The following is a 71,245-nucleotide window of genomic DNA, read 5'->3' as shown; positions in this document are numbered from 1 at the left end:
AAGCTTAGCCTTTTGTTAACAACACTGTCATCTCAGATTTTCAAAAAATGCTTTTCTACCATAGCTACACAAGCATTTGTGTAAGAGTATTGATAGCTAGCATAGCATTAAGCCTAGCATTCAGAAGGCAACATTTTCACAAAAACAAGAAAAGCATTCAAATAAAATAATTTACCTTTGAAGAACTTCAGATGTTTTCAATGAGACTCTCAGTTAGATAGCAAATGTTCAGTTTTTCCAAAAAGATTATTTGTGTATGAGAAATCGCTCCGTTTTGTTCATCACGTTTGGCTAAGAAAAAAACTTTTTTCCAAATTGAATCCATAATATCGACAGAAACATGGCAAATGTTGTTTAGAATCAATCCTCAAGGTGTTTTTCACGTATCTATTCGATGATAAGTCACTCGTGGCAGTTTGTTTTCTCCTCTGTTCAAAATGGAAAAATGCACGCACCTGGAGATTACGCAATAGTTTCGACGGAGGACACCGAGCGGACACCTGGTAAATGTAGTCTCTTATGGTCAATTTTCCAATGATATGCCTACAAATACGTCACAATGCTGCAAATACCTTTCGGCAAACGACAGAAAGTGTAGGCTCTCTCCTTGCGCATTCACAGCCATATAAGGAGACATTGGAACACAGCGCCTCAAAAATCTGTCTCACTTCCTGTATGAAATTTCATCTTGGTTTCGCCTGCAGCATTAGTTCTGTGGCACTCACAGACAATATCTTTGCAGTTTTGGAAACGTCAGAGTGTTTTCTTTCCAAAGCTATCAATTATATGCATAGTTGAGCATCTTTTCATGGCAAAATATCTTGTTTAAAACGGGAACGTTTTTCATCCAAAAATGAAATACTGCCCCCAGAGGTTCAAGAGGTTAACCGGTTTCCTCCCCTTAATCTACACTGATTAAAGTGGATTTAACAAGTGACATCAATAAGCTTTATAAATATCTACCCTGCCGCCCCATATTTCCGGTAATCATTTCAGATATTGGTATGTAGCTGGTATTTTGAGAGCCTTTAAAGGAGAATTTTAAATAGGCTGTATGAATTTGTATGTAGAGGAAGAGGGTTTACCAGATTGTTGCATGTTAAAATCCCAAGCGGTGCATATTACTGCAGTACCCTTGAGCAGGGCACTTAACTTGGATTGCTTCATTGTGTGCATCATGCCTTTAAATGGATTACCTGTCAAATGTATGCACATCTGAATAGAACAGAGCAGAGGTCAAATGGAAAGAGAAGAAGGATTTGAAGCTTAAAAGGTTATTGGGTCCTTTATAATCAACAACAGTCTCAGACAGACTTGATTATCTTCATATGGAGCATTTATCATACCCATATTGTTCTTTTAAAGCCTGACTGACACTGGTAATGGTATTATAGCTGGTGTTAGTTGACAGTAAGTACCTTTGATACTGCACATCAGCCATTGTTTTAGATTAACTGTGGAAACCAATCAAATCAATTTATATAGCCCTTCTTACATCAGCTGCTATCTCAAAGTGCTGTACAGAAACCCAGCCTAAAACCCCAAACAGCAAGCAATGCAGGTGTAGAAGCACGGTGGCTAGGAAAAACTCCCTAGAAAGGCCAAAACCTAGGAAGAAACCTAGAGAGGAACCAGGCTATGTGGGGTGGCCAGTCCTCTTCTGGCTGTGCCGGGTGGAGATTATAACAGAACATGGCCAAGATGTTCAAATGTTCATAAATGACCAGCATGGTCAAATAATAATAATCACAGTAATTGTTGAGGGTGCAGCAAGTCAGCACCTCAGGAGTAAATGTCAGTTGGCTTTTCATAGCCGATCATTAAGAGTATCTCTGCCGCTCCTGCTGTCTCTAGAGAGTTGAAAATAGCAGGTCTGGGACAGGTAGCACGTCCGGTGAACAGGTTAGGGTTCCATAGCCGCAGGCAGAACAGTTGAAATTGGAGCAGCAGCACGGCCAGGTGGACTGGGGACAACAAGGAGTCATCATGCCAGGTAGTCCTGAGGCATGGTCCTAGAGAAAGAAAGAGAGAAAGAAAGAGAGAATTATAGAGAGCATACTTAAATTCACAGGACACCGGATAAGACAGGAGAAGTACTCCAGGTATAACAGACTGACCCTAGCCCCCCGACACATAAACTACTGCAGCATAAATACTGGAGGCTGAGACAGGAGTGGTCAGGAGACACTGTGGCCCCATCCGATGATACCCTCGGACAGGGCCAAACAGGCAGGATATAACCCCACCCACTTTGCCAAAGCACAGCCCCCACACCACTAGAGGGATATCTTCAACCCCCAACTTACCATCCTGAGACAAGGCCGAGTATAGCCCACAAAGATCTCCGCCACGGCACAACCCAAGGGGGGGCGCTAACCCAACCAATGAAGGGTATGACACCTACTGTAACAGAATGTTTTGTTCAGATGGGGGAACAAAACATTTTGACTGATATACTGTATTTAGTCAACAAATGGTGTAATGGTTATGATGCACTGTAAGCATTGGCAGTCAAATATCAGACACATAAGGGCTACGAAGAGTGTGGACATTAGACATGGAAATACTATAGTATCTAAATTACTTTCTTTTCATTTCAAATGTGTGATCTGATTGATATTCTGATATGTAGTATGGAAAACAATGCCAATATTATACCCTTCCACAGGATCAACCTCCACCATATGATACATAGGACAGAGAGGGGAAAGGAAAGGGGAAAGGGGATATCTAGTCAGTTGCATTCAACCTGAATTTGTCTTCCACATTTAACCCAACACCTCTGAATGTGGGAGGGAAGGGGGTGGGATATGCAGACAAACTGCTGATACATTCTTTGAATGTCTGGCATAGAGTGGCACCTTGCTGAGTTATCAAACAGGAGTCAACCTCTAAATGCAGGACTGGGGGTGAGGACTGGTGGTTTTCCTACTTACAAAGCATGTAGAGGTCTGTAATTTTTATCATAGGTAAACTTCAACTGTGAGAGATGGAATCTAAAACAAAAATCCAGAAAATCACATTGTATGATTCCTAAGTAATTAATTTGCATTTTATTGCATGACATAAGTATTTGATCACCTACCAACCAGTAAGAATTCCGGCTCTCACAGACCTGTTAGTTTTTCTTTAAGAATCACTCCTGTTCTCCACTCATTACCTGTATTAACTACAACTGTTTGAACTCGTTACCTGTATAAAAGACACATGTCCACACACTCAATCAAACAGACTCCAACCTCTCCACAATGGCCAAGACCAGAGAGTTGTGTAAGGACATCAGGGTTAAATTGTAGCCCTGCACAAGGCTGGGATGGGCTACAGGACAACAGGCAAGCAGCTTGGTGAGAAGGCAACAACTGTTGGCGCAATAATTAGAAAATGGAAGAAGTTCAAGATGACTGTCAACCACCCTCGGTCTGGGGCTCCATGCAAGATCTCACCTCGTGGGGCATCAATGATCATGAGGAAGATGAGGGATCAGCCCAGAACTACACAGCAGGACCTGGTCAATGACCTGAAGAGAGCTGGGACCACAGTCTCAAAGAAAACCATTAGTAACACACTACACCGTCATGGATTAAAATCCTGCAGTGCACGCAAGGTCCCCCTGCTCAAGCCAGCGCATGTCCAGGCCCGTCTGAAGTTTGCCAATGACCATCTGGATGATCCAGAGGAGGAATGGGAGAAGGTCATGTGGTCTGATTAGACAAAAATATAGCTTTTTGGTCTAAACTCCACTCGCCGTGTTTGGAGGAAGAAGAAGGATGAGTACAACCCCAAGAACACCATCCCAAACGTGAAGCATGGAGGTGGAAACATCATTCTTTGGGGATCCTTTGCTGCAAAGGGGACAGGATGACTGCACCGTATTGAGGGGAGGATGGATGGGGCCATGTATCGTGAGATCTTGGCCAACAACCTCCTTCCCTCAGTAAGAGCATTGAAGATGGGTCGTGGCTGGGTCTTCCAGCATGACAACGACCCGAAACACACAGCCAGGGCAACTAAGGAGTGGCTCCGTAAGAAGCATCTCAAGGTCCTGGAGTGGCCTAGCCAGTCTCCAGACCTGAACCCAATAGAAAATCTTTGGAGGGAGCTGAAAGTCCGCATTGCCCAGCGACAGCCCCGAAATCTGAAGGATCTGGAGAAGGTCTGTATAGAGGAGTGGGCCAAAATCCCTGCTGCAGTGTGTGCAAACCTGGTCAAGAACTACAGGAAACATATGATCTCTGTAATTGCAAACAAAGGTTTCTGTACCAAATATTAAGTTCTGCTTTTCTAATGTATCAAATATGTATGTCATGCAATAAAATGCAAATGAATTAGTTAAAAATCATACAATGTGATTTTCTGGATTTTTGTTTTAGATTCCGTCTCTCACAGTTGAAGTGTACCTATGATAAAAATGACAAACCTCTACATACTTTGTAAGTAGGAAAACCTGCAGTGTATCAAATAGTTGTTCTCCCCACTGTATGTAGTGATTACTCTTCTCTGTATGTTTCACAGGTCAAAGGGCACAGCTCACGCAAAGATGTGGGAAACCAATGTCCTCTCTCATCGCATGTCCTCTCTCATTCAGAAATTACTCAAACTTTCCCTGGCATGACAGTGTGCCCAAATTGAGAGGTAGATTGCCCAGGGCCCAGAGTGGTAAACTAATAATCAGTCTACACCACACTATGACCCGTCATATAAAATCCCTGAATCATTTCAAAACAACAACGGTTGTTTCTCAGGTAAAGTCATCAACTGGAGGGTTTAACAGATGCTATGGCCCAGCTGAGATCCAGACTGTAACTGTTTTCCCTGCAGTGCTGTGTCCCTGTGTGGTGCTCTGACAGTCTGTTTCCTGAGAGCAGCAAAGCTAAAGGCCAAGCAGAGCAGATTCTCCAACCTCTGCAGCTCCAATTAAAGCTTTGCTGGACTGTTCAAGCAGACATCCAAGCCCCAGAGAGTAAAACAACCAGTTTTGTGTCCTAATACCACCCTCTCCTCCCTTGCTGTCCCCTATCCCAACACCCATCTTGGCTGTTAGATCATCCTTACTCCCCTGGGCCAGTACTTTATAGTGAAAACAAACTGTGATCAGCTGACTGCCGGGGCTGTGAGGAGAGACGGGGAGAAATAGCAGCAATACTCTGACTAACAACTGTAAACAGTTACAATCACAGTGACACTGTGGGCTCTGTTAACTTACATAATGTCACTTGTCTGTCATGAGATACATGGTCAGTGATAAAGAGAAACAATACAGAGTTTATCAGTAATTACAAATTGGATACACATAAAGAAATCATTCATAACAGTACTGCAAGTGATGTAACCGCCCCACATGTTATTCTTCCTTTTCTGTGGGCTTTACACAAAAAGCACAATTCCATTTAGTTAAACTCTCCAAATAGTTCCAGAACTGTACTTCTCGCTTGTGTTCCACCACCACCAAAAGAGGGCAATTAATTCAATTAGCCACTGGCGTGGCAAAATTGTAGAATGGGTTGGACAGAGTTCCCAAAGCGTTTAATGAGAACATTCCTGAGTGTAATAGTGGATGAAGTATCCTGGGAGCTCACAGCTTGGGCTGATGCGGGCGGGTGGGGGGTGGGGGAGGGAAAGAGAGGGGGAGGAAGAGAGAGAGAGAGAGAGAGAGAGAGAGAGAGGGAGAGAGATAGAGAGAGAGAGAGAGAGAGAGAGAGAGATACAGAGAGAGAGAGAGAGAGAGAGAGAGAGGGAGAGAGAGAGAGAGATACAGAGAGAGAGAGAGAGAGAGAGAGAGAGAGAGAGAGGGGGAGAGAGAGAGAGGGGGAGAGAGAGAGAGAGAGAGAGAGAGAGAGAGAGAGAGAGAGAGAGAGAGAGAGAGAGAGAGAGAGAGAGAGAGAGAGAGAGAGAGGGAGAGAGAGAGAGAGAGAGAGAGAGAGAGAGAGAGAGAGAGAGAGAGAGAGAGAGAGAGAGAGAGAGAGAGAGAGAGAGAGAGAGAGAGAGAGAGAGAGAGAGAGAGAGAGAGAGAGAGAGAGAGGGGGAGAGAGAGGTTACATCACTTGTAGTACTGTTATGAAGTATTTATTTGTGTATCCAAGTGGTAATTACTAATAATAGAGAGAGAGAGAGAGCGAGAGAGAGAGAGAGAGAGAGAGAGAGAGAGAGAGAGAGAGAGAAAGAGAGAGAGAAAGAGAGAGAGAAAGAGAGAGAGAGAGAGAGAGAGAGAGAGAGAGAGAGAAAGAGAGAGAGAGAGAGAGAGAGAGAGAGAGAGAGAGAGAGAAGAGAGAGAGAGAGAGAGAGAGAGAAGAGAGAGAGAGAGAGAGAGAGAGAAAGAGAGAGAGAGAGAGAGAGAGAGAGAGAGAGAGAGAGAAGAGAGAGAGAGAGAGAGAGAGAAAGAGAGAGAGAGAGAGAGAGAGAGAGAGAGAGAGAGAGAGAGAGAGAGAAAGAGAGAGAGAGAGAGAGAGAGAGAGAGAGAGAGAGAGAGAGAGAGAGAGAGAGAGAGAATACAACTGAGAGGAACACATAAAGATATTGTTTTGATGCACAAATGCATTCTTATCTTAAGGCCAATGTGGTAAACACCAAGTCAGTCTCTCACTGTCACCCCTACACATATTGACTAACATAGACCACACACTTGTCCTCCACTGTACTCTAACCTACTGATTTCTGGCATGTTTTAGGTCTCTACTACCTACATCGAAAAAGAACATTGTCCAGAGGCGGATAGGAACATTTTGCAATATGAGTGATAAGCAAGCAAGGACATCTACCCAGAACTAACTGTCAGCATAGAGTGCCTTCACATTGAGAGAGGAACATTTAGGGCCAAACAAGATATCACAGAAAAAGAGAAACAATAACATAAGATAGGCCTTATATTTGCACTTACAAACCAATGGCAGAGTGGTCTATTCATTTAAAAACATATTTGTTTGACCTTTTGTTTTTCATGGAAAACTTTGGTACAGAAAAATACATACTTACCTAAGAACCAAAGTAGGTTTGTGCTTTACTGTCCAAATCATTTCATTGTACCCTGGGGTTGTGGGTTACAACAAGACTCATGTTGATTCAGAGCAAGCCCTGAGGTCTGGTGCTAAATGACTACGTTTGTAGCAGATAAGCCACACAGAATCTAGATGAAGTTACACATAGATGCTGATATAGAGCTAGTTTTTACAATTCCCTTTGATGCCTAACACCAGGATTAGGGGAGGGTAAACTGATTCTAGATCTGTGTCTATGGGAAAACATCTACCTAAAACTCGCAGCACAGTGCCAAATAAACAGCATCTGAGTAATGACCATGTGACCAACAAGTCTGTTTAATTGCCTCCTTAACGCCTGAGAGAACAATGTCTCACAAGGTACTGTGCTTGTTTCCCGAGCGACCATGTTTGTTGACAGGTCTTAGTTGGGTTTGCTCTGTTCACGTTCGAACCTGGAGTAACTGGTTGAAGGCACAGGGGTGCAACAAACACAAACACTATGTTTCCACTCATGATTCATCAGTTGTCCTCACTGTCACACAGTATTTAACAGTTAACCTGACTTCTAATAATAATGTGATGTCAGCCTTTCAATGTATCACATCTCCTTGCGAGACACCACACCTGGGTTCAAATGACTAAAATATTTAAATTATAGTCACATACATGTCAAAGTAAATATTCAGATATTTGTTCTTTAAAAAACAAATAGTTGAATATTGGAATGTATTTGGAAATACACTTGGAAAGTATTGGCATGTATTTAACTACAAATATGCTATTATTTAAAAACTCCCATGCATTTGAACTCAGGTCTGTTTGGTCCGAGGGTTATTTGAAATAACGTATTTGGAAACAACTATTTAAAAATATTTTCAAGTATGAGGTTATATATACGAAGCTATTTTAAAAAATGCTTTCATATACTTCAAATAGAAATAGTTGATTCGGCACCACATTCTTTGAAAATACTCAAAAATACAGACTATAAAGTATTTAAATGACAAATACTAAACCCAGGACTGCAAGACACACAGATATGTGACCAAGGCCAATCCATGTATGAATATCCCCATTCACCATTCATTATTCCCAATAGCAGGAGACAGATCACCTTCCAGACACCAGTGCAGGAGCTGATTGCACAGTAACCCATTTCAGGTCACATCGTTACAGAGTCATTCATTGGAATTGGCACTTATCTATCACTCAGTGGTGGTGGGTGTTATTGAAAGTATTATCTGTGTTCCGCCAGCCTGGATAAGGTCAGAGATAGTAATGGAGCCAGGTTGACCTCTATGGATGGGCCAGAACAGAAGACGTAATTTACCTCCTGGCCCTCAGTATCAAATAGAGTATCAGGATGTCCAAAGCAGAGAGAACCCTGGATCTTCCTATTAACCCCAATAACCCATTAAGGTACAGAGGGAAGATAGGATGTTATGTATGCAAAGAGTGGTCCGTACAGGCAGAATGAGGCAGAATGAGAGATAGTGATTTCTCTTTCACCATGGTATCAGTTAGATTTGCTTTCATAAAATTGAAGATTTCTGATGCGGCCTTCTGTCACTTTCATCAAAAATGGGCTACGGTTTAATAAGAGACGCTACACTTATCGTACATCATCACATCTTCAAAAGATGACCATCAAAAACATAACAGATGGCTTTGTTTGAGATCACACGTGAAGCTGAACTTGCAAGTGTCGCTAAATCTCACTTTGTGCACACAAGCACAACCTCAGGTCATTGGAGAGAAACAGAACCACACTAAGAGAGCACTCTGCTCATCTGTCAACCAGCTGTATTCATGCAAAAGCAGGGAATATCTCATATAGAAAAGATAGAAGAATATGACAAGATTCTTACATGTCCTACCTGGAACTTGTAAGCAATACACATGGCAGCAAATATACTTACAAGATTCCTAGAAGATTATTGTAATATCTGACTTATATGTTGCATGTATTATATTATATAAACCATAAAAGACACATGTAACCTAAGCCTTCTAAGGTCTCATACATGGGACATACTCATTTCAAAGCACTTGAATACCACTGTCTGATGTCACTGACACATGCAATGTGACACTTATTGGAAAATATAAGCAAAGTTCGCTGCAAGGATGAGTGGAAGGAGGAGAGGGTGAAGAGGAGGAGGAGGAAGAGAGGAGGAGAGGAGGAAATTGATGAATGACTTTAATAGCAGAAGTTCATCTATTTAGTTATTAAGTGGAGATCTCCAACAACCATTCTCATGATAGCACATTAGTAATGTGACAAATATCATAGCTAAGCTGGCTTGGTGACAAATATCATAGCTAAGCTGGCTTAGTGACAAATATCATAGCTAAGCTGGCTTAGTGACAAATATCATAGCTAAGCTGGCTTGGTGACAAATATCATAGCCTGTCACGTTCTGACCATAGTTCTTGTGTGTTTTCCTTGTTTTAGTGTTGGTCAGGACGTGAGCTGGGTGGGCATTCTATGTTGTGTGTCTAGTTTGTCTGTTTCTGTGTTTGGCCAGATATGGTTCTCAATCAGAGGCAGGTGTTAGTCATTGTCTCTGATTGGGAACCATATTTAGGTAGCCTGTTTTGTGTTGGGTTTTTGTGGGTGATAATTTCCGTCTCTGTGTTTGTTTCACCACACAGGACTGTTTTCGGTTTTCACATTTATTGTTTTGTATATTTGTAGTGTTTTCTCGGTATTCGTCTTTATTAAAGATGTTTAACCCTAACGACGCTGTGTATTGGTCCGCCTCTCCTTCCCAGGAAGAAAGCCGTCACAAGACCAAAGGCATAGCTGTAGATACATCAACTGTCTAGCAAGAGGTGCTGCCCAGCCTTAACCATAGAAACTCATACCAGACAATGTTTATAAAAGTATAATATTTTTCTTATAATAAGGAAAGCATTTATTGCACACTCCTTATGATATTCGTAGATGACTCATATAATGCAGATATTTTGTCTCTAATACTGCCATATCTTTGTAGGAAATGCACCACATCATGTACTCAATTGTGTATGTCATATAAGGCATATACATGAACACATACAAATACACCACTGCCATACAAGATTCGCATTTGATTTTCAGGATTATTTTCCATATGTGGTGTAGTTGGTGTCACTACTGTTGGGCTGGCTTAGAAATCACTGACGATGACATCAAGCTTGGGGTTGACCACGTGTTCTCTTGATAAGGGTGTGAATTGGACCATTTTCCTGTCCTGCTAAGCATTCAAATCAAATCAAATCAAATCCAATTTTATTTGTCACATACACATGGTTAGCAGATGTTAATGCGAGTGTAGCGAAATGCTTGTGCTTCTAGTTCCGACAATGCAGTGATAACCAACAAGTAATCTAACTAACAATTCCAAAACTACTGTCTTATACACAGTGTAAGGGGATAAAGAATATGTACATAAGGATATATGAATGAGTGATGGTACAGAGCAGCATACATTAGATGGTATCGAGTACAGTATATACATATGAGATGAGTATGTAGACAAAGTAAACAAAGTGGCATAGTTAAAGTGGCTAGTGATACATGTATTACATAAGGATGCAGTCGATGATGTAGAGTACAGTATATACGTATGCATATGAGATGAATAATGTAGGGTAAGTAACATTATATAAGGTAGCATTGTTTAAAGTGGCTAGTGATATATTTACATCATTTCCCATCAATTCCCATTATTAAAGTGGCTGGAGTTGGGTCAGTGTCAATGAGTGTGTTGGCAGCAGCCACTCAATGTTAGTGGTGGCTGTTTAACAGTCTGATGGCCTTGAGATAGAAGCTGTTTTTCAGTCTCTCGGTCCCAGCTTTGATGCACCTGTACTGACCTCGCCTTCTGGATGATAGCGGGGTGAACAGGCAGTGGTTCGGGTGGTTGATGTCCTTGATGATCTTTATGGCCTTCCTGTAACATCGGTTGGTGTAGGTGTCCTGGAGGGCAGGTAGTTTTCCCCCGGTGAAGCATTGTGCAGACCTCACTACCCTCTGGAGAGCCTCAAGGTTGAGGGCGGAGCAGTTGCCGTACCAGGCGGTGATACAGCCCGCCAGGATGCTCTCGATTGTGCATCTGTAGAAGTTTGTGAGTGCTTTTGGTGACAAGCCAAATTTCTTCAGCCTCCTGAGGTTGAAGAGGCGCTGCTGCGCCTTCTTCACGACGCTGTCAGTGTGAGTGGACCAATTCAGTTTGTCTGTGATGTGTATGCCGAGGAACTTAAAACTTGCTACCCTCTCCACTACTGTTCCATCGATGTGGATAGGGGGGTGTTCCCTCTGCTGTTTCCTGAAGTCCACAATCATCTCCTTAGTTTTGTTGACGTTGAGTGTGAGATTATTTTCCTGACACCACACTCCGAGGGCCCTCACCTCCTCCCTGTAGGCAGTCTCGTCGTTGTTTGTAATCAAGCCTACCACTGTTGTGTCGTCCGCAAACTTGATGATTGAGTTGGAGGCGTGCGTGGCCACGCAGTCGTGGGTGAACAGGGAGTACTGGAGAGGGCTCAGAACGCACCCTTGTGGGGCCCCCGTGTTGAGGATCAGCGGGGAGGAGATGTTGTTGCCTACCCTCACCACCTGGGGGCGGCCCGTCAGGAAGTCCAGTACCCAGTTGCACAGGGCGGGGTTGAGACCCAGGGTCTCGAGCTTGATGACGAGCTTGGAGGGTACTATGGTGTTGAATGCCGAGCTGTAGTCGATGAACAGCATTCTCACATAGGTATTCCTCTTGTCCAGGTGGGTTAGGGCAGTGTGCAGTGTGGTTGAGATTGCATCGTCTGTGGACCTATTTGGGCGGTAAGCAAATTGGAGTGGGTCTAGGGTGTCAGGTAGGGTGGAGGTGATATGGTCCTTGACTAGTCTCTCAAAGCACTTCATGATGACGGAAGTGAGTGCTACGGGGCAGTAGTCGTTTAGCTCAGTTACCTTAGCTTTCTTGGGAACAGGAACAATGGTGGCCCTCTTGAAGCATGTGGGAACAGCAGACTGGTATAGGGATTGATTGAATATGTCCGTAAACACACCGGCCAGCTGGTCTGCGCATGCTCTGAGGGCGCGGCTGGGGATGCCGTCTGGGCCTGCAGCCTTGCGAGGGTTAACACGTTTAAATGTCTTACTCACCTCGGCTGCAGTGAAGGAGAGACCGCATGTTTTCGTTGCAGGCCGTGTCAGTGGCCCTGTATTGTCCTCAAAGCGGGCAAAAAAGTTATTTAGTCTGCCTGGGAGCAAGACATCCTGGTCCGTGACTGGGCTGGGTTTCTTCTTGTAGTCCGTGATTGACTGTAGACCCTGCCACATGCCTCTTGTGTCTGAGCCGTTGAGATTCCACTTTGTCTCTGTACTGACGCTTAGCTTGTTTAATAGCCTTGCGGAGGGAATAGCTGCATTGTTTATATTCGGACATGTTACCAGACACCTTGCCCTGATTAAAAGCAGTGGTTCGCGCTTTCAGTTTCACGCGAATGATGCCATCAATCCACGGTTTCTGGTTAGGGAATGTTTTTATCGCTGCTATGGGAACGACATCTTCGACGCACGTTCTAATGAACTCGCACACCGAATCAGCGTATTCGTCAATATTTTTATCTGACGCAATACGAAACATGTCCCAGTCCACGTGATGGAAGCAGTCTTGGAGTGTGGAGTCAGCTTGGTCTGACCAGCGTTGGACAGACCTCAGCGTGGGAGCCTCTTGTTTTAGTTTCTGCCTGTAGGCAGGGATCAGCAAAATGGAGTCGTGGTCAGCTTTTCCGAAAGGGGGGCGGGGCAGGGCCTTATATGCTTCGCGGAAGTTAGAGTAACAATGATCCAAGGTTTTACCACCCCTGGTTGCGCAATCGATATGCTGATAAAATTTAGGGAGTCTTGTTTTCAGATTAGCTTTGTTAAAATCCCCAGCTACAATGAATGCAGCCTCCGGATAAATGGTTTCCAGTTTGCAAAGAGTTAAATAAAGTTTGTTCAGAGCCATCGATGTGTCTGCTTGGGGGATATATACAGCTGTGATTATAATCGAAGAGAATTCTCTTGGAAGATATGTAACGAGTACTTTTGGGTGTCAGGGAAAATATATGGAGTAAAAAGTACATTATTGTCTTTAGGAATGCAGTGAAGTAAAAGTTGTCAAAAATATAAATAGTAAAGTTTATGTATTTTTCACCTTTATTTAACCAGGTAGGCAACCTGGCCAAGATAAAGCAAAGCAGTGCAACAAAAAACAACAAAACAAAGTTACACATGAAATAAACAAAAGTACAGTCAATAACACAATAGAAAAATATATATACAGTGTGTGCAAATGGAGTAAGGAGGTAAGGCAATAAATAGGACATAGTAGCAAAGTAATTACAATGTAGCAAATTTACACTGATAGATGTGCAGATGATGGTGTGCAAGTAGAAGTACTGGTGTGCAAAAGAGCAAAAAAGTTAATAAAAACAATATGGGGATGAGGTAGGTAGTTGAATGGGCTATTTACAGATGGGCTGTGTACAGCTGTAGCGATGGGTAAGCTGCTCAGATAGCTGATGCTTAAAGTTAGTGAGGGAGATATAAGTCTCCAACTTCAGCGATTTTTGCAATTCGTTCCAGTCATTGGAAGCAGAGAACTGGAAGGAAAGGCAGCCAAAGGAGGTGTTGGCTTTGGGGGTGACCAGTAAGATATACCTGCTGGAGCGCGTGCTACAGGTGAGTGTTGTTATGGTGACCAGTGAGCTGAGATAAGTCTGAGCTTTACCTAGCAAAGACTTATAGATGACCTGGAGCCAGTGGGTCTGGCGATAAATATGTAACGAGTAAAGTACAGACACCCAAAAAAACGAATGAAGTAGTACTTTCAGCTCATTGGCTGTCAGACTGGGTATCTCCTGTAGTGCCTGGGGGACAGCGCATTGCCAGGCCTGTGTCACTGCTCAGCTATTCGTTAGAGAGTGGGTGTGGATCACAGAGTTGGTTTGAAATAATAGAGCTTTACGCAAGCTTGGTAGCTTGCCTCTGCACACCCTTCACTGCTCTGACGCACTAGCTGCATACTGTACTATGGGAGCACCAATGCAGAGAGAGAACCTGTCAAATTCTTCTGCTCTTTCTGCTTGACTTGTACCCACCCTTACAAAGCGTTCCCTGTGAAGTATGTCAAAGTAAACTACTAGACCCACACTTCAGTTCAAGTACTTTTTCTCAAGGGTAAAACATTCCCTTCGCACAGACTAATTTCCCTGCCTTATTATCTGGTCAGTGCTCACAGCTGCTTGGGGAGTGAGAGGTAATGTTCTATTCTGGAAGCACTATCTGTGAGCCACCTTAGATGGACCATAAAGCTGGAGCCTCCCACAGAAACACCCTAAATTACAGCACTGGCCAGGGGGGTGAAATGTAGTGTGCAGGGCATATTTAGACATCAGGGCCGGCAATATTAGCAGCCAAGCTGGATTACTGTTATTGGCAAAACCAAATGGTTTGGTCAAAGCTCTATAAAGCCTAACTTCTAATGAAAGATGTTTCCTTGACTTCAATTAATGTAGACCTGCTTTACATGGTTTTGGTCTTGTGCCTTGGGAGAGCAGAGCACGTTGATGATGAAATCGCAAAAACACGCTAATCAAATAAAGGTTTAATTTAATTAAACTTGGCTACTGTGTTTTCTGTGCTGATTTGAGTCAATACTGCTGACTAATCCAGCTCAAGCTGCCGAGACACACAGGGAGGTTCTAATTAAGGTAATTGGATTTGGTATCAGTAGAAGTGTATGGTTGGTGGTGAGACTGTGGCTGTGACGGGGGATGGCTGGGTATTGGTGGGCCCTTCTTACATTCCTGCATGACTCGTCTTCCTAGATCGGCCTGCAGGCAAGTAGAGTGAATAAAGGCGTCCTCACACCAGGTTCGGTTTGCTCTTAGCAGAACTAGGCTAGGCGAAGTGAACATCTGTGTCTCACATACGCCCTTAAAAGACCATTGGTTGAAAAACTAGAAAAAAATATGCCAATATTACTTTGTGCTTCTAGAGACGCCATAGCAACAAATAGACAAAATACCTCAAAACAGTCTGAATTCATCTTAAGAAAAATCAAGAAATCTGTAATCAACTTTTACGTTCATCACGTAATTTTACATCTAAGATGCTTGGTGCAGTATTTCTCAAGTGAAAAAATTTGCATTAAAACTGGTCTCTCATTGAATGACGAACACTTAATTGAAGAATCCTTACTTTTGACCAATCACAGACGAAGGGGCGTAAACTTCGACTAGGCTGTATAAAAAATAGTGTGCTCGAACAGCCCAACAAAAACAACTGCAGAACACCAAAACGAACAAAAAGTCATAATATTGGTGCAAATTGTTTTGACAGGGAAGTATACAGTAAGCTTAAGGGTGTAAATGCCTCTAAAACATAGGTGATGCTATTGGAATATAAGAGCAACACAAAACCTAAAAAAAGGTAGCAATACATAGCCCCAAAAATGTGTGAAGTGTGAGAGACAATTCAAAGACAGTGCATTAATCTCCTTACCTGACAAATAGAATGGCCAAAATTAGACTAAAGTGAAGGTTTTCGTGTGCTGGTGTAGGCTCCTAGCCTCCATTATTGATTTGAAGTATGTGGTACATTTGAAGTCAGTCCTGCACACAGATTTCCTTTCATATTGCTTTCAAATATTTATACAGGCCAAGCTCTAGATCCTTGATCCTGTTTCTTAGTATTCTGTGAACACATACAAAATCAAATAACTTCTACTAGATCCACTGATTTCCACTATACAAGTAGTATTAGTCACTTGTTCAAACCTCTAGATTTTCTCTATTGATGAAATACAGTATATCTGAGAAACCAGATACATATTAGCAACTGGCAAGAACTAGGTTATTTTCGTTGTGGTACTATTGCCAAGTGGCGCACTGTGTCAGGAACAGTAACTTATAACAGTCTCAGGTTTAGAATTGCCTGTGGTTTTTAGGCTACTATAACACTGCTCTTTCTCTCACTGGAAGGCGAGATGCCTTTCAAGAAAACACATTCCTCACAACTATTCCCAATTATCTTTGTGAGCTAATTATACCAATTTGTCTGACTAATAAATTAACTGATCAATGAATGGAGCTACCCTATATATATATATATATATATATATACACATACATATACACTGCTCAAAAAAATAAAGGGAACACTTAAACAACACACTGTAACTCCAAGTCAATCACACTTCTGTGAAATCCAACTGTCCACTTAGGAAGCAACACTGATTGACAATGAATTGCACATGCTGTTGTGCTAATGGAATAGACAACAGGTGGAAATTATAGGCAATTAGCAAGACACCCCCAATAAAGGAGTGGTTCTGCAGGTGGGGACCACAGACCACTTCTCAGTTCCTATGCTTCCTGGCTTCCTGGATGTTTTGGTCACTTTTGAATACTGGCGGTGCTTTCACTCTAGTGGTTGCATGAGACAGAGTCTACAACCCACACAAGTGGCGCAGGTAGTGCAGCTCATCCAGGATGGAACATCAATGCGAGCTGTGGCAAGAAGGTTTGCTGTGTCTGTCAGTGTAGTGTCCAGAGCATGGAGGCACTACCAGGAGACAGGCCAGTACATCAAGAGACGTGGAGGAGGCCGTAGGAGGGCAACAACCCAGCAGCAGGACCGCTACCTCCACCTTTGTGCACGGAGGAGCAGGAGGAGCACTGCCAGAGCCCTGCAAAATGACCTCCAGCGGGCCACAAATGTGCATGTGTCTGCTCAAACAGTCAGAAACAGACTCCATGAGGGTGGTATGAGGGCACGACGTCCACAGGTGGGGGTTGTGCTTACAGCCCAACACCGTGCAGGACGTTTTTCATTTGCCAGAGAACACCAAGATTGGCAATTTCGCCACTGGCGCCCTGTGCTCTTCACAGATGAAAGCAGGTTCACACTGAGCACGTGACAGAGTCTGGAGACGCCGTGGAGAACGTTCTGCTGCCTGCAACATCCTCCAGCATGACCGGTTTGGCGGTGGGTCAGTCATGGTATGGGGTGACATTTCTTTGGGGGGCCGCACAGCCCTCCATGTGCTCGCCAGAGGTAGTCTGACTGCCATTAGGTACCGAGATGAGATCCTCAGACCCCTTGTGAGACCATATGCTGGTGCGGTTGGCCCTGGGTTCCTCCTAATGCAAGACAATGCTAGACCTCATGTGGCTGGAGTGTGTCAGCAGTTCCTGCAAGAGGAAGGCATTGATGCTATGGACTGGCCCGCCCGTTCCCCAGAACTGAATCCAATTGAGCACATCTGGGACAAGTCTCGCTCCATCCACCAATGCCACGTTGCACCACAGACTGTCCAGGAGTTGGCGGATGCTTTAGTCCAAGTCTGAGAGATCCCTCAGGAGACCATCCGCCACCTCATCAGGAGCATGCCTAGGCGTTGTAGGGAGGTCATACAGGCACGTGGAGGCCACACACACTACTGAGCCTCATTTTGACTTGTTTGAAGGACATAAAGTTGGATCAGCCTGTAGTGTGGTTTTCCACTTTCATTTTGAGTGTGACTCCAAATCCAGACCTCCATGGGTTGATAAATTTGATTTCCATTGATGATTTTGTCAGCACATTCAACTATGTAAAGAAAAAAGTATTTAATAAGAATATTTCATTCATTCAGATCTAGGATGTTTTATTTTAGTGTTCCCTTTTATTTTTTTGAGCAGTGTATATAAAATGACTGGAAATCTGCCAATGAATGTCATCTAGGAGACTTTTGATGTGCAAATCGCTCATTAAATGCCATTGAAGAATACAGGTAAGCAGTTCCTTTTGTGATTGATGCAAATGCTACAAGGAGAAGTCAAGGAGATTGTTTGTTCTTTAAACAATCTCTGCCAGGGTGGGATCAAGCAGGCAGATGTTAAAGGAACGATTAGTAATTGAAATAGGAGACAACAGTTCATGTTTCTGACTCGAAAGGACACTTTTTCCAATGAGGTTCTTAAGAAAGAAAAAAAAGCCAAATTTGGACCTATAAGTTATAGGGATCTTGGTGTTCTGTTGAGAATACCATAAACTGTGCAAACATTGATATAACAAGGGCAAACTATAACGCTTGGTCAGCATGGTCAAATAAACAGCAGGAAGGGGGACTTCTAGATAGTGTCTTCAATAATTTATTAATTTGTAAGTATTACAACAAAAAATATGTACAGAATGTAAAAACATATTGGTTGTAACATCTTCACACATTTAAGTCCACCATGACAAGCAAAACTGTGGTGAAAACTTGCATCATGGCTAGCAGCCTCAGGCCTCGTGCCAGCAGGCATTTCAGTTCCAATGCCATCTGAACATTGGGTTGAAATACAGTCCCCTCTTTTGATCTACAAAAGCGTTGTCTTTTCCAACGGTGAACCACCTCCATGAAACAAAGTGAACAACAAGGTAAACTAAATTAGAACTACCATACGTCACTGGACGTATGGACTAGACCGTGTCGACACAACAAATTGATAAAAAAGGTGGGAATGTTAATCAGGGGGAAAAAGCCACTGTAAAGGGCTGAACGTAGTCCGTGCGGTGTCCAACGTATAGTATAACAGGTCCATTTCTCTGTCCTCTGGACTGACCATCACTGGGAAACCAGAAGCATGTCCTCAGGGGCACAAAATGTCCATAAAATTCCAAGGAACACCAACAAGGTCCATTCTGCAGGCGAAGCGCCTTTCGGAAGCTCAGACGCACAGCTCATCTCTTCTTCTTACTGTGTCTGAGCAGCTTCTTCCTCTTTAGGATCATTTCATATAGTTTCTCCAGGCCGGGTTGGAGCCCCTGACCGTTCAGCGCGCTGCATCCCTGGGTGTGGTGCAGTGTGGAGTTGCTAAGCTCGTGGAGGGCCAAGGCCTTCTCCACCTCCACAGCAGAGACTGCAGAGTCCAAGTCCTGCTTGTTGGCAAGCACCAGAATTGGTACTCCCTGGTTCTCTGCCGAGCGACTGATGCGGTGGAGCTCCACCTTGGCCTCCTCCATACGCTCAGTTTCTGCAGCATCCACAACAAACACCAGGCCATCGGTGCGACGCGTGTATGACTTCCACAGGGGCCGCAGCTTCTCCTGACCGCCCACGTCCCACACCTGGAAGGTGGTGGTGGCCCGCGAGCTTCCAACTGCTACTTTAATCCGTTCAGTGTTGAAGCCCTTTGTGGGGATAGTCTCCACAAATTCCCGGAGCTTTAGTCTGTACAGCAGGGAGGTCTTTCCTGCAGAGTCCAGGCCGATGACGACCACATGCAGAGACTGGAAGTTGGGGAGGAAAGGAGTGTTGGGGGCGATCTCTGTTAGCTGGTTGCCCATTTTGGCTGGTTGCCTGGCCCCGATAGTGAGGTGGCAGACTCTAGTAGCGGAGGTGGTGGGTGTCTCCAGAGAGATGAAGCATTCACACCTACTTCAAAGGCAGCGGTTGCAGACCAGAAGGCAGACGACAAAACTCACTGATGACCTTGTAAAATGAAGGAAACGGGCAAGATTAGTTATGTTTTATAGATGGCACCGTGGATGACAATAATTTATGTTTAGTCAACTGACTATGCTTCGAAGAAAAAAAAAAGTCAATTTCAGTTAGCCACAAGTTTTTTTCTCAAAACAACCCTGCCTATCGTTCCATAGCAGAAAAAAAACAGTTCCAATATGGAATTATATGGAACTGCAGTTGAATAGCCATTACTGTTTGACAACACTGGCTAAAATCATGTACTTTTTTAACATGGCAATACGAGTAGAGTGTACAGTAAGCATTTTCAATCTATCTTATCGCGCTATGTGCAGAAAAATCTATTGACCACATTGAAATGTGTTTTGTCAACAAGGAACAGAATATTCTGGTCCCATGTATGTAACGTTACGGTCCCATGTATGTAACGTTACGGTCCCATGTATGTAACGTTACGGTCCCATGTATGTAACGTTAACGTTACTTCAGCAAACTTCTCTGTCCTGTTGGTTCGTTGCATATGCGGCTGCATAGTAACACTGGTGTCGCTAACGTTAACTAGCTAGCTAACCTTAACGCAAAAAATAAATAATATTAATACACTTTAGTTAAGTGTTTGCCGTCTAGGTAGATAGTTGGGTAACAATTATTTAGTTGTACGTAATTTCAGTGGCCAGTTACTGTGCTGCACTTGCAATGCTGGCTCTGTCCGTGCGAGAAACAATATCGAACTGAATCGGGACACTTAACGTTAACGTTTATTAGTTGCACCGAACCAAACAAACGATGTTAGTTAAAACATTACACGATCTTACCTTTATAGCGTTTCTGTATCGAGTCAGACAACATAATTCCAACACAGATAAGCACAAATCCACACTGAAGAAGAATAATTCCAAAAGAAGCTGTGCTAGAAAAAACCAGTCCATCTACTTGAATCTCCAGACAAGGAATGGAACCAAAGGTGCTGAGCGCGACTGAAAACCACAACCCCCACCAGTGACGTAACGAGAACACTCCCAGTCCCCCCAATTCAATGTCTTTTAAATGGAAAGTGCAGTGACCTCTGACTTGTGAGCTCTTATCGACAGTCATCAGTCTATTGCTATGGAATTGTCAAACTAAAGGAATAAACAAAGTAGGATATTGATTATATGGGTATGCTTAGCTTGGTTGGCTGTCTTGGCTGTTTTGCCTTTTTATTTAGTCAGTACATAATTGTAAACCACTAAACAGTAACCTATTTCATATTTTGACATGAGACATAATGTTCAGTAGCCTATGAGAAATGTATACCAGCACAAAATCATGGAAATATGTAGATGGTGTAGCCGCTTGAGGTCTTTCTGCTCTGAACAAAGTTGGGGGCAGCAAGAGGACAATGGGTCGACTGTGGCAATTTGAATGCTAATGCCTTTGTAGTCTTTTCCTTGAACAGCACCATGATAACATTTCAGGAAATGAGCCGCTGGAGTTGGAGTGCCCTGTATTCATAAGGCATGTGTTATGAAACCAGCCAGATCATATCAGCATATCTGGGAGGAATCTAGTTACTATTCTCAGCACAACACTTGCTGGTTGTAGCCTGTCATGAGGGGAGGATGCAAAACTGTGCGCAGATTTGAAAATAGAGTGGTTATCAGATGTACCCACAGTGCAGCAAATAGAGGGCAGATATCACACATGGGAGTTAAATGAAAACTCACAGGGAAATTGAGATTGAGAAATTGTGTCAGCATGTGCAACAATAATTATCTTTCCTGCAGAGTAGGATTCCATGTGGAAGGGTCTGCCTCGGAGCAGAACTCACTAATTGCACACAGTCAACGTTCAAATCACTGACAAATTAGCTTCCAAGTGATGCAAATCAAATAATATAGAGAAAAGGCGTGTTATACTGTACTTCTTCTCTCATCTTAAATTCACTCGACCTTCGCACGCACACAACACAGACATTTTACTGTCATTATCACAAGGGAACAACCTCAATATACAATGGGCAATTATTCATTGGCGCTACATTTATAGAGCAGTTGCTATCTTAACAGACCATTGGAAAATGATAAATTGGGTACCAATTCACTTTTAGGATTGAATATATCATGCAGAATATATGTTTATACGTATACTGTCTATGCATCTACTTATGTATTGTCATTGGCAATTACTGTGTTTGCTTTGTATAAAAAAAGGCTTGAAAAACAAATAGGCCTATGTTTTTTAAAGATTTGATTAATTGGAATTAGAATGCAAGAAAAAATGCCTCCATACTGTATTAAGCCAAAGGAGCCGATAGCCTAGTGGTTAGAGCATTGGGCCAGTAACAGAAAGGTTGCTCAATCAAATCCCTTACGCTGACAAGGTAAAAATCTGTCGTTCTGCCCCTGAACAAGGCAGTTAAACCCACTGTTCCTAGGCTGTCGTTGTAAATAAGAATTTGTTCTTAAACTGACTTGCGAAGTTAAATCAACAAAAGGGGCTATGTTTTACTAAACATGACAGTAGCGTCCTCTACCGACTAATATGGGAAATACATCCATATATTGTGAAGTTTACAGCTGAAAGATTCACAGGTGCAAAACTATTGCAGAACGACAACGCATTTGGTAAGTTACCAAACGTGCATTGCACATATTACATGATCAAATGGGTTGGAGATTTCCAGACTCCTCAGCTGAGAATTGTATCTCCAGAGGGTGAACTACTGGGGTGAGTACTTATTTACCTTTATCTCTGACGCCACCCACTCAAGAGAGCGTTCAGTTGCTAGGTAACTTGCGAGGCAGGTGGGAAATACTTGAAGCTGGAAAATTGAGGTACTCAACGTCATCATTAGCTACCTGCTTTAGGCTGCTGAAGTCCACCTTGCCTCTGAGGGCAAAACAGCTTTTTTTCTCTCCAGGGATTGTTATAATTAAAAGATCCAATAATTCTTTGTCATTTAAAAAAAAAAAACATAGCAGATCCAGTACATCAAGAGGTTCATTTTAACGTCTTACATGATTTCCTTTATTTATTGGCTGTTAGTGTGGTTACTCTAGGTTAGATTTAGCTATTGTCTTAAAAAACAAACATATTCATTGAAACTCCAAATGCAGCAGTGTGGAGACAGAGAGGGAATAACATCAGTGGTCTCTGTTTATATTAAGACAAAGACAAGACATTGTGTTGGGCTGTCATTAATCAGAATTGGTGAAACGGTGATATAGGGGCTTGTCTGTCAATCAGGTTACAGCACTGGCACTGTGGTTTAATGATAGTTAGCTCCACTCTCCCACAGATGCTGGTGTAGGATGTCTGCTATGCATTGGGAAGCCCGGCGCCGGCAGACCATGGAGGACAGCAGGATGTCCAGGGCCAAGCAGCAGGTAGGCTACCGTCAGTAGGCTTGTTCCATAATTGATTAACACCGGAGTTGGAAACCAAATTCGAACATGGGACACCCCTGTGAGGGGTCAACCTCAATTCCTATTATTAATTTTGAAGGTTGTGTCCCTCTGGACATGCCTTACGCCTCGGCTGAATGTTTCATGTGTGCCAGCACTGACCGAGAGCCAATGAATAGCCTTGAAATTCAGGAAAACAGCAGAATCCCACACTCCCACCATAAGGTGGCATTAAATGTCATTGATTTACTGACACTTACAAATTCAAGCACCTCTTGAAACAGCAGAGAAAGGTGCTACTCTGTTCTTATTCAAAGTTAATTGCTGCAACACAGTCCATTATCACTTACAAATACGTTTGCAAGTTCCTGGTCTTAATTTGGCATTGAGAACAGGGATCATTGTATGGGATCTCAACTCCACCACATTTTGGATGTTCAACATTGACAGGTATTCAGAACTTGAAGGCCATTAACACCTGTCTAAATAGAGGGTGTAAAACTTATCCCTGTCTGTGTGCAACTGTGAAGTAATGTTCAACACCCCTAGTTATATGCAAAATATCTCAGGTGCATTTGGTGTTTCTGCTGCATGTCAGGTTGCCTCAAGTAAATAGCATTTACAAGTACCTCTTGTTTGTGCAGATGACAAAGGACCCTTCAGAGCCAAGCTCAAAGCCACTGGCAGAGTCTAACGCACCAGCTCAGCAGCCAGGTAATATCTAAATGTTTAATTTTCACAATTTTCTGTTGTGCCTAAAAGGGTGACAAACTACTAACAAAACCATATTCATAAGCCAGACATGCCCATGTTATGTCTCATGACTCGGCCTTTCAGAAAAGGGACTTTTGAATACTTATTTGTAAATCTCTGAACCTGCAACCACAACCATCTTCGGACTGTAATTCAGGCAAAGAAGGTAATCAAATCTCATAAGCAAACAATTCCATGCCCAGGCGCTTCTGTTTAAGGAATTATATGTGGGCTCATGTTCCAACATGACTTTGCCGTGTCATCCAGCAAGTAGCCCACAATACCAGAGCCATTAATCCCCAGTTGACTCCAACACTTTAAGAACAATGGAATTACAATGTACTCTCCAAATCCTTCTATTGGCTCATGAATATCTCTGTAATCTGGTAGCTTCTCGCTTGCAGGCACATCAATGATTTCCATTACCTGAGTCAACAACAGCCTATTCCCCAGAGGTGACATGGACACACATCCTCACCACAAACAGAAAAACCTCCCATTTAGGAAGAATGCTCAGATCGGAGTGGTCTACACTAGTCAAGTTTCCCAACTCCAGTCCTGGGGAAAGCACAGGATCACAGCACAAGCACAGACATTTATGATCTAAACATCAATACTTGAATCAGGTGTGTTAGTGCTGGTATTGAACAAAAATGTTTGGTCACGTGGGATCCCAAAGAAATAGAACCAAGTGTATACAGTCTGGTCATTTTAATGGCTCTAGCCTGGCCAAACCAAGTCTCCACAGTTAGCAGAGGGGGTCACGCTCTACCATCCTCTCATTAGAATGGGGTCTGTTAAATAATAAATGGGGCCATGCTCTGCACTCCTACCGTGTAGTTGCTCAAATATCACAGATGAGGAATTATGGGGATTGGAAACCTGAGGTTTGAGGCAGGCAGCCAAGTCTTGGGTTGAATGAATGTTCACACTCCAAAAACAAGCTCCAGTACAGTGCTAAGATTGACAGATACTCAGTGAGTGCATGTGATATGCTGTGATAATGCTATGTATTATTGATATACAGTACATAAAATTACAGGAGTGTTTTTATTTCTCTACTTTTGTCCATACAGTACTCCCAGCAGTGGTGAAGAACTCATATCCAGTCATTGGTGAAGAAGAATAATATGGACTGCACCCAACTATCAAGGCAACTTTCTGTGCAACTTCAGCACCACTCAGTGGCCATTTCAAAGTACGACACCCTTGAATCATGTGACCAAACAAGGAAGGTGGAATCACAAAGCCTGAAAAAAGGAGGTATTTTAAAGTATTCAATACTGTATTATATTATTTATTTCACTGATCTGACAAACGTGAAAACAATGCACTAAAACCATTCATTCAAGGAATAGAGGAAGTAAAGATTGAGTATTTGAACAGGGCACAGAAAACATTGCAATGATTATGCTGTAGTGCAAGAACAAGGGAGTAAATTAGTTCGCTTCCTCATTCCAAAAAAAAAAAAAAAAAAAGTGACACTACTAGTCCATGTGGATTCCTTCCTTACCCCCACCCCAATAATCGCATTTCAGTGACACATAAAAACCATAGGTGAATTAATATCCAGATCTTGTTATAGCTGTTAGAATTAGCATACAATTGGAGATTATGATTTAACATACAAATGTGTGGTCTGTAGTCAATCCCAATGGTGTACAAATCAAAGACAGAACTGGAATTCCGATGTTATGCCATAGAAAAGTTCTAAATGGTCTACCACAGTCATTATGTGATCAATGCTACATAGTTATGCATACATTTAAGAATACTAAATGGTTTTACCTACTTTAACAAATTATAACGCATACAAAAGTAATTTACTTGTTTGTATAAGTGCTGTTTTATAAGAAATTATGCAAAAATATAATATCTAAACAACTCCAAAAATGTGTGCAAATTTGTAGTCCACTCAAGTCTTTCAGTTTCTTTGAAGACAAAACAGAGTAGCCTTCAGTAGGATGTGGCAAAAATTGTTTTAATTTTCACAGCGCAGAGCCTCCAACCACAGCAATGACCCTACTTAAAAAGCAAGTGCTACAGAGGTGCATAGGGAAGACAAACATTACATTTCAGAGCTTTAATTTTAATTTCAAGCGCCACATTTTTGTAGTTTCTTTCTTCCCCATAACTTGATGGACATTTGCATTTTTCAAGAAAAAAAACTATGGCTTTTGACCACAAAGTTCACCTCATGGCCTACTTCTCAGTCATCCCGTCACTCATGGAGCCCTTGGTCTCAGGGTGTAGGGTTGATGAGGTGGGGTGTTGTGGTGTTAGAACCACAGTCGATGTATTCAAACGTGTCCAGGGAAAGCTGCTCAAAGTGGGCCAGGTAGTAAACAGTCATTGACATCCTGAGGGAGGAGGATGGTTACAGATTATACAGTTTTTCATCTATTATTTATCAAATGTAACAATAATATATGTAATTGTACCAGATTTTGGTCAGCCAGCTATCAAGGTTTCCTAACCATAGCCATGAAATAAACTCTCCCTTGAGCAATCACTAAAAACTGGGCCAAGTTAAGCAATACAGCCCTTTTATATCCCTTCCTCAGATTTTAACCACTGATAAGAAATACATAGGTTAGTCGCTGACCCCATTGGTTTACTAGGTGGGCGAAGTTGTGTTGGTTTATCAACAAAATATTTAGTCATGAATTATGGTATTACATTTTTTCCACTGAACACAGACTCAACATGATTCTGGTTCATTGTTGAATATATGCATTATAATCTAATTGGCTAATCTGTGGGATCAAAGCTACATTTGATGGGCGTTTTACCCATACTGACTGTCTGGGCACATACTCACTGAAGATGGACAAATAACGTATGGATCTTGATCGTAGATTTCTTGCAGTAATTGCTGGGGAAAAGAGAAAATAATGAATACCTTCAGGATTTCCTTATGAAAGATATGATTTCAAAAACAACCCACTGGGCACAAACTCATTGAATTAGCGCCGTTTCAACATAATTTGACAACATATTGTGACGTGGAATCTGTGGAAAATACATTGATTTGAAAAGTCATCAACTGTTGTTTTGAGGGTGAAATTTCAACCACAGGATTATGTATGTCATCATGGTAACCACATTTGAGACATTGTATAGAATGTTGAATTTGTACCTTTAAAAACAACAGACATCCAACGTTATATCCACTATCAGAAAAAAAACAATAGGCTGGGCAGCACCTCTTACTGAAGAATTCATCCATCTACAGCTACCCTTGAGTCTCCCATCCAGGGTTTTAACCAAGCCCAGCCCAGTTTAACTATGCAATTTGTCATTGCTAATAGTCAATGTGCTATCGTCACTATTATTATTTAAAACTAAATAAATTCACTGTTGCTATCGAAGTCATTCCAAAAGGTAGGTTTAACAGAGTAAATTAAAGTGTGATCATACTTTATCACTTATCTTTAATGATGCTATTTTAGGCCTATAAAGCATTTGCAAAGTCATCAGCTGTTTAAAATCAACCCAGAATTAATCTAAAAATAGACAACAAGTTTCAAGCTCTGGTTGACTTCAAATTTAATGAGGAGATGGAACTGTCAAGCAGAAGGTGCATCTGTGCCAGTGACTTAGGCTGACTTTAATTCCAAATGTATAATCTCCATCTTAACCAAACATTTCAAGTTCGATTTGATCCTATTCTTTATTTAAAGTGAATTTAAAGTTTAATTTAATTGCATTCTTTAATGTAGATTTTTGGTTGAGATGGCTTCATGAATACAACATAAAATTGTAAATTTGTAGACCAACTGGAATTAAAACCAGACTTCAGTGGCACAGATGGAACTATCCAAGCAGAAGATTCAAATCTTCAAACATTTACATTTGAAACCAACCGAACACAATTCAATATCACTTTTGAAATACAATAGCCTGTTAATTTGTCGACAAGTTAACAAAATGCTAGGTTGGATGCTGTCTCCAACCGATCTAAAAATAGAAAAGTGAAAGTCTAGAGCACCACAGTTGAGGTGTCATAATACCTATGAATGGGAAAAATTAATGGTGGAAAAACCACAGGGAATTTTTAGAAACACTGCAAACAAGGGCTGTTTCTCATGTAGGCTTACCCTGGCATGACCATGTAAATCTCTTGGACAAGGTGACTTTAATCAATAAAGTCGCCTCTATTTAATCAGATTCGAAAACGCTAATTAGCATCAAAGTAGACATCACGCAAAACTACAAAACCCTGCAGGCTCCTGCGTGTCATCTCTAGCTGACACCTTTGCTAACAGGTAGTGTCAATTTAAAACTTGCACAAGAAAGTTAAGAATTCAGGTTTCAAAATGTAGCCAATATATTAACTACTACATTTAGATAGTTAATCCAGAGATTCTTACCTTTGCCTCGATGATTCTTACCTTTGCCAAATCGAGGCAGTCTCATCCAGATCACAGCATTTGTAGTTCTATATGTTAGCCACATTAGAATTTCATTTTTTAGGGGTCACCTAGTCCCAGAGACTACACGTTTATCAAAAAGATCATGCCAGGGTAAGCCTACACGAAACACAGCCCTTATTTGAAGTGTTTCTAAAATCCCCTATGGGAAAAATGTGTGGTGGAAAACGATTGGAACCATTTCCTTGCTTGACTGCTGGGTTTTATGGACTAAGCCAGTGGCTCGGATGGAACTAGCCAAGCAGTAGATCCAGGTAACTGCCAAAATAATGGAAACACTTGCGTAAACAAGAGATAAAAAAGTATATTGAAAGCAGGTGCTTCCACATAGCCATGGTAGTCAACCTATCTACGCCCAATAGGATGATAAGTCCCCCATCCACAGGGCACGAGTGGTCACTGAATGGTTTGAGGAGCATGAAAACGAGGTGAACCACATGCCGTGGCCGTATCAGTAAGCAGATTTCAACCCAATTAAAACACTTATGGGAGATTCTGGAGCGTACCGGAGACTGCATTTTCCAACATCAACAATACACCAAATTATGGAATTTCTCATGGAAGAATGGTGTTGCATTCCCATAGAGTTTCAGACACTTGTAGAATCTATGCCAAGGTGCATTGAAGCTGTTCTGGCCCATCACCCTATTATGACACTAGTTTGGCGGTTCAATTATTTTGGCAGTTCACATACCTCTCCTTTAAAATGCTGATATTTGGTTGTGTTGTCAACCAAACAATGCAATATTACTTTTGTAAATTACTTAAAGTTAAGGCTATCTTACAAGTGAATGTAACATTCAACACTAAAATGAGTAACATATCCAAGACCACATTGAGGACACTAACTATACATTTCTTTATGTAACCATATAAAGTCTGCATGTTCAAAAAGCACGCACAGGTCTGTGGAGATCTTCACAATTTCTGTAATCTGTGCAGAACATCAGTTGCACCATATACTTTCAATGTAATCTCAACTGCAATCTAGGCCATTTGGTTCTGCTTTTAGAAGAAGTGCTGTGAAAACATTTTATAAATAAACAAAAAAGTTTTATAAACAAAATATGACATTGCATTCCCATTTGAACTTTGCTGGGTTTTTAAAATGGTTGAAAGCAGTGAGACATTTGGAGTGATGACGACAACCAAAAATCTGATCATTTCTCCCTTGGTTGTGCTTTTAGATGGTTGAAAGCATAGTGATAATACATTGGAAATTCATCTGACTTTTAGCTGGGTGAATATAGGTTGTAATCTCATTGATCAAGATGTTAGCCAAATTTTAACCAAGTACCCACGTTGAAATGACATTGTGTGCCCAGTGGGAATGCTTTTGACTTCTTTCAGTCCAGAGGCACTTTCATTTTGTGAATAGGAATTGCAACTGCTAGTGACAATTAGCCTGCAACACATGGAGGAAATGGAGAGGAATTGCACATGCCAGTGCTCCCAGCTAAGCAGGTTAAGCTAGTTTATGTACTTTTGTAAGACAAATACTTAATCAATCTGTTCAAACATTTGACAATCATGCCTCAGACGTATTCCAAATACAAAACACATTTCCAGTTTTGCTTTGTCTTTATACATTATTCAAAACAACTAGCCAAGAAAATGGCAGAGAATAACTGTCTGTAGAGCACACAAAATCAATTCTCACATTTACAGCAAATGAGTTACATTACTTTCACATGATAACATGCCACAATCAAAATAAGCTTAACTTTACAGCACAACTAAATTAAAAGGACTGCATCACTATATTGTAAGTGTGTTACCATGGCACTTTGTGTAACCAAACAGCCACAAAAGCAGCTTTATATCTCACTACTGACTCGATGGAAGATTCAGCACCAGACATAGTATAACCTTGGTTAAATTTGTACTTACTTCAGACCCTCCTCCACTAGCGTGACAGGAATCTCAAAGGCAAACTGTCAGGGGAAATAAGGAAGAGCGTTAGTGAGTCAAGTAACAATACTTAGAGGCTTACAGAAGCTAACATCTCTGCAGTATAGCAGTTGGTAATGACGGGAGGTGCTCACCGTTTTGTCCGTGAGTGGTTTGACAGTGGTGACATTTTTCATATCAGCCTTGCCCACAACAGTTTTATCAAAAAGAGCCTGCACTGTCAAGTTGTAGGCCTGAACTGTAAAGAAGTTGTCATTGGTAATATTCAGGATGTTCTGTGATGGGAGAGAGACAAGGCGATTATTACATTCATCTCCAAAAACACTCCAGTGATGCAGAGGAAGAGACAAGAAAGAGGCCAATACTTTCATGGCATAGCCCAGACAGAAACCGACTGTGTAGTATATGAATGAATAAGGCCAATGAGGTCTCACCGTGATGTTCATTTGGACAGTGGTCGGGGTGAAGTAAACATAGACAGACTTGACAGCCACAGGTGAGAGGATGACACTGCGAGGAAACAAGAAGAAGAGGACCAGCGAGCTGACCAGCAGGCACAGCGTCACCGACACAGTGACATACAACTTCCTGTAGGGGGACATATGTACAAGTTGAGTATTGATTGAAGGCCCAGCGCAGGCCCAGCGTAGCAAGAATGGCTGCATTGCATTGGCCATCATTTTAACATACCGCAAGCGTTTTCATGCAGTACACACAAACACACCTCAATATGTTTGTGTGTTTGATATCATATTGTACAACAGCTGATGAAATTAACACTGTAAAAGTGTTCTTTTTTTTGCTGGTTGAAAATGCAATCTACACAGGATCTTCTAATCAGCAGGTTTGCATGGGCAGAAGTTTTAGATTTCCATGGTGACATCACCATGCAGTTAGTAGTAGAGGTCGACCGATTAATCGGAATGGCTGATGAATTTGGACCGATTTCAAGTTTTCATAACAATCGGAAATCTGTATTTTTGGGCGCAAATTTTATTTTTATTTTTAATTAATAGCTTTATTTGACTAGGCAAGTCAGTTAAGAACACATTCTTATTTTCAATGACGGCCTAGGAACGGTGGGTTAACTGCCTTGTTCAGGGGCAGAATGACAGATTTTCACCTTATCAGATCGGGGGATCCAATCTTGCAACCTTACAGTTAATTTAGTCCAACGCAATAACGACCTGCCTCTCTTGTTGCACTCCACAAGGAGACTGCCTGTTGCGCGAATGCAGTAAGCCAAGGAAAGATGCTAGCTAGCATTAAACCTATCATAATCACTAGTTAACTACACATGGTTGATGAAATTACTAGATATTATCTAGCATGTCCTGCGTTGCATATAATCTGACTGAGCATACAAGCATCCAAGTATCTGACTGAGCAGTGGTAGGCAGAAGAAGGCGCGTAAACATTCATTCAAACAGCACTTTCGTGCGTTTTGCCAGCAGCTCTTCGTTGTGCGTCAAGCATTGCGCTGTTTATGACTTCAAGCCTATCAACTCCGGAGATGAGGCTGGTGTAACCGAAGTAAAATGGCTAGCTAGTTAGCACGCACTAATAGCGTTTCAAACGTCACTCGCTCCGAGCCTTCTAGTAGTTGTTCCCCTTGCTCTGCATGGGTAACGCTGCTTCGATGGTGGCTGTTGTCGTTGTGTTGCTGGTTCGAGCCCAGGGAGGAGCGAGGAGAGGGACGAAGCCATACTGTTACACTGGTAATACTAAAGTGCCAACAAGAACATTCAATAGTCAAAGGTTAATGAAATACAAATGGTATAGAGGGAAATAGTCCTATAATAACTACAACCTAAAACTTCTTACCTGGGAATATTGAAGACTCATGTTAAAAGGAACCACCAGCTTTCATATGTTCTCATGTTCTGAGCAAGGAACTGAAACGTTAGCTTTCTTACATAGCACATTTTGCACTTTTACTTTCTTTTCCAACACTTTGTTTTTGCATTATTTAAACCAAATTGAACATTTTTCATTATTTACTTGAGGATAAATTGATTTTATTGATGTATTATATTAAGTTCAAATAAGTGTTCATTCAGTATTGTTGTAATTGTCATTATTACAAATACATTTTTTAAATGTATATATTTTTAAAATCGGCATCGGCTTTTTTGGTCGTCCAATAATCGTAATTGAAAAATCGGTCGACCTCCAGTTAGTAGACCAATAACAAAAAGTTCCAAACCTCTGCAAATAACAGCCAGTTTTCCTCTCTTCAGTCATGCTGCATTCAACTGCTAACTTGCTAACTGGTTGTTATACATGTGCTGCATTCAAGGAATCAGCAAGTCGGGAGTTCCGACTAGCATGTGAACGTGGCATACGACCACGTTGCTATAGAAAGTTAGCTAAAAAGCTTATTAAATGGAAATCTATTACAGTAATTTAATTCCTTGTTACCCAGAAATTATTTTGGGGAAAAAAATGGCTTCATTGCATTGGCCATTTTAACATACCACAAGCGTTTTCATGCAGTATACACAAAACACACCTAGATACAGATGCCCACTCACGGAACGCAATAATACTTTGCACACACACTGAACACCTCTACACACCATAGACTTAAAAGACCTTCTAAATGATGCATGTAGGTAATAAAACAATTGTTGCTGTAAAACTCAACATAGTCTTACGTGTGTCGTGGTTTCAGCCTCTGATCGGAGCAGGGGATCACTGCCACCAATTTGCTCTCCTGGCCTCGTGGGATGCGGCCCGTGCCCTGGCAGGTTGGGCAGTCCAGTGTTTCCTCAGAGTGTCTCCTGTTAGAGGTCTTTCTCCTGTCCTGCTGGGGTATGATGGACTGCTCATCATTCTCACTGGGTTGACTGGAACCAGCTCCCATGTCTGCTAAAGAGTCATACATACAGGTAACTGCCAAAATAATGGAAACACCAATATCAGGTGTCTTAATAGGGCATTGGGCCACTATGAATCACCAGAACAGCTTCAATGCACCTTGGCATAGATTCTACAAGTGCCTGAAACTCTATTGGAGGCATGCAACACCATTCTTCCACAAGAAATGTCATAATTTGGTGTTCTGTTGATGGTGGTGGAAAACACTATCAGACGCTGTTCCAGAATCTCCCATAAGTGTTCAATTGTGTTGAGATTTGGTTACTGACACACACACCTGTGGGGACATATGACTCCCCTTCAAAATCCTATTTTCCCTAACCATAACCTCAAAGTCACTGAGCTCTCTTCTTCTAGCCAAAATAATAGACAACTGGGGATTTTTTTATATGACCCTAAACATGATTGGATGTTAATTGCTCAATTAACTCAGGAACATTGCTTTCAATATACTTTGTATCCCTCTTACTTTGGAAGTTACCTGTAATGTTAGTTGCTTCACATCAATATAATGATACTTTACTATGTGATATTTGTGACGACAAAGGATTATATTCTGTGTATGTATGTGCTTTGCTGTCTTGGTGTATCTCACAATGGAGATGATCTTAAATGCATACAATTATACGATGTTTCATTATCTTCGCAGACACCGAACCAATTAGATCGAAATCGGCTTTGTCCATACATCAGACAACACCTTATGTGAATTCTACAATTTAGCAAATAACCGATGGCGAACGTTAGTTTTATTCTAAACAGAAATCTGACTACGCATTTACAACACTCCGCATACAAGTCTTGTGATGAGTTTCGTTTCTCTGCCACCCCTGAAGAAAACAACTTGTTGCACTGTTTACTTGCCTTGCTTTTGGAAGTGTCACGATTTATAAAGACGGTGCCGTCAAGATTATCTGTAATTTAACTCCACACCATATGCCTCACAGCAGTCGTGAAAATGGTCTAATATTCTTCTTTATGTTGGTCACATACTCACTGAGCAGTGGCGCAATTTCCTAACCAGATGAGGATGACGCAGCGTAATTTTGCTGACACCCACAGGAAATAATTAAAGCGGCTATATGTAGCTTTTTGGGGAACACGACCAAATTCATAGAAAGGTGAGTTCTAGATCTGTAATTTTAATTGAAAGAAATCTAAGAAGCGGTAGATGTGTTTTATTTGTATGCTTCCCGTGATTGTTTTATTTTTGAGTCTTACTTTGTACACCAGCTTCAAACAGCTGAATATACAATATTTTTGGTTATAGAAAATATTTAAGTGGTTTAGATGGTACAATTTATTTTGCACTGCACTTGCTCGTTTAGTCAAACTGAAATTAGACAAATGTTAGCAACCAGAAAATGGCAAAACAATATCTGCATAGTGCATCTTTTAATAGGTTGCCTACTAAATGTTTTTTTTTAAACAGTCAAATAAATACATTGATTCCTGGTTATGTGAGCATTTTAAATTTGTTTTATTTAGCCTTATTCAAATAAGTGACATTAAGTGTAGTGACTTTTATTAGAGACAGATATTTGTACATCACAGGTAGCCTATGTATTTTAATTGCCTAGAAACCCAACATTGAATTCTAGGTAGGCAGAAATGAGCGTTTGAATCTCTACAAGCCAAAATGTTGAATAAAATAGTTTCTATGTACTTTACCGGTTGTCTGTGTGGTTGGTCATTTTGGTGGAAGGAATGTGAGACAATATCCACAGGAAAGTAGAATTACATTCAGATTTCTATCACCTGAAGCGTGCGCAAAACCATGTAAACACGTGCACGAGCTCGGCAAGTAATGCATATATTTTTATAATGTGTGCATGCCGGTAAAGTACATTAAAATATCATTTTATTCAACATTCTGGCTTCTAGAGGTCGTGAGTATAAACATTTCCTGATTCATATGCTAAATTCTGCCCGACCTAGAATGCAATGCAATTCAATGTCAAGGTTCCAGGCAAGTCTTAAGTGCAACACAGAAAGAGTTCAGACAAACTGCACATTATCCCTCCCCAAAAACGTTTGAGTTCTCATTCTTCACCCTCTATGAAAATATCCTGCCCATATATGGAAGGTATGAATGTTTCAAGTACATGTATGGAGAAATGTATGAATCGCATGGTTTCTGACCTCCATTGACCTAAAAGACCACAATCCTTATTGTCCTTGAATTCAGTTTCTCCTTGACACCCTAAAAGTTGACTCATAAGTGGTAATAAATCAGATACCATCACCTGGTAGGACTGTACATTTGAGTCATTTAGCAGACACATCCTTTGGTAAGACAAACCCTAAGAACCATTAAGACTACACTATACCAAAATAGGGTCGTTTTCAAAGGGTTTTTGTACTAATGATTTTTACCAATATCCATTTGCTACATTATATGACTGGCCACTAATTATTTTTCACAATGCTCACAACCCTGTCAAGTTCCCCTTAGTGTACAATACTTAAACAAACCTTTCCGGTATCTTTCCTTCAAATATAAACATATTAGAACAGTGGGAATTCAAGCACAATGACATGAACAAGCTCCAACCAGAAGAACATAGGCAAATCTTCCTTCACATTTCCAAAACAGCCCTCAAGCAATCAAGTCTAAAACCAAAAATATTTTAACAAAGATTACCTCCTAGGATTACCTGAAACACGTTAGCATTTCCATATTGGAAAAAATAAGTATTTCAAACTTGTTACATACTGCTTGATTTCAGTTTTGAAAGAACTTGACGTACATTTTTTAAAAGAATGATACTAAGTGGAAAAAAATGATACCAAGTTTAAAGAATTATACCAAATGGAACGAGTCAATGCATTTGATATATCATGATCACCAGGCCCCCTGTATAGTTCTGAAAATAACCCCCCTCCCTCTGAGGACAATATAGAGCAGATTGAAGACATTTTGTAAAGGAGGTTAATTCATTTCTTGATAAATAAAATCCCTTCAACAGGATCTTAATTATAACATCCTTTACTTCTTGAGCAGCTAGTCTTTTGGGTTTGCATCAATATTTGTCTTCCATGTGCAACAAAAAAAACAATTTGTATATTATATTTACATGATTATTTTTAAACCCAAATATACTCCTAGTTAAGAATGGTGAATAAATTATCCTCTCAAAAAGGACCATCAATGTAATGGTCCTCATTTAAAAAATACTTAATGTGTACACCATTACGCACAAATATCCATAGCATGTTGTCAGCCATGGCACGACATCACAGAAAGTAGGGGAATGATGATCTTCAATCAATAAGACACACATCATATGTCTACAGTATGCTGATACTTTGAACAGTTGAGCTGAGAAAGGTTTAAGCATGTGGGTGTGTGTGTGTTTAATTGCTGTGATCTGAAAGAAGCATAGCATTCTCCAACACTGACAGTCATTCACGCTTGGAACGAGGACCTGACGTGTCCACTATTCAAACACTCTATGAAGTTGATTAACGTCATACAATGTTGGCTATTGCCACAGCTTATCATTTGGTAAGACCTATATGGTTCTGGCTCTGTGATAAATAGTACACCCAACACCCCTTCAGCTAAACGTACACATACTGCAACTCTTGTTGAATATACCTGGTCTATGGCTGCATATTCAGCCTGTATTCCAATCAATGACTTCAAGGGTGAGTATACTGTTTAACAGGAATGGCTCGGCGATAGCAACTTGTGATATGTTTGCCATTTGTTACCACAGCAATGAAGGTGTTCTCCTGGAAAGAGTAGCCCACCTCATCCACCCCCTTTCCTACGCAAAAGCTAACAGCCAAAAACAGACATGTTAAATTAATCTACAAACAAACATACATACATACATACATACATACATACATACAGTAGCTATTTGATAGTCTAAATATCCCAAAGTCCGTGGGAATGTGTCTTTAGGTCATAATCAGGATATCTCCTGTCAACTTGGGCCAAATCTAAGAGAGGAAGGAGAGACAAGAGGTCAAGGCAGCAGAGGTTACACCCATGACACCACCCCAGCTCCTCCCTCTCTCCTCAGTAGCGGGTGGAGTACCAGTCATTGTCGGTCATCTGGACCAGTTCATTGACCACGTCCAGCAGGTTGTAGTTGTGTTTCTTCAGCAGCCGCTGGTTGAGCGGCCGGTCACCAAAGCCCATCTCCACCAACACCCCCATCATGGTGTCCTGGGTGGCTCCATCCACTGGGGGCTGCAGGAAGGACAGCATACAGTTTAAAATACACCTAGATACTAACTTGACGTTGATAGTCAGTAATGACATGCTAAAGTAGCCGTACGATGGTGGCATTCCAGTTTGATGTCTCAACCACCATGTTAATATGATATAGAAATCTTCTGAGATTGCAAAAAGGATGACCTTGAATGCCATCATTAACAGCACTGTAGGAAGTGAATGGAGGACTGACCTGCACTGGGCCAGGCTGCCCAGTGAACAGAGCCTTGTAGGCGGATGCTGCGACAGACAGGGCTCCTTTCACCAGGCCTCCAGTGATGCCTGGGTGCCTAGAAGGAACAAGACCGACAGAGAGGGCCAGGGATTGAGTCTTACTGACACCATTTTGTTTCTGGCCAGCCAACACTAACATCATTAAATTGACGTTCCACTTTAACAATCTCTTTAACAAGAGATCTCGGAAAATATTAGCATCTGAACTGACTGAGTTGCACATCAGGGTCCCACCTAGGGTCTTCGGAGTTGTCTTCCGAGTCACCAGAAGCAGATGGGCTGTCTGGTTGACTGTCTGGCTGCTTGGAACCTTTCAGACACAACCACAGAGAACACTGGTTGGTTATGTTCTGGGATAAGGATATACCGATATGATCATATGGATAAGTTGTAGAGCTCTAGAGGAGAGTGTATAGAAGGTGCTCTTTGACAAGAATGACTCCAAGAAGACCTCTCCTCCAGTCATTGATCTAGTGCTTAGTACTTGTGTTTGTTAGAACCAAGCAGACATTGTACATTCGATATTACCGCTGAATGATCAGACAGCAAAAAAGGCACTGCAGCAAGCAGAAAACATTATTACTGTTCGGGCATTGTCGTCAGTTAGGCCCAACTGCCTTCATGTGACGAGCAAAAACGCTTTGTTTCCTTTAGTTGCTGGAACTACTGTTCAGTATATGACCGTGTGTGTTCCTTACCATCCTCTGACTCTCCCTGCTGGTAGACATCAGTCCTGTCCAGGGACTCTGCTGCTGCCTTGGTCTGATCATTGCCGTCTAGGCTGAAGACAACACCAACAATATACGTCTACATTTTGGAACATCTCAGCAATTTAGCACTGTCAAAGTGTGTAATAGCACTATAAACCTATTTCCAAGCACAGCTGGCCCATGGTTTCTCACCTGGGTGTAAGAGCTGAGTTGAGCCGAGGGGGTGCCACAACCACAGGGGTTAGGGGCACGGCGTCCAACGTCTGGGAGGTGCACAGCATATCGTTGGCGCTGCTGGAGCCTGAAACGGTCTCTTCTGCTTCATCTTGCTCCCCCTCGGGAGTGGTACGGCCCTGGCTGTCAGGGTCTGTGGGCGTGTCGGGGGCATCTCCAGGCTGGGAGAGGGCGGAGCTGTACATGGACTCTCCCAGCGGGCGGCTGGTGTCGAAGCAGTCAGGGAGGATGATGATGTAATCCTCGGATGAGGCCGAGGAGGAACGGCTGCGGGCTCCCCTGTTCCCCTCTGTCAACTCTCCTTTATCTTCGCCCTTGTCTTTGTCCCCTCTGGCGTCCATGCAGATGCTCTCGATGTCTGACTCCAGTCCCTCATCTGCAAACGGTCAAACTATTTAATTGTTGTTTTTTACCTGACAAGAGGACCCAGATTTGAGCTCAAGTGGTATTTATCAACCAATCAACTAATTGAAAACAGGTGGATAAGTTGGGCCAATCACCTGGCATCATCAGCTCTGGTATAGCCAGCTGGGGTGGTGCTAGGGCTGGGGCCACGGGGGATATGTCCCGGGTTTTCTCCGACCTCACCTCCAAACGCTTCTCAACACCTTTCCCTTTAAGAGAAGAGGAGGCGGAGCCACCTTGGGCTGCTGGGCGGACCACTGTGAAGATCAGGGAAAGGAATTTTGGTTACACAATGTTATGGACCTCTGGTATTAACGTAGGCTTCATATGGAACTAATTAATAAAAACTCACCTTTGCCGGGGCAGTTCCCACACAGGGGTGTGTGGTCTGGGGCCTCCTCCAGTGTGAGCGAGCGCATCACCGTCTCACACACAAACTGAGTCCCGCTCATATCGTCCTCTCCCTCCTCCTGGGCTGGAACCCGGCCCCCCTCCGCCCCTGGCACCAGGCCCTGAGATGGCTGGATGCTTGTGACTCCCTGGGCCTGATGGGCCTCTGCTTCCTCCTGGATCAACCGCAGGGTGGGCTTCTCCTGCAGGGGACCGTCATGGGGCAGTGGGGATATGCATGGGGTCATATCTGTGTGAGAGAGAGAGAGAAATTCAGAAAAAGAGACGGAGAGACCCTAAGTGCAGTCAACTGATTAGGAACACCCTGCAGATTTAGCATGTGAATAGCAAAGGAAGGTTTACCTGCCGGGGTGTTGTTGGGCACGCTCTCTAGTTCCTGAACAATGTTGATGTCAAGCAGCTCAAATGAGAGTAAGTCCTGGGCTGTGAGCAGGTCCACAGAGGGAATGTAGTATTCTCGTTCGCCTTGGTCCACTGACATGAGTGCTTGATCCCTAGAGGCTGCAGCACAAGACTTCCCACCCTTACCTGTGGAGAGGGGGTTCTTCCCCTGTAGAGCACCAGCAGATCAAAACAAATGTTACCCAGACAGAATACACACTTAACTGAGATTACTACCATCTTTTCCAGAGAACTACAGCATTGTATAGCAGTTTGGGATTGGCCACTGAGAATCAAAGTCAAGAGGGTGGGTGGACTTGCCTGTGGGGTGACGCAGGGCGACACCAGCACGCCATCTGCCATCATGGCTGCAGGGGCCAGGGGGTCCACCACAATGCTGCACCAGACGCGAGGGCCAAACTGCTCCCCACCGTGTGCCAGACGCCAGTGGGAGGTGTATGAGCCTTCTAGGGCCGGGGCGCATAGGGCCACGCTTACTACGCCCACCTGACCTGGCTGCAGGAAAGGCACAGCCACCTCACGCCAGCGGTCACCCGACGCCACCGCCAGATTCCCCCACATGAACTTCAGCTGAGAAGGAGATGGGGGTATAGGGGGGGAACATAACATTGACAGTCTAACTCTCAACGTCGTGTCCTCTCTTTCTGCTAAGATTACTGTGGTTGTCAATGGTAACCTCAGATAATGTGCATATCCTAGGTGCATCCTCAGCCCGTAATAGTACCTTGGTTTCAGAGCTCCAGCTCACGCTGCCAGTGTTTCTCATCTTCCAGTACTTGATGAACCTGGTTCCCGGGCGAAGACGAGTCCCATCAGGCAGGTTCTCGTCCAGGAACAAGGCCGTCATGGCTGGCACCACCATAGGGCATGGCCGCTTGGGACGTCTGCGGGACAAAGCGCCAAAATACACTATTAATCATCTCTCTCCAAAGCACAACTCTCTCTGTCCTTTCCCTCCATTTGACAGCAGTCTAACGAGAGACAAGACCTGTGCCTCTCACTGATTTGACGTCAAGATATACTGAATACCAAGCCTTGCAAGCAGTATCTACTTTCATCTAATTTTGGTGAACTGTCCCTTTAAGACATACTCCGGGCTGTTGGCCTGGGTGGCCCTGGGTTGGAGCAGGACGGGGGAGGAGCTCCCGTCGCCGGCGGCACTCCACTGCAGGCCCCTCCTTTCCATCTTCAGCTGCTTCCTGATCTCCTTTACCTCCGCCTTCAGCTGACGCTTCTCAGCCTTCAGACGCTGCTTCTCCGCCTTCCGGAAGCTCCGGTCCCCTCGCCGGTAGAACCTGGGGACGAGATAGGGAAGAGTGCAAGGGTTTCTGATTGGCCATCATAGGACAGATACAGTTCTGACAACTTTCTGATGACAATGATCATTGTAGGATTGAAAATTACAAATACAAAACAACCACCAAAATGGAGAGTCATTTCTCATATCAAACCGTAGCAGCCCCCTAAACAAGAATTAATTAACATTGGCACCCCATAAGCATTAAATGAGGTTCCAAAACCAGAATATATGTAACTGTTACAATATGTAATATTTTCCAACCCTGGTCTTACCTGCTGTGGTCTGGGGCTGGTGAGCCGTGCTCAGGGATGGAGAGGGGTGTTCTGGCTCTCACCAGGTTGTGGCTGGGGTCATGGGAGAAGCTGCAGGGCTCACACAGTGTGCAGGATGTACACACACTGGGAAAAAGAAACCACACATTCAGGGAGCGGCACACCAAACAAAGGCCCTTCTGATTATTTTAAACTGATCTTCTTAGGTTTCGCATACTGAAGAAATGGAAATGACAACTGATCGAAGGAATTAGTTTGTTCTGGAGCAACACAATGTATGTTGGAGGCACTAAATTAAAAGTAAGTGGGAGTAGGCTATTTACAAAAACATGTAAGAAATATCTGATTACATTGGTGTTTATTTACCTTTACTCACATTTTAACTAATTCACATTTGTCAATGTCCTCCCTAGTTTCTCTCGGAGCCACCTCTCTTCTCCTCCTCCCCTTCTCACCTGCACTGGTATCCTCCCCCAGCGGTCTGGCCCCGACAGCTGCTGCAGGCAGGGGTGGAACTAGGACCCCCAGGCAGGGTGGAGGAGGTCACCTCAGGGATCTGGGCCTCAGCCCCAATGGGCTTGTGGATGCAGCACTGGCCCGAGAACTCCCGACAGATCTTCTCCACTGCCTCCCTCACTACTTGGTCTTTGAACTGGATGACAAGAGTTTGGGTTACTGGTTAGCTTAATTTCATCTATAAAATATACACATACAACCATATACATTTTAAGGTTAAGTGGTATGATTCTAAATAGTACATTCATTGAAGATAAAACCACAGTAATTTCCAAATCATCTCCTTACCTTCTCCATGTAAGATGTAAACCATGCTGGAGGTGTCTTATCTTCCTCTTTGGTCCCCTTTAGTTCTTTCATGATCACCTTGGAAACCAAAGTAGAAACACATTGGTGAGGAATCAGACAATTAAGCCATATTTATTTTAGGACACGCAATGACTTAGTTTGGTCTATACTTGTATTAAATGATTACCTAATGACACAAAAGCTCATTCAATTTGAAAGAATTTGCTTTATAAAGTAATAGTGCTGAGCAATAAGTACTTCGAGGTCGATTAGATTATAAAAACAACATTAAATACACTATGCATTATGTGGGTTGAATGCTGTAACACAGACTAAAGCAATTCATAAAAATCCCATGAAGGTAGTGACTGCCCATTACTGCTCATCAACCATAATTTATTCACTGAACTTTAATAAAATATTTCAGTTGTTGTGTATATTACATTTGTTTTATTTGATTACTTTATTATTTCAAGTCATCTCTTCTCTATAGAGCTGCTGCCTATGCAGTCTGACAACATCTAAAAATTGAGTTCTTGAAAGTAAATAAGGCATACTTTTATGACTGCTAAATAGATGGTGTATTTTCTGGTAGAGGTACCTCACGAAGCAACAGTTGCTCTCTATATCACCCCACGCAATGGATTATGGTTATTGTAGTTAATTACCACATTGTATGCGCTAAACTATGTCGAATATGGGCCATTCGGAATCTTCAACTCCCTTCTACATCACACAGTTCAGGCTGGATCTAATTTATCTCTAGAGAAACTGTGAGATGTGCGCATTGAGCGAAATGGAAGTGCACAAACGAATTAAATGGAATTCAAATAAATAAATAAATATATATATAGCCTTTCTTTTTGTATCTTTATTTAACTAGGCAAGTCAGTTAAGAACAAATTCTTATATTACAATGACGGCCTACCCCAGAAAAACCCTCCCCTAACCGGGACGACACTGGGCCAATTGTGCGCCGCCCTATGGGACTCACGATCACGGCCAGTTGTGATACAGCCCAGGATCGAACCTGGGTCTGTAGTGACGCCTCTAGCACTGCGAGGCTGTGCCTTGGACCGCTGCACTACTCAGTCCCTATAATTTAACCAACATCGGTCAATTAGTTGTTTAAAAACTGAAACATAACCAAAATGTTGGTTAATCGCTCAGCACTATTAGGTAGGAAGTATACAGTAGTGTGCATATCTATAGCTCTGTCCTTACCATGCCCTGTTCGGGGACAGCAGCCTGGACCTTCCGGCTCACCACCTGAGCCAGGGTTGGGCAGTGCTGTGGGGGACGGAACCCTCTCTTGGGCTCCCCTCCACTGGCCTTGGCCGGCACACGCGTGGGCTGACCCCTGGTCTCATACACATTCATGTGCAGCCGGTTCCCTTGCCTGGATGCACTCTGAAATAAACAGAGTAATGATGGTTAATCTATTGCTTTGTTACTTGAAGGCATATTTTGGATCCTGCCTCAGGTAACAGTTCCACTTCACTTGAAAATTGTCATCATAAGGCCTAAGCAGGGACAGGAGTCAGATTTAAGTTACCACCTACCTTTAATGCCTCCTCATACTCCACTAGAAGAGGAAAAATATAATTATTGGACATGTTACATTGAACAACTAATATTATGTTTGATACAAAACATAACACAATATTATGTTTGGTGCTTTACTACTCACTTTGGCTGTTTATGGATACCTGAAACACAAAACGGAAAGGTATTGCAACAACATTGTAATAGCATTATATTACCATTCCCAACAAATTAAATGTAATTTGTAATTCTTTGCTCTCACTCACCTCCTCATTCTCCTCATCAAAATAAGTAACCTGTAGATTACACAGGCCAAAGGACCTTTTCACCTGTAGACAAAAGACACAATCTATAAACCAACCAGTGTATTACATGACTTGACTCAAACAAAGGACAGGCGCCTCCAAATGACATAAAAGTGATCATTTCAAGGAGAGCCAAAAAGCAATCATGTTATCACGATTATATTTATGCTATGCCGTAGTATCCCATATTTGCTAATTGAATGAACAATCAGGGCTATGATGTAGCATATGATGCCTGAAAGGAAAATTGACTGGTCTCCTTGAAGGAAATGCCATGGCAACATGGAGACACAATGGCAATTTCAATGAGGATGAACTCCGTGACTGGTGACTGGACAGTGGAGTGACAATGGAGTCTGAGCTTGCTGCTGCCTGGAGATTCAGAGGAAAACAGTCTCATAAGCTCTCCTTATTGGAAAACCAACAACTGGCATCTACCATTCAGTCTTGCACTCACTGAAATTAAGATTTCCCATTTTACTGTGGGAAGAGAGCGAATTCAGCCCACTGCAAGATATTTTATTGGCTTGCTTTGGAAAGTGACACATCTTGGCACAAGGGGATGTTGTCAGATGAGGAGGCTTGGCTCAAATGTTTATTTTGACATCATATGGCTGGGCTGTTAAACCCTGGAGTGAGAGACGGAAGCCTCAAGTGTCATAAGCCAGACTCGCCCTCAAATCAATACCCTCCACATACTGACGCCAAATAGAGTACAGTACTAGCACGAACCAAGCTATCATAGGCGAGTAATATGTTATATTATTGTATTTATGAAAAGGAAATGAGAACCGCAGAGAACTAGCAACATTAACTGTAGCATGCAGTGTAGCCCTCCATCTCAATAGCCTGACTTGTCTATAAAGTGTCACTGGGGTAAATATGAATTGATCCCAAAATGATGCAACTGAATAATAGATGATAATGGGGCATTTTATTTTTTACCTTTATTTAACTAGGCAAGTCAGTTAAGAACAAATTATTATTTACAATGATGGCCTACCAAAAGGCCTCCTGCGGGGATGGGGCTGGGATTATTTAATTGTTTTATTTTAAAATATAGGACAAAAGACGCATCACGACGAGACAACACAACACTACATAAAGAGAGACCGAAGACAACAACATAGCATGGCAGCAACACATGACAACATAGCATGGTAGCAACACAACATGACAACATGGTAGCAGCATAAAACAGTACAAACATGATTGGGCACAGACAATAGCACAAAGGGAAAAAAGGTAGAGACAACAATACATCACGCAAAGCAGCCACAAACGTTAGTAAGATTGTCCATGAGTAGATAGGTTCTGCTTGTAGTCTATTTTGACAGCCACGGATTCAAGCGCTCATATCAAGACTGTCACTGGTCTTCCTTACTGTTGTTGTTACCATTAAATATATAATAATAATAATATATTATATTAATGTATTTATTATATTAATGTATTTATTTATCTTGCTCCTTTGCACCCCAGTATCTCCACTTGCACATTCATCTTCTGCACATTCTACCATTCCAGTGTTTAATTGCTATATTGTAATTACTTCACCACCATGGCCTATGTATTGCCTTACTACCTCTCTTATCCTACCTCATTTGCACATACTGTATATAGATTTGTATACTGTATTACTGATTGTATGTTTATTCCGTGTGTAACTCTGTGTTGTTGTATGTGTCGAAATGCTGTGCTTTATCTTGGCCAGGTCGCAGTTGCAAATGAGAACTTGTTCTCAACTACCTGGTTAAATAAAGGTGAAATAAAAATGTTTACTCATTTACGTGGATGCCCTCTGCAGGGCAGGCAACAAATTAATGTCTAATGTATCTTCAGAAAAATGTAGGCCTTTGTAATATATACACTTTTATAAATAGCAGCGCCTCTTATTTTAGCATTGATCGATATTATGTTGTTGCGACTGGGATGTTGTTGTAGTACTGATATTCTGTTCGTTTAGATCGCTATCTACTGTAACTACTAGCCAACATTAGGCCCTAAATTGTTCAATACTGGATTGTCATAGCTAGAACAATGTTCTCAACTACAGGGTATCAATCATTTATACAAGGTATACAACATTTAGCAAATAAGCGGCCGACGATCGATGGTTGATAGCTTTAGTTTCAGTAAAGGTATGCCAAGATGAATGCTGCTATGAAAACACCAGCGTCGTTATAATTGCTTACCATGGCCTCCATTGACTCCCAACTCTTGGTCTCCGAACCTGACAGGAGAAAATTCTTCGCATTCCCCCTGAAATTCACCTTCAAATTGATGTAGAAGTCCATTGCTCCTTGTTTCTATGAATTAAAACATATCAAGGAAAACAAAAATTAATCACTATTGCCGAGATAAATACAGATAGTCTGCCTTTATGGTATGTGACTTATCCGGATGAGGCGTCTTTTCTGTTTACATCATCAGCTATGTAAACACACCCATATGATCACGTGACAGAAACGCATATTTGAATCAATGTTCCCCAAAAATAAACACGGACACACCGTTAATGTAACACACGGACGTATTTTTTTAATCAATATATCATCTTGTATTTTAAAATAATCCACGAGAAAAATAGCTAGTGATACTTTTTTTTGGTCCACGTGGTTGTTTTACGAGTCGCATCTTTTCTACGTCATAACTTCATTTCGAAGCAGTGTGCGGCAAAAGCGACAACGACCCACTTAAAACCGTTTTTGTTTTGTTTATATCAGCTAATTTGATTTATTTCAAATTATGTCTTCAAAGGGGATTAAGGTAGACAATGACCTCAAAACAAAGGTAATGTTTTCACAATTACTTTGACGCAGAAGTTGAATAATTGAGAATGCTTGCCAGGCCTAGCTAGGGAGGTTAGCTACATTTTGCTCATTGCTTATAGTAGCTAGCTACGTTATTAGCATCATATTATTATCATCTATGAATGTTTTATTAGAGAATCTGAGCTCAGTCAAGTGGTGTTTGTTTATCTATCCTGTTGAGACTGGACAGTACCGATTTGTTTGTTTGTGTACAGTATCCCACACCACCCACGAGGGCTGTCTTTTTCTGCAGAAACTTAGCTCGTACGTTAGTAACTAAATATTTCCCACTTCATCTGCTATAACACTACCAGTTCTTGGGGAGAGCGATAACATTAGCATATGTACAGAATTAACTAGATAGGTCGCCTGCTAGCTACAGATAAAGACACGACGGGAAAAAACGGGTGGTAAGGAACAGCTGCTTCCATCAAATGGCACGTGGTGTTATTGGACTGTCATTCAACGTGGTTTTTCTATCACATGTCATGAGATGTGTTCGAAAAGCGTTATTATTATTTTCTCATAGGTTGACGCCTTCAGAGAGCGGATCACGGGTGAGGTGAGTATCTATTATGTCAACATTATTTTAGTTTTTTGATGGTCCTAGTATTCTATTTCAGAAATTTGACCAACAACCACAAATAACTGTTTGGAGGCATCATGTATATACTGATGCTGGTGCACACGTGACCATTCATTAAAAAAAAACTTTGTTCTTCACTAGGCTGAAAACCTGGTTGCAGACTTTTTCCCCAAAAAGTTGCTGGAACTTGACAGCTTTCTGAAGGTAATTCATATTCTATTAACAGGGATTGTATTGTTGTACATTTCTTTGTCAAAATAGAATCTAGGTTAATCCAGAGCCCCTTAAGTACGGTCACAGCTGACATGATGTGTTGTCAGCTGTGATGCGTTGTCCTAGCACCACCCTTGTTGTCCTAGCACCACCCTTGTTGTCCTAGCACCACCCTTGTTGTCCTAGCACCACCCTTGTTGTCCTGGCAGTGTGGTGCCAGGACAACAACCTCTCCCTCATCAGCAAGGCAAAGGAGCTGATCATGGACTACATGAAAGGAGGGCCGAGCACGCCTCCATTGACGTGGCTGTAGTGTAGCGGGTTGAGAGCCTGAAGTTCCTGTGTCCATATCACTAATTAACATGGTCCACACTAGAGCTGGGACGATAAACTGAAAATTATCAACACAATCACAAAAATTTTGCTTATATCAATCATTACAATAAGTAGCCTATACTAGAGAAATTTTAAGTTAAATACATTTGCTAATATGGGTGATTGTTGATGGCTACAACCATCAAACCAGTAGTAGATAATAAAAAAATCATCTGTAGTGCACATTGTTATAATTTATCATTATTGCATCAATTCAGGCAATTTATTGTGCTATGGATTTTTATCCATATCACCCAGCTCTACTCCACACGCCAACACATTTGTGAGGAAGGCATGACAAACCTCTTCCACATTTAGGAGGCTGAAGATATTTGGCATGGACACTCTGATACTCAAAGTTCTACAGCTGCACTATTGAGAGCATCTTGGCTAGCTGCTTCACTGCTTGGTATGGCAACGGCTTGGCATCCGACCGCAAGCACTGGGTCGTACGCACTACCTTTCAGTGCCTCGATACCAGGCGGTGTCAGAGGAAGGCCCTAAAAATTGTCAAGTACTCCAGCCACCCAAGTCAGACTGTTCTCTCAGCTACTGCACGGCAAGCGGTACCAATGCACCAAGTCTGGAACCAACAGGACCCTGAACAGATTCTACCACCAAGCCATAAGATTGTTAAATAGTTAATCAAATAGCTACCTGGACTATATGCATTGAACCTTTTGCACTCTCTTGACTCATCACATGCTACTGTTTATTATCTATCTTGTTGCCTAGTCACTTTACCCCAACGTATGTACATATCTACCTCAATTACCTCGTACCCCTGCACATCGAGTCAGTATAGCAAAGTTATCGTTATTCATTGTGTAATTATTCCACGCAATATTATTTTTCCATTTCTCTCTGCATTTTTGGGAAGGGCCCGTAAGCATTTCACTGTTAGTCTACACCTGTTGTTTACGAAGCATGTGACAAATACTTTGATTTGATTTCTTCATCCTTTCCAGGAGCCAATTCTGAATGTCGCAGACCTGAAAGGGATCCACTCAGAGATAAACATCAAAGTACCAGACCCAATCATTCTCAACAATAGCCACGATGGAGTAGATGTGGTAAGTTCATGGATTCTCATTTGCATCAAATCAGTATCATGTGTATACATTCAATACCAAACATGATTTAGTCACATGTTGAATTTTTTAAATTTAACTAGGCAAGTCAGTTAAAATATGTATTTTTCTTACGATGGGAGCCTAGTGGGTTAACCAGGGGCAAAATGACAGATTTTTACCTTGTCAGCTCAGGGATTCAATCTAGCAACCTTTTGGTTAGTGGCCCAATGCTCTAACCTCTAGACTACCTGCTGCCCCCATGGTTACAGTTAACACCTCATTTAGCAAATCAGATCTTGATTGAAGACTATGAAAAGTAGAATCAGGTGTGTTACTGCTTGACTGGAACAAAGACCTGCAACCACAATTAGCAAGCATTTGTTTATATTGGCGCTGCCTAACAACTTCATTAGTCTGATCACAAGGGTATGTTCCACATCTGAAAAGAGACTCCCCTGAAGAAAGTGGAGGATAGCCAACACCAGTAGTCTCTCACTCACTTTAACATAACACTGTGAAAGAATGTTAATGAGACATAAACAGAATGGCTCATTGACTCTCAGCAGGTCACTGTGCTCAAAGCTCTTGAACATTACTGTCCGAGGTAGAAAAATGTGGAACCCCTTTGATCTAGGGAGACCTACCTGTAACATTAGTAATGCCTATGTTAACCCGAGGTTAATGTTTATAGCAAAATTCCAGAAAACGGAAAATGGAAGATGGACGAGATGATGATAACTGTCAAGGTAAACCCTACTGCCTGTTGTCATGCCATTTAATACTTGCATAGTAAGTCTGATTGCATTTCTGTACTGTAAAATACGCTTGTTGGTATCTCTTAATGTCTGTCAATGCCGACTTATGCCAGAACCATTCATCTTCAATACATTTCTTGATAGAAGAGTAGACTACACTTGACTGATTTGCAGTATTCTATATTAGCTAGAAGCTGCTTGGATGTTTGACCTCTCAATCCCACCTCTCTAGATGGCCCCAAGGTGTTTGGCATGCCAGGGGGGATGATAAAGAGCAACGGCCAGCTGGTGGACCTGATCGAAAGAGTCAAGCCAGAAATAAGAACCCTCATAGAGAAATGCAACACAGTATGTACCCACAAACACATCCATTTTTCTTTGATTGCTTTTTGAGGGCTCTCCCACTCTGAATTGCTTAGTGGAGATCTACTGTTAAGAAATTACTGTCTCATCTGTATGTCTCTCACTCTCAGGTCAAAATGTGGGTCCAGCTCTTAATCCCCAGAATAGAGGATGGTAACAACTTTGGTGTATCCATCCAGGTATTATACTTTCCTATCAGTATGAGTGCAGAGACATTCACATGTCTAGCTTCTGGTCAACTTTCCCAAACATTAACAAATCTCCAACACTAGGGGGCAGTACTTGCACTCTTTTGCCTTTCTGTCAGATGATGCTGGCCTTGTTGTTTCTGTCCACAGGAGGAAACTGTTGCTGAGCTCAGGACTGTGGAAGGAGAGGCAGCCTCTTACCTGGACCAAATTTCCAGGTATGCCACAGTATACACTACCTTGTGTTTTTATTTACATCACAAAAATCCCTTCTAAAAACAGTTCCTTGGACTGTCTCAAACATTTGTTTTCAACAGGTATTACATCACCAGAGCGAAGCTAGTCTCAAAAATTACAAAGTACCCTCATGTGGTAAGTGTTAACTGCATACTGTTTACATCCACATCCAATCTGCTGCCCTGAGTCCTCTCGTTGTTGACCATCCGTCTGTCTGCAGGAGGACTACCAGCGCACGGTGACTGAAATAGACGAGAAGGAATACATCAGCCTCAAGATCATTGTGTCAGAGCTGAGGAATCAATATGTGAGCAATGCATGCACACTGTTCTGGCTCTGTTCAACAAAGTTGATACAACTTGGTTATGTTGTTAGCCTGTCATGTTCTGGTGCAGATATTTGTTTACCGTAATAACCAAACCCCCATCTGCTTGCAGGTGACATTACATGACATGATCCTGAAAAACATAGAGAAGATCAAGAGGCCACGAAGCAGCAACAATGAAGCCCTCTACTGAACACTCCACTTATCCTCTTCTCACCAACTCCTAGTAACAGCCACATTGGCAGCATTTAGATATTTTTTCCCCCACTAATTAGTCTTTTGACCAATCAGATAAGCTTTGAATAGATATGATGTGATTGGTCAAAAGACCAATTAATTAGTGGGACAAAGCTCCAAATTGGGTTGCCTGTGTGAATGCAGCCATTGACTGTAACGGGGGCTTTGTTCTGGACTATTATCATCAATTCCCTCAAGGTGGACTTTGAAATTACCTCCTTAGACATGTTCTGAAACATCCATGTTTCCAGGACTTGTGAGAAGGTTGTACCTTGATTATGGATTTTTCTCCATGTCGACCAATCAAGCGGGCTTGAACTGAACTCAAACATGGCCGGCCTCCACAAGGTTGGTAGGAGGTCAGATGAAACTTTTTGTGTCCTTGTCCATGTGCTTGTAGTGTATATGTTTTGTCTGGAAACCGTCATGGGAGTTTCACGGGTATACTTTGTCTGTTTTATCTTTAGTTTTGTTTTTAAGGAATTATTTTTAGGATTCTGAAGTGCTTGGTGGTAACTAAAATTAGCTGTATGTGAGATTGTCATGGTGAGTGTGTGGGAATGCTCCGTCTGCATTTTAGCCGTAGTGTAGCTTGGAGTCCTGTCAGTTATTTTTATTTAGTTTTACTTAAGGGACTACTCACAAGTACATTGTGAAGGACTATGTTCTGTTTCCAGCACAATATGTAATGCCCATCCACTCCCACTCTGATCTTGGGAGTTTCAATTGTGTAATTGTAATTTTCTCACATCCAGATGCTACGTGATGAGAGAAGTGTCTTTACTGTATCTCTCCCTTAATTGTAATTTTGTTTTAAGAATAAATATTTTTACTTAATACATCCTTGAGAGAATGACATGGTTTCTCACCTATTGTATATGCTGAAACTGTTGTCGTGTCTCAAAGAGCTTGTGTATTTGAATTCAAGCCTTGCTGTGAAAATTATTAACCTCAGGATGAGGGGGCAAAATACTTCATCGCTAGGTTTCCATCTAATTTGCAACAGATATTCATACAAATGTGATCAAATCTGCATTAAAAGCCTTTCCCCACCAGAGGTGTTTCCATCAGACACTTTTTGTGTGGATAAATAAAAGGTGGTGTGTGATCAAGTTTCATGTACTGAATAAAGGTAGTGATACACTGGAAAGGTTAGGTTAAATAAGAATTTGTTAATTGGCAGTTAAGCACCGATCATGTCACTGGCATACAAATTAAGACCCTCGATTTTATTGGAAAGGAGCATCAAGTTCATCACTGCACTTTCAGCACCCTGTAGTGTAGACAACTGCATGCTTTACCAAGTTGCAGTGGGAGGACCACACAACATGCAAATCTACCTCAACGTGATGATTATTCTATCAAATTGTGTAAGAAATCATTTCTACCGCAATTTGTCGCACAATTAATTTTACAGACACAAAGAGCACTATGTCGTACAAAGAAATTGTAAACATTTACAAAATTATAAGGACACATCCTGTTTCTATCACACTTGTCGTGATGTATTTTTATATGGCAAGCCTTTACTCACATAACTGTTGATGGATACATGGTTATAGGGTAACTTTAATCTACTACAGCGGTATTCAACTCAATTACCCTAAGAGGTCTGGAGCCTGCTGGTTTTCTGTTCTACCTGATAATTAATTGCACCCACCTGGTGTCCCAGGTCTAAATCGGTCCCCGATTAGAGGGGAACAATGGAAGGAAAAAAATAATTGTCATTGGCTTCGAGGTCCAGGGTTGAGTTTGAGGGCACTACACTATGCACTCGAGTAGTGGTGGTATAGAGATAGGGAAGTGCACCCAAGAGGTAATGTATAACAGGCTAAATAATGGGAAATAATCTAGAATTGGCTGCTAGTTGGTCAAGGGCAGGGTTGTGTAGGTTACTTTCTAAATGTAATCTGTTAAATAAATGTAATCTGTTAAGTAATATAATTTTGGGATTACCCAAACTCAGTAATGAAGTAATGAAGTATGATTAATTTTAAAGTCACTTTAATTGTTTAAATATTGCATCACCCATCTCATATGTATATACTGTATCTTCGTCCAATGCCGCTCTGATATATATATATGTATATACATACATACATACATACATACATATACATATATACATATACATATGTATGTGTATATATATACATACATATATATATGTATATGTATGTATGTATGTATGTATATACATATATATGTATATATATGTGTATATATATATATATATGTATATATATATATATGTATATATATATGTGTGTGTATGTATATACATATATATACGTATGTATGTATGTATGTGTGTGTATATATATATGTTCTTAATACATTCCTTACTTATATTTACGTTTTGGGTATATGTGGTGAAACTGTTAGATATTACGTGTTAGCTGTTACTACACTATCGGAGCTAAAAGCACAAGCATTTCGCTCCACCTGCAATAATATCTGCTAAACACGTGTATGTGACCAATACATTTAGATTTTAAGTAATAATCTCATTTTTAAAAAAAGTTTCTAACCTGTTTACAATATTTTTGCTGGTAAAATAACTGCTTCGGTTTTTTTTGGTAATAACTCCCCAACCCTGGTCACGTATGTTATATGAAATGTTTGTATATAGTTAGTTTAGAGAGACATTGAGTCATCGGCACATGACTTTACTGTATACAGAACAGTGGTTGTGTTGAGTAGCATTAGTGCCTGCTGAGATTTATTGTGCTCTTATATTTGATACAGTTGGTTCATAAAGGTATGCCTTGTCAGTGTGGTGTCGGGGTTACATCTGATCCTGACCTAAACACTGGTCCAATACATCCAATACAGCTGTAAATGCAATCCTTTGACGTGAATGTTGTTAATGAACTCTTAAAGGGAATGGTTGGTGTGGCTGGTCGTCGCAGATAAAATGTGCATCTCTCACAATATATACAACTGACAATCGTTCCTTTACCGCTTTCTTCAGAACTCCTCTGCAAAATGGTCGCTCGAGGAATGTATTTGTTAGTCAAATGGATATTGATAGTCCTTGGCATTGCCTCAGTGATGGGAAACATTGTTCTAGTATGGCTTAATACGAGAGATGTGACAGCAGTGCAACAATTGCTCAACCTCTCCACCATATAACGGTTGAACACAACGAGCGCAGCGTTGTTTTTTCTGACCAATCGTCAAGTACGCGAATACAGGGGCACAATTCCAGGCTTAAATATTTCGTACGATCCACAAACTATGCCTTTTCATTACTTTAATCGACTTTTCTCTGCAAAAGAAAGTGGACACGCTGCTCTACCTGGATGACAATGGACCCAAGCCGGTGAGAGAGCCGAGGAGGGAGGTTTTCTATTGCACCATTGGATACATTAAAGACAGTGGTGGCAAAGTACCCAATTGTCATACTTGAGTAAAAGTATAGATACTGTACCTTAATGGAAAATGAAAAGTCACCCAGTAAAATACTACTTGAGTCAAAGTCTAAAAGTACTTGGTTTTAAATATAATTAAGTATCGAAAGTAAATGTAATTGCTAAAATATACGTAAGTATCAATCATAAATCATTTCACATTCCTTATATTAAGCAAACCAGAATGCACCATTTTGTTTTGTTTTTTAATTTACGGAAAGCCAGGGGCACAGCCCTGGAGCGTTTGTGTTTAGTCCAGTAAAAAATGTACAGTAAAAAGTACATGATTTTCTTTAGGAATATAGTGAAGTAAAAGTTGTCAAATACCCACCAAAAAACGACTTGAGTAGTACTTACTGAAGTACTTTACACCACTGATTAAATAATATTTGGTGGGACGTCTTCTCAACCCTACTTACCATCGAGATGTCACGTTTGAGAGGTATAAAACCCGAGTTACCCGCCAATTTACACTGGGGAGTACACACTTTCAATCTCACTTGTTTATTTAGTTATTTTCAGGGTTTGGTAAATTGCTCAATTAGAATTTTGGTGTTAAACCCCTTGCCTCTTTCGAGATTATGCCTCGTGGAGTCAAGTCAGGGACAAAGGGTTCTCTCGTAATTATGAGGGTTTGTATGTTCACCCTATAGGATTTGAATTTCAACTCAATCACGAGAGCACAAATCCGTTTCAATGGCTTGTGATGAAGTTACTTCATAACAGCCGGTACTTCAATGTAAACGCCTCGATGTCAAAACTAACTTAGTCATGTAGTGTATATGACATTTTATGTGGACACCTGCTCGTGGAACATCTCATTCCAAAATCATGGGTATTAATATGGAGTTGGTCCCTGTTTGCTGCTATAACATCCTCACTCTTCTGGAATGGCTTTCCACTAGATGTTGGAACATTGCTGCAGGGACCTTCTTCCATTCAGAGCATTATTGAGGTCGGGCACTGATGTTGGATGATTAGGTCTGGTTCGCAGTTGGCGTTCCAATTCATCCCAAAGGTGTTCGATGGGATTGAGGTCAGGACTCTGTGCAGACAAGTCAAGTTCTTCCACACTGATCTCAACAAACCATTTCTATATGGACTTCGTTTTGTGCACAGGGGCATTGTCATGCTGAAACAGAAAAAGGCCTTCCCCAAACTGTTGCCACAAAGTTGGAAGCACAGAATCGTCTAGAATGTCATTGTATGCTGCCGTGTTTAGATTTCCCTTGACTGGAACTAAGAGAACTAGCATGAACCATGAAAAACCGGCTCAGACCATTATTCCTCCACCAAACTTTACAGCCGGCACTATGCATTTGGGCACGTAGCTTTCTCCTGGCATCCGTCAAACCCAGATTCATCCGTCAGACTGCCAGATGGTGAAGCATGATTCATCACTCCAGAGAACGCGTTTCCACTGTTCCAGAGTCCAATGGTGGCAATCTTTACGCCACTCCAGTCGATGCTTGGCATTGCGCATGGCGATCATAATCTTGGTGCGGCTGCATGTCCATGGAAACCCATTTCATGAATCTCCCGACGAACAGTTATTGTGCTGACGTTGCTTCCAGAGGAAGTTTGGAACTCGGAAGTGAGTGTTGAAAACGTTATGCTCTATGCACTTCAGTACCCTGCAGTCCTGTTCTGTGAACTTGTGTGGCCTACCACTTCGCACCTGAGCTGTTGTTGCTCCTAGACATTTCCACTTCACACTTACAGTTGAACAGGTAAGCTTTAGCAGGGCAGAAATCTGACAAGCTGACTTGTTGGAAAGGTGGCATCCTATGATGGCGGCAATTTGAAAGTAACTGAGCTCTTCAGTAAGGCCAGTCTACTGTCAATGTTTGTCCAAGGCAATTGCATGGCTGTGTGCTCAATTACACCTGTCAGCTACGGGTGTGGCTGAAATAGCCAAATCCACTTATTGTCCACATACTTATATATATCGTGTTGCACATTTTTATGAAATTTGTGTTTTTTTAACATTTTAACTATTTAATTTCATATCATTTACATTACATTTACATTACATTTAAGTCATTTAGCAGACGCTCTTATCCAGAGCGACTTACAAATTGGTGCATTCACCTTATGACATCCAGTGGAACAGCCACTTTACAATAGTGCATCTAAATCTTTTAAGGGGGGTGAAAAGGATTACTTTATCCTATCCTAGGTATTCCTTAAAGAGGTGGGGTTTCAAGTGTCTCCGGAAGGTGGTGATTGACTCCGCTGTCCTGGCGTCGTGAGGGAGTTTGTTCCACCATTGGGGAGCCAGAGCAGCGAACAGTTTTGACTGAGCTGAGCGGGAACTGTACTTCCTCAGTGGTAGGGAGACGAGCAGGCCAGAGGTGGATGAACGCAGTGCCCTTGTTTGGGTGTAGGGCCTGATCAGAGCCTGGAGGTACTGAGGTGCCGTTCCCCTCACAGCTCCGTAGGCAAGCACCATGGTCTTGTAGCGGATGCGAGCTTCAACTGGAAGCCAGTGGAGAGAGCGGAGGAGCGGGGTGACGTGAGAGAACTTGGGAAGGTTGAACACCAGACGGGCTGCGGCGTTCTGGATGAGTTGTAGGGGTTTAATGGCACAGGCAGGGAGCCCAGCCAACAGCGAGTTGCAGTAATCCAGACGGACCTGCGCCGCTTCCTGTGTGAGGCAGGGTCGTACTCTGCGGATGTTGTAGAGCATGAACCTACAGGATCAAATCAAATCAAATCAAATTTATTTATATAGCCCTTCGTACATCAGCTGATATCTCAAAGTGCTGTACAGAAACCCAGCCTAAAACCCCAAACAGCAAACAATGCAGGTGTAAAAGCACGGTGGCTAGGAAAAACTCCCTAGAAAGGCCAAAACCTAGGAAGAAACCTAGAGAGGAACCGGGCTATGTGGGGTGGCCAGTCCTCTTCTGGCTGTGCCGGGTAGAGATTATAACAGAACATGACCAAGATGTTCAAATGTTCATAAATGACCAGCATGGTCGAATAATAATAAGGCAGAACAGTTGAAACTGGAGCAGCAGCACAGTCAGGTGGACTGGGGACAGCAAGGAGCCTTCATGTCAGGTAGTCCTGGGGCACGGTCCTAGGGCTCAGGTCAGTTGAAACTGGAGCAGGAGCATGGCCAGGTGGACTGGGGACAGCAAGGAGTCCTCATGTCAGGTAGTCCTGGGACATGGTCCTAGGGCTCAGGTCCTCCGAGAGAGAGAAAGAAAGAGAGAAGGAGAGAATTAGAGAACGCACACTTAGATTCACACAGGACACCGAATAGGACAGGAGAAGTACTCCAGATATAACAAACTGACCCTAGCCCCCCGACACATAAACTACTGCAGCATAAATACTGGAGGCTGAGACAGGAGGGGTCAGGAGACACTGTGGCCCCATCCGAGGACACCCCGGACAGGGCCAAACAGGAAGGATATAACCCCACCCACTTTGCCAAAGCACATCCCCCACACCACTAGAGGGATATCTTCAACCACCAACTTACCATCCTGAGACAAGGCCGAGTATAGCCCACAAAGATCTCCGCCACGGTACAACCCAAGGGGGGCAACCCAGACAGGCCGACCACAACAGTGAATCAACCCACCCAGGTGACGCACCCCCCAGGGACGGCACGAGAGAGCCCCAGCAAGCCAGTGACTCAGCCCCGTAACAGGGTTAGAGGCAGAGAATCCCAGTGGAAAGAGGGGAACCGGCCAGGCAGAGACAGCAAGGGCGGTTCGTTGCTCCAGAGCCTTTCCGTTCACCTTCCCACTCCTGGGCCAGACTACACTCAATCATATGACCCACTGAAGAGATGAGTCTTCAGTAAAGACTTAAAGGTTGAGACCGAGTTTGCGTCTCTGACATGGGTAGGCAGACCGTTCCATAAAAATGGAGCTCTATAGGAGAAAGCCCTGCCTCCAGCTGTTTGCTTAGAAATTCTAGGGACAATTAGGAGGCCTGCGTCTTGTGACCGTAGCGTACGTGTAGGTATGTACGGCAGGACCAAATCAGAGAGGTAGGTAGGAGCAAGCCCATGTAATGCTTTGTAGGTTAGCAGTAAAACCTTGAAATCAGCCCTTGCTTTGACAGGAAGCCAGTGTAGAGAGGCTAGCACTGGAGTAATATGATCAAATTTTTTTGAACGGGCCACCGCCTTGATGTTAGTTGAGAACGACAGGGTGTTGTCCAGGATCACGCCAAGGTTCTTAGCGCTCTGGGAGGAGGACACAATGGAGTTGTCAACCGTGATGGCGAGATCATGGAACGGGCAGTCCTTCCCCGGGAGGAAGAGCAGCTCCGTCTTGCCGAGGTTCAGCTTGAGGTGGTGATCCGTCATCCACACTGATATGTCTGCCAGACATGCAGAGATGCGATTCGCCACCTGGTCATCAGAAGGGGGAAAGGAGAAGATTAATTGTGTGTCGTCTGCATAGCAATGATAGGAGAGACCATGTGAGGTTATGACAGAGCCAAGTGACTTGGTGTATAGCGAGAATAGGAGAGGGCCTAGAACAGAGCCCTGGGGACACCAGTGGTGAGAGCGCGTGGTGAGGAGACAGATTCTCGCCACGCCACCTGGTAGGAGCGACCTGTCAGGTAGGACGCAATCCAAGCGTGGGCCGTGCCGGAGATGCCCAACTCGGAGAGGGTGGAGAGGAGGATCTGATGGTTCACAGTATCGAAGGCAGCCGATAGGTCTAGAAGGATGAGAGCAGAGGAGAGAGAGTTAGCTTTAGCAGTGCGGAGCGCCTCCGTGATACAGAGAAGAGCAGTCTCAGTTGAATGACTAGTCTTGAAACCTGACTGATTTGGATCAAGAAGGTCATTCTGAGAGAGATAGCGGGAGAGCTGGCCAAGGACGGCACGTTCAAGAGTTTTGGAGAGAAAAGAAAGAAGGGATACTGGTCTGTAGTTGTTGACATCGGAGGGATCGAGTGTAGGTTTTTTCAGAAGGGGTGCAACTCTCGCTCTCTTGAAGACGGAAGGGACGTAGCCAGCGGTCAGGGATGAGTTGATGAGCGAGGTGAGGTAAGGGAGAAGGTCTCCGGAAATGGTCTGGAGAAGAGAGGAGGGGATAGGGTCGAGCGGGCAGGTTGTTGGGCGGCCGGCCGTCACAAGACGCGAGATTTCATCTGGAGAGAGAGGGAGAAAGAGGTCAGAGCACAGGGTAGGGCAGTGTGAGCAGAACCAGCGGTGTCGTTTGACTTAGCAAACGAGGATCGGATGTCGTCGACCTTCTTTTCAAAATGGTTGACGAAGTCATCTGCAGAGAGGGAGGAGGGGGGGGAGGGGGAGGAGGATTCAGGAGGGAGGAGGAGGTGGCAAAGAGCTTCCTAGGGTTAGAGGCAGATGCTTGGAATTTAGAGTGGTAGAAAGTGGCTTTAGCAGCAGAGACAGAGGAGGAAAATGTAGAGAGGAGGGAGTGAAAGGATGCCAGATCCGCAGGGAGGCGAGTTTTCCTCCATTTCTGCTCGGCTGCCCGGAGCCCTGTTCTTCATGGTTTCTACTAACAGGAATGGTGCAATATTTATGCCTCACCAACTGAGTGTCTGCCTTTTATCCCATATCTTTGGTGACTGATTTGAGTTTTCTTACAAAGTTATTGCCACTACTGATGCAGGAGGGCTAGGGGAGTTGACCAATCAGGTTCAAGTGAAGATTTCTTTTCATATCCATTTCTAAATCTACTGTTAGTACATGCTCTACCAGCTGGTTAATAATATGGTTAAAGGGCTAAAAATCTGTGTGCGTGGGCCAATGATTTAATTGGGAACATTTTGAACTGGGAACATTTTCACGCGGCTACAAATTTTACAACATGACGTCACAATCAGAACGATTGGGAACTATCTCACTTTGGGAATATCTTTACATGACACCGTGGCCTACACCTTAAACTACTTTACCATAGAAATATACAGTGCCTTGCGAAAGTATTCGGCCCCCTTGAACTTTGCAACCTTTTTGCCACATTTCAGGCTCCAAACATAAAGATATAAAACTGTATTTTTTTGTGAAGAATCAACAACAAGTGGGACACAATCATGAAGTGGAACGACATTTATTGGATATTTCAAACTTTTTTAACAAATCAAAAACTGAAAAATTGGGCGTGCAAAATTATTCAGCCCCTTTACTTTCAGTGCAGCTAACTCTCTCCAGAAGTTCAGTGAGGATCTCTGAATGATCCAATGTTGACCTAAATGACTAATGATGATAAATACAATCCACCTGTGTGTAATCAAGTCTCCGTATAAATGCACCTGCACTGTGATAGTCTCAGAGGTCCGTTAAAAGCGCAGAGAGCATCATGAAGAACAAGGAACACACCAGGCAGATACTGTTGTGAAGAAGTTTAAAGCCGGATTTGGATACAAAAAGATTTCCCAAGCTTTAAACATCCCAAGGAGCACTGTGCAAGCGATAATATTGAAATGGAAGGAGTATCAGACCACTGCAAATCTACCAAGACCTGGCCGTCCCTCTAAACGTTCAGCTCATACAAGGAGAAGACTGATCAGAGATGCAGCCAAGAGGCCCATGATCACTCTGGATGAACTGCAGAGATCTACAGCTGAGGTGGGAGACTCTGTCCATAGGACAACAATCAGTCGTATATTGCACAAATCTGGCCTTTATGGAAGAGTGGCAAGAAGAAAGACATTTCTTAAAGATATCCATAAAAAGCGTTGTTTAAAGTTTGCCACAAGCCACCTGGGAGACACACCAAACATGTGGAAGAAGGTGCTCTGGTCAGATGAACCCAAAATTTAACTTTTTGGCAACAATGCAAAACGTTATGTTTGGCATAAAAGCAACACAGCTCATCACCCTGAACACACCATCCCCACTGTCAAACATGGTGGTGGCAGCATCATGGTTTGGGCCTGCTTTTCTTCAGCAGGGACAGGGAAGACGGTTAACATTGATGGGAAGATGGATGGAGCCAAATACAGGACCATTCTGGGAGAAAACCTGATGGAGTCTGCAATAGACCTGAGACTGGGACGGAGATGTGTCTTCCAACAAGACAATGATCCAAAACATAAAGCAAAATCTACAATGGAATGGTTCAAAAATAAACATATCCAGGTGTTAGAATGGCCAAGTCAAAGTCCAGACCTGAATCCAATAGAGAATCTGTGGAAAGAACTGAAAACTGCTGTTCACAATTGCTCTCCATCCAACCTCACTGAGCTCGAGCTGTTTTGCAAGGAGGAATGGGAAACAATGTCAGTCCCTCGATGTGCAAAACTGATAGAGACATACCCCAAGCGACTTACAGCTGTAAACGCAGCAAAAGGTGGCGCTACAAAGTATTAACTTAACGCCCAATTTTTCAGTTTTTGATTTGTTAAAAAAGTTTGAAATATCCAATTAATGTTGTTCCACTTCATGATTGTGTCCCACTTGTTGTTGATTCTTCACAAAAAAATACAGTTTTATGTTTGAAGCCTGAAATGTGGCAAAAGGTCGCAACGTTCAAGGGGGCCGAATACTTTCGCAAGGCACTGTACACTGAACGAAAATATAAACACAACATGTAAAGTGTTGGTCCCATGTTTCATGAGTTGAAATAATCATTTGTGTGCACAAATTACTGATGTCAATGTTGTGAACAGTGTCCCGCGGTGACGGTGTTGGTAACGGTATGGGCAGGCATAAGCTACGGACAACGAACACAATTGCATTTTATCAATGGTAATTTGAATGCACTGAAATGCTGTGACGAGATCCCGAGGCCCATTTATTTTAAGGTATCTGTGACCAACGGATGCATATCTGTATTCCCAGTCATGTGAAATCCATAGATTAGCGCCTTGACTGACTGACTTATGTGAACTGTAACTCAGTAAAATCTTTGAAATTGTCTGTGGCTTTTATATTTTAGTTCTGTATATCTACTATTTGTGAAGCATAATTACTATGGTGATTTGGAATGTCCAGTCAATTAGCATTACTAGTCATTCTACAGATTAAAAATAGGCCTACAAATGGTTACATAATTTGCATTATGACAGCTGGATCTACTGTGCCATTCCCCAAAAACTGGAAAATAAACTAAAATATAAAACACAGCGGTCATGCAGAGAAAGGAATCCGAAAATCTACCCCTAAACTTTGTTTCAATAAGTCAAAATACGTTTCTATTTACTCCTCAGATACCAAACACGAATTTCCAAGTCTGTCCCTGTACTAAAACTGATATTTGTTATTCATTTTTGAAGTTACAAGCCTGAAATATTGAATATAGACTGCTGACACCCTGTGGAAGCCATTGGAATTGCATCCAAGAAGCTAATTTTCAATATGACCTTATATGTGCCATTCTAAGAGGATGGTCTCTCTCAAAAACATCTGGATGGTTTTCTTTGGATTTTCTTCTACCATATCTATTGTTATATTCTCCTACATTATTTTAACATTTCTACAAACTTCAAAGTGTTTTCTTCCCAATGGTACCAATTATATGCGTATCCTGGCTTCAAGGCCTGAGCAAACAGGCAGTTTACTTTGGGCACGTCATTCAGGCGGAAATTGAGAAAAAAGGGGCCTAGCCCTAAGAAGTTTTAAGGGAAACTTCACCACGACACTATTTGTTTTGTTTTTCCAGTCTCACTACATAATTATGAGGGATGAGAGGTGTTTCAGACACAATTATGCACCATAACGCTATTTTTTAAAATTTTCGAGCCAGGAGAGTTCAACCAATGACATCATTGGTAGATTGATGGTAACACTTTCCAAGAAGCTCTAGACGATGAATCTGTTTTTTTCTCTTTACATACTAACATAGAGACGTAGTTAGCTTGCAATATAAGCTCTCTTCACAAGTGGTAGAGTTGTTCAGTGTAGTATAATTTTGTGAGTCCAACTACTAGCCAAATTGAGCTAGCTAGCTGGTTGCTGTACCCAAAATGTACTGTAGCCTAATGTTATAGCTAGCTAACGTTAGCTAGTTCGCATCAGTGCATCTTATTAGGAGCAAAACTGGATGAAGGTTTTGATGATGATGACAAAGGGTAAAGGAATGACTTCGGCATTATCACTAATATAAGTCTTTTAATAACTACATGTGGGTTGTAACTAGCTAGCTAACGTTTGTCTATGAGATATTCTGCATTGTGCTGCTACATTAGGAATACAGACAGTACACAACAATTGCCCATGAAAGTCTAGTGTTTTGGTCATTCTCATACAGACAACACCACTTGATGGTCTACAGATTATTTTTGGAGTTTGTTCTATGTGGGGAGAAGCTAGGCACAGGACACAGAATCCCCTTGCCTGCATGTGTTGGGGCCATTCAAGCAATGTATCCCTCACAAGATGAACAGTATAGTATGTTGGATACAAATAAGTGATGACTTGAGGAGATGTGAAAAGTCCATAACAACAATCTATCCCTTTTATCAAAGTAACTGCCAACACCTCAATGCACCCACCATATGCAAGTATTCCCTTGGTAGAAGTGTAATATTTATTATAGGCGTTGGTAGTACATTTTTCTTCTACTCCATACAGTGCATTCGGAAAATATTCAGACACCTTGACTTTTTCCAAATTTTGTTATGTTACAGCTTTATTCTAAAATGGAAACAAAAAAAACAAATTCTCAACAGTCTACACACAACACCCCATAATGACAAATTTACATTTTTGTTGTTGTAAATTTATAAAATACCTTATTCATATTCAGACCCATTGCTATGAGACTCGAAATTGAGCTCCGGCGCATCCTGTTTCCATTGATCATCCTTGAGATGTTTCTACAACTTGATTGGAGTCCACCTGTGGTAAATTCAATTGATTGGACATGATTTGGAAAGGCACACAACTGTCTATATAAGGTCCTATAGCTGACAGTGCATGTCAGAGCAAAAACCAAGCCATGAGGTCGAAGGAATTGTCCGTACAGCACCGAGACAGGATTGTGTCAAGGCACAGACCTGGGGAAGGGTACCAAAACATTTCTGCAGCATTAAAGGTCCCCAAGAACATAGTGGCCTTCATCATTCTTAAATGGAAGAGGTTTGGAACCACCAATACTCTTCCAAGAGCTGGCCACCATAATTTGCAAATAAATTCATTAAAAATCCTACAATGTGATTTTTCTGGATTTTTTTTTCTCATTTTGTTTGTCATAGTTGAAGTGAACCTAATAATGAAAATTACAGGCCTCTCATCTTTTTAAGTGAGAGAACTTGCACAATTGGTGGCTGACTATACTTTTTTGCCCCACTGTATATAGATAAACTCAACAAAAAAAGAAGTCCTCTCACTGTCAACTGTGTTTATTTTAAGCAAACTTAACGTGTTAATATTTGTATGAACATAGCAAGAATCAACAACTGAGACAAACTGAACAAGTTCCACAGACATGGAACAATGTGGCACTGACCAAAAGTAACACACAGTGTCTGGTGTGGCCACCAGCTGCATTATGTACTGCACTGCATCTCCTCCTCATTGACTGCTCCAGATTTGCCAGTTCTTACTGTGAGATGCTACCCCACTCTTCCACCAAGGCACCTGCAAGTTCCCAGACATTTCTGGGGGGAATGGCCCTAGCCCTCACCCTCCAATCCAATAAATCCCAGATGTGCTCAATGGGATTGAGATCCGGGCTCTTCGCTGGCCACGGCAGAACACTGACATTCCTGTCTTGCAGGAAATCACGCACAGAACGAGCAGTATGGCTGGTGGCATTGTCATGCTGGAGGGTCATGTCAGGATGAGCCTGCAGGAACGGTACCACATGAGGGAGGATGATGTCTTCCCTGTAACGCACAGTGCTGAGATCACCTGCAATGACAACAAGCTCAGTCTGATGATGCTGTGACACACAGGCCCAGACCATGATGGACCCTCCACCTCCAAATCGATCCTGCTCCAGAGTACAGGCCTCGGTGTAATGCTCATTCCTTCAACGATAAACGCGAATCCGACCATCACCTCTGGTGAGACAAAACTGCGACTCGTCAGTGAAGAGCACTTTTTGCCGGTCCTATCTGGTCCAGCAACGGTGGGTTTGTGCTCATAGGCGACATTGTTGCCGGTGATGTCTGGTGAGGACCTGCCTTACAACAGGCCTACAGGCCCTCAGTCAAGTCTCTCTCAGCCTATTGTGGACAGTCTGAGCACTGATGCAGGTATTGAGCGTTCCTGGTGTAACTTGGGCAGTTGTTGTTGCCATCCTGTACCTGTCCCGCAGGTGTGATGTTCGGATGTACCGCTCCTGTGCAGGTGTTGTTACACATGGTCTGCCACTGCGAGGATGATCAGCTATCTCCCTGTAGCGCCGTCTTAGGCGTCTCACATGACGGACATTGCCATTTATTGCCCTGTCCACATCTACAGTCCTAATGCCTCCTTGCAGCATGCCTAAGGCATGTTCACACAGATGAGCAGGGACCATGGGCATCTTTCTTTTGGTGTTTTTCAGAGTCAGTAGAAAGGCCTCTAGTGTCCTAAGTTTTCATAACTGTGACCTTAATTGCCTACCGTCTGTAAGCTGTTAGTGTCTTAATGACCGTTCCACAGGTGCATGTTGTTTATGGTTCATTGAACAAGCATGGGAAACAGTGTTTAAACCCTTTACAATGAAAATCTATTAAGTTAATTAATACAAATACAAATAACTCTGAAAGACGGTCCTGAAATGGGAACGTTTATTTTTTTGCTGAGATTATGTACAAGGACTAGCAATATATATACCACAATGCAGTTGTGACCATGCTAGGCATTCCATATTATACTACAACATCACTCTAACTGAATATGGATGTTGTGTTGGTGGAGTGTTCTAGGCATGGTCCTTAATGTTCTTCAGCTGGTGAACCTTGTCTTGTCTTGGGCAATGGCAGCTGGTCTGGCATGTAGGACCGCAACGTGGCAATAGGCACGTAGCTAACATGACTTACTGGACCAGCCACTCGTTCATTAAACATTAGCTTGTGAATAACTATTGAATTTTATTTTTATGTCGACATCGACTGCAAACTACAAGCAAGCACATGCTGCTGGAGTAACATGTTTGATGGGGACAAAGTAGTAAAATGTTGGCTAATCACTGACGAGTGTTCAGCAGACTCATCCTGCTGCTGTTGTTGATTACGTTGACACCAGCTTCAGTAGTACAGAGCCTGTAGACTATTGGATAAGAGTTTGCAGCTTGGAACAAACTCAAGCGCCACATCATCCGACTCAGAAGAGGAAAACACTGCACGAAGCTGGCAAGAGCCAGTGTGTAGTCTCGGAGTCCATTTTATAGGGTTGGAGGGATACATTTTTTATGATAGTTTGAATGTTGAGTGCACTCCGGCTATCTACTCCGATTTCAAAGCCCTCTCGTCTGTGTGCCAGAGCGCAGAACAACTGATGAATTTACGAACACACAATGCCCGTTGAATATGACCTGTGTCAGTAAACGTTGGCAAAGAATATATATATATATATATATATATATATATACAGTCGCCAACGCTCTAGATAACATGAAAACAGGCTAACCAGCTCTGTTAGGGTGAGTAAAATGGTCAGATGAGGTGTTCTCTCATTTGTGTCTGGAAGTAGCTAGCAAACTAATGAACTTTAGCTAGTTAGCTTGGGTGCTTGACTACCGTTGTGAGGTCAGAATGCTCAGATCAACCCTGGTCCTCAGCTAGAGTGCGCTCTAAACGCTCGAGAGCTAAACGCTCTGAATTTATGAACGGACAATCTGACAATGCTCTGAATTTACAAATGCCCAGAGCACACAAATGAGCACACTCTGGCACTCGAGTGAATTTACGAACACATCAATTCAAAACTACTGTCTTCAGTGTCATCATAGTATTGGCAGGATGACAATATTTTTTTATTTTGTAAATTAAAATAGTGTTCTGTTTCTTGGGCCAACCCAATGAACCCTGGTAGAAATAATCACTTGGCTTTATTTCATGGTAATATGGAATGTCAAGTCAATGAGCATTATGGGTAAAATAATACAGAGGAATATGAAGTGGCCAGCCAGACCAACAGGAGGACGTGCTTCTTTTGAGCTTGAAATTATGAGAATTGGTGCGAAATTGTAGAATGGGATCCTCCTGCATCTTAGAATGCTTAGAATCTTATAATATAGCTAGATATATAAATGTGTATTTAACTAATCAAATATCCTCATAGTTCTGCAGGTAGGCCGATTGTCACGTTCGTTGTAACGAGGAGACCAAGCCGCAGCATGATGAGAATACATTCCTCTTTATTAAAGGAACAAAACTTAAACAAACTAACAAAACAATAAAACGGACGTGAAGCTATAAACACTGGTGCTGACACAGGCAACTAATAGGTGACAGAATAACCCACCAAACCAGGACCAAGCAGCGCGAAAGGGAGGAACAGCGCTTGGTGGAAAAATGGACCCAGGAGAAGGATGAGTGGGTAACAACCTGGGAGGAGATGGAGAGGTGGTCAATCGATCAAAACGGAAGAGTGCCAGAGCCCGTCTGGGATTCAATGGAACAGTGCGAGGAGGGATACAGGAGAATGGAAGAAAGGCGACGATATAAGGGTACACGGCTAGCACGGAAGCCCGAGAGGCAGCCCCAAGATTTGTGTGGGGGGGCACACGAGGAGATTGGCTGAGTCCGGTAGGAGACCTGAGTCAACTCTTCGTGCTTACCATGGGGAGTGTGTAACTGGTCAGGCACCGTGTTATGCAGAGATGCTCATGGTGTCTCCAGTGCACTATTCTAGCCCGGTGCGCTCTATTCCAGCATTCAGTTTGGAAGGAGGGTGCCGGCTCAGCGCTCCTGGTCTCCAGTATACCTCCTTGAACCAGGATATCCTGCGCCGGCTCTGCGTACTGTGTCTCCGGTATACCTCCTTGGACCAACCCAGTGCGTCCTGTGCCAGCGCAGGGCGAAATTTAAACATCCAGCCAGGACGGGTTATGTCAGCTCTCAACTCCAGACCTCCAGTGCGCTTCCACAGTCCAGTACACCCTGTTCTTCTTCCCCGCACTCGCCCTGAGGTGCGTGTCCCCAGCCCGGTACCACCAGTTCCGGCACCACACACCAGGCCTCCTGTGCTCCTCGCCAGTCCAGAGCTTCCAGCGACAGTACCCAGTCCAGAGCTTCCAGCGACAGTACCCAGTCCAGAGCGTCCGGCGACAGTTCACAGACCGGAACGCCCAACGACGGGCTACAGACCGGAACGCCCAACGACGGGCTACAGACCGGAACGCCCAACGATGGGCCACAGACTGGAACCTCCCGCGAAGGGCCACAGTCCGGAACCTCCCGCGAAGGGCCACAGTCCGGAACCTCCCGCGACGGGCCACAGTCCGGAACCTCCCGCGACGGGCCACAGTCCGGAACCTCCCGCGACGGGCCACAGTCCGGGGTCTCCAGCGACGGTCCCCAGCCCTCAGTGTAAAGAATGGGGGCGGCGTCCAGAATCTAAACCACCACCAAGGTTAGATGACCACCCAGACCCTCCCATATATGTTTAGGTTTGCGGCCGGGAGTCCGCACCTTTTTGGGGGGGGTATTTGTCTATGGTTAGTTGCATGTCAGCACTCGTTTATATATAGCTTCACGTTCGATTTGTATAGTTTGTTTAAGTGTTCTTCATTTTCATTCAAGAAGAATGTATTGATATCACGCTGCGCCTTGGTCTCCTCGTTACAACGAACGTGACACCGATATACTCAAAGTGATCTACAATTCTTGGTTTTCTTGTATAAACAGACATTGAATTTGCTACAACTTATCGGAGTTCCTGCTGAGATGCAAATTGTTGTTTCCCTGGAATACAACATCTGAAAGTTGTCACAAGGGAGAGAGGACTCATGGGAGAAGGAAAATGAGTGGGCCACACAGCTCGTGCACTGGCCAGGAATAAATTAGTGAATTATAGAAACATATCTCAGTAAATCTAAGTCGAATGGCAGGAAGGTCAAAGGCTAGAAAATATATAGGTCAGGGATGGGCAACTTTTGATGGGGGTGGGAGCCAGAAAACAATTCTGAAATCATCACGAGGGGCCGCAGAGGCTCGCAGTTCTCCATACCCACATCGATACCCACACATGCAGCCTAGCGTTTTGGGTGCCCTAAGCAAAACATTTTTTTTCTTTTTTTACATTTTTATAATTATGAATTGTGTTGTTGTATTGGATCAATAGAATACGGGGAATAATATGTATCCAAATATACCAGTTAATCCTGAAATTAAACCTAGATTCCTTAGTTGAAGCATAAAAAAAGAAAGCCATCCATATCGCGGTCACCAACGCCCCACTACCGGACCAGCTAAACACCTTTTTCTCATGATTCGAGCACAATGACCCTAAGCTGCCAAGGAGTGCCCTGATGACAATGTGGTCTACACACCCAGTATCCACTGAGGACATATGTAACTCATTCAAATGGTTTAACCCTCACAAGGCTGCCGGCATTGCTAGCCCTGCCCTCAGAGCATGTGCAGACTAGCTGGCTGTTGTCTTCTCTGACATTTTCTCTCCCTAGGTCAGGCCGCTATACCCACCTGCTTCAAGATATCCACTATCATCCCTGTGCCCAAGAAAGGGAAAGTAACTGAACTGAATGACTACCAACCAGTAGCACTCACTTCCGTTATCATGAAGTACTTAAAGAGGCTAGTCAAAGACCATATCACCTCCTCCCTCCCTGACACACTCGACTCTCTCCAATTCGCCTACCGACCTGACAGTTCCACGGACGACGCAATCGCCATTGCACAGCACACTACCCTTAGCCACCTGGACAAAAGGAATGCATATGTGAGGATGCTGTTCATCAACTACAGCTCGACCTTCAATACCATAGTGCCCTATAAGCTCATTACAAAGCTCACGGCCCTGGGTCTGAACTCCTCCCTTTGCAACTGGGTCCTTGGTCTCCTGACGGGACAGGTAGGCGACACTGATTCTCAACACAGGGGCCCCACAAGGGTGCGTCCTCAGTCCCCTTCTGTATTCCCTGTATACACACGACTGCGTGGCCTCACACAGTTCCAACTCCATCATCAAGTTTTCTGACAACACGACAGTAGTAGGCCTGATTACCAATAACGACAAGAGTTTACAGCTAGGAGGAAGGCACTTTGATGGCGTGGTGCCAGGTAAACAACCTCTCCCTCAACGTTAGCAAAACAAAGGAGCTGATTGTGGACTTCAGGAGGAACAAGGCTGGACATGCCCCCATTCTCATAAACTGCCGCCGTGGAGACAGTCAGTAACTTAAAATACCTTGGTGTACACATCTCAGAGAAGCTGAAATGGTCTAACCACATGGACAGATGAGGAAGGCACGACAGTGACCTTTTCATCTCAGGATGCTGAAGAAATGTGGCCTGTCCAGAAGGGCCCTCACAGTGTTCTACAGGTACATCATCGAGAGCATACTGTCGAGCTGCATCACAGCCTTTTACGGCAACTTCACCGCCATGGACCACAAGGCGCTTCAGAGGGTGATCCGTGCAGTTGAATTCACCATTGGGTGCACACTGCCTGCCCTACAGGACACCTACCACACCAGGTGTCGCAGGAAGGCCAAGATGATCATCAGGAACCCTGTTCTCCCTGCTTCACTCACTCAGATGCAAACAGTTGTAAGGGATTTCTGCCCTATGTTCATACAAGAGACCACAGGAAACTTCTTTGATCGGAGGTTAGTTTGTTTAATAAGGATTGCAACCCGGAGTAAACACTTACAGTCATTTGCAAGTAACACACTCAGTTCTGGAGATGGTGTTTTCCCTTTTAATCCCCTACTATGGTTCACCCCACCCAGGGTGATGTCCCTTAACTTGAATACCATATAAGCTCATAATTATCAGTTGCTAATACAAAACTGTCTCTGCTAGCCATGTTTTGAGGGTATGCATTGTTCGTTTACATTTAGGCCTACATTGTTTACAAACATTGGTGCCAAACAAGCTTATATTTTGGCTTCTGATGGGGTAGGTCTACGACAGTTGAACTAGCTCATGA

General features: G+C 42.7%; 4 protein-coding genes and 2 long non-coding RNA genes across 11 annotated transcripts; 3 read left to right on the top strand and 3 right to left on the bottom strand.

Annotated features, from left to right (window-relative positions):
• Positions 1–18,127: 18,127 nt before the first annotated feature.
• LOC118384560 (ADP-ribosylation factor-like protein 4D) lies at positions 18,128–20,453 on the bottom strand. Its single transcript, XM_035771182.2, has 2 exons — positions 20,275–20,453; positions 18,128–19,468 (listed from the first exon to the last, which is right to left on the bottom strand). The coding sequence occupies exon 2, from the start codon at positions 19,321–19,323 to the stop codon at positions 18,718–18,720; it is 606 nt and encodes a 201-aa protein (XP_035627075.2). The 5' UTR covers positions 19,324–19,468; positions 20,275–20,453; the 3' UTR covers positions 18,128–18,717.
• A 2,196-nt stretch (positions 20,454–22,649) lies between these two features.
• On the top strand, positions 22,650–24,976 carry LOC118384558 (uncharacterized). Its single transcript, XR_004825847.2, has 3 exons — positions 22,650–22,827; positions 23,490–23,559; positions 24,675–24,976. It is a non-coding gene; the product is annotated as an uncharacterized LOC118384558 (long non-coding RNA).
• A 582-nt stretch (positions 24,977–25,558) lies between these two features.
• LOC118384557 (transmembrane protein 106B-like) lies at positions 25,559–33,908 on the bottom strand. 4 transcript variants are annotated; one of them, XM_035771180.2, is made up of 7 exons: positions 33,820–33,908; positions 32,600–32,810; positions 30,377–30,530; positions 30,077–30,217; positions 29,922–29,965; positions 26,420–26,473; positions 25,559–25,958 (listed from the first exon to the last, which is right to left on the bottom strand). In XM_035771180.2, the coding sequence occupies exons 2-7, from the start codon at positions 32,806–32,808 to the stop codon at positions 25,841–25,843; spliced, it is 720 nt and encodes a 239-aa protein (XP_035627073.1). In that variant the 5' UTR covers positions 32,809–32,810; positions 33,820–33,908; the 3' UTR covers positions 25,559–25,840. The 4 variants fall into 4 exon arrangements, with proteins under 4 accessions (XP_035627073.1, XP_035627071.1, XP_035627074.1 ...); XM_035771178.2 differs by having other exon boundaries at positions 33,687–33,853; XM_035771181.1 differs by having other exon boundaries at positions 32,600–32,813; positions 33,820–33,844.
• LOC118384559 (uncharacterized) lies at positions 33,812–41,580 on the top strand. Its single transcript, XR_004825848.2, has 3 exons — positions 33,812–33,943; positions 41,225–41,318; positions 41,432–41,580. It is a non-coding gene; the product is annotated as an uncharacterized LOC118384559 (long non-coding RNA).
• LOC118384555 (next to BRCA1 gene 1 protein-like) lies at positions 34,279–46,114 on the bottom strand. Of its 3 annotated transcripts, XM_035771175.1 has the most exons (20): positions 45,868–46,114; positions 43,634–43,696; positions 43,513–43,531; positions 43,385–43,407; positions 43,047–43,232; positions 41,823–41,900; positions 41,474–41,670; positions 41,019–41,144; positions 40,538–40,741; positions 40,171–40,330; positions 39,747–40,016; positions 39,387–39,594; positions 38,986–39,273; positions 38,729–38,890; positions 38,187–38,604; positions 37,983–38,065; positions 37,519–37,594; positions 37,244–37,340; positions 36,872–37,026; positions 34,279–36,773 (listed from the first exon to the last, which is right to left on the bottom strand). In XM_035771175.1, coding segments are annotated over exons 1-20 (2,916 nt in total). In that variant the 5' UTR covers positions 45,970–46,114; the 3' UTR covers positions 34,279–36,772. The 3 variants fall into 3 exon arrangements, 2 of the variants coding, with proteins under 2 accessions (XP_035627068.1, XP_035627067.1); XM_035771174.1 differs by having other exon boundaries at positions 34,279–37,026; XR_004825846.2 differs by lacking the exon at positions 34,279–36,773 and having other exon boundaries at positions 36,878–37,026; positions 37,496–37,594.
• A 167-nt stretch (positions 46,115–46,281) lies between these two features.
• Positions 46,282–51,676, top strand: LOC118384556 (proteasome activator complex subunit 3-like). The gene is made up of 11 exons (XM_035771176.2): positions 46,282–46,465; positions 47,015–47,047; positions 47,213–47,275; positions 48,628–48,732; positions 49,424–49,478; positions 49,720–49,835; positions 49,961–50,029; positions 50,189–50,256; positions 50,356–50,410; positions 50,496–50,582; positions 50,713–51,676. The coding sequence occupies exons 1-11, from the start codon at positions 46,421–46,423 to the stop codon at positions 50,791–50,793; spliced, it is 777 nt and encodes a 258-aa protein (XP_035627069.1). The 5' UTR covers positions 46,282–46,420; the 3' UTR covers positions 50,794–51,676.
• Positions 51,677–71,245: the final 19,569 nt, after the last annotated feature.

This window comes from Oncorhynchus keta, chromosome 5 (genome assembly GCF_023373465.1).
Source record: "Oncorhynchus keta strain PuntledgeMale-10-30-2019 chromosome 5, Oket_V2, whole genome shotgun sequence".
In the NCBI taxonomy this organism is placed as follows: domain Eukaryota; kingdom Metazoa; phylum Chordata; class Actinopteri; order Salmoniformes; family Salmonidae; genus Oncorhynchus; species Oncorhynchus keta.
Note: the sequence above shows the minus strand (reverse complement) of the source record. Positions and strands in the feature narration are given on the sequence as shown.

What these genes read in the sequence shown, in the direction of transcription:
- LOC118384560 (XM_035771182.2), bottom strand. Translation starts at nt 19,323, where the DNA reads ATGGGCAACCAGCTAACAGAGATCGCCCCCAACACTCCTTTCCTCCCC.
- LOC118384557 (XM_035771180.2), bottom strand. Translation starts at nt 32,808, where the DNA reads ATGGGAGCTGGTTCCAGTCAACCCAGTGAGAATGATGAGCAGTCCATC. An exon ending in CTGTCCAAATGAACATCACG is followed by an intron (nt 30,218 to 30,376) that starts GTGAGACCTCAT and finishes CTCCCATCACAG; the next exon opens with AACATCCTGAATATTACCAA. An exon ending in AACCACTCACGGACAAAACG is followed by an intron (nt 29,966 to 30,076) that starts GTGAGCACCTCC and finishes TTCCCCTGACAG; the next exon opens with TTTGCCTTTGAGATTCCTGT.
- LOC118384555 (XM_035771174.1), bottom strand. Translation starts at nt 45,969, where the DNA reads ATGGACTTCTACATCAATTTGAAGGTGAATTTCAGGGGGAATGCGAAG. An exon ending in GGGGGAGGATACCAGTGCAG is followed by an intron (nt 41,145 to 41,473) that starts GTGAGAAGGGGA and finishes TCTTTTTCCCAG; the next exon opens with TGTGTGTACATCCTGCACAC. An exon ending in ACCAGAGCTGATGATGCCAG is followed by an intron (nt 38,605 to 38,728) that starts GTGATTGGCCCA and finishes GACCGTTTGCAG; the next exon opens with ATGAGGGACTGGAGTCAGAC.
- LOC118384556 (XM_035771176.2), top strand. Translation starts at nt 46,421, where the DNA reads ATGTCTTCAAAGGGGATTAAGGTAGACAATGACCTCAAAACAAAG. An exon ending in TCATAGAGAAATGCAACACA is followed by an intron (nt 49,836 to 49,960) that starts GTATGTACCCAC and finishes TCTCACTCTCAG; the next exon opens with GTCAAAATGTGGGTCCAGCT. An exon ending in TTACAAAGTACCCTCATGTG is followed by an intron (nt 50,411 to 50,495) that starts GTAAGTGTTAAC and finishes GTCTGTCTGCAG; the next exon opens with GAGGACTACCAGCGCACGGT.